The following is a 72089-nucleotide window of genomic DNA, read 5'->3' as shown; positions in this document are numbered from 1 at the left end:
TATCCTTAATCCTATCCTATCCTATCCTCTATCCTATCCTATCCTCAATCCTATCCTATCGTCTATCCTATCCTATCCTCTTATCGTATCCTATCCTCTATCCTATCCTCCATCCTATCCTATTCTCTATCCTATCCTTTCCTCTATAATATCGTCTCTTCTATCCTCTATCCTATCCTATCCTATCCTCTATCCTATCCTCTATCCTATCCTCTATCCTATCCTCTATCCTATCCTATCCTCTATCCTATCCTATCATCTATCATATCCTATCCTCTATCCTATCCTATCCTCTATCCTATCCTATCATCTATCATATCCTATCCTCTATCCTATCCTATCCTCTATCCTATCCTATCCACTATCCTATCCTCTCCTGAATCCTATCCTATCCTCAATCCTATCCTATCCTCTATCCTATCTTATCCTCTATCCTATCCTGTACTCTGTTCTATCCTATCCTCTATCCTATCCTATCCTCTATCCTATCCTCTATCTAATCCTATACTCTATCCTATCCTCTATCGTATCCTATCCTCTATCCTATCCAATCCTCTATCCTATCCTCTATCCTATCCTATCCTCTATCCTATCCTATCTTCTATCCTATCCTATTCTCTATCCTATCCTATCCTCTATCCTATCCTATCCACTATCGTATGCTCTATCCTATCCTATCCTCTATCCTATCCTATCCTCAATCCAATCCTATACTCTATCCTATCCTATCCTCTATCCTATCCTATCCTCTATCCTATCCTATCCTCTATCCTATCCTATCTTCTATACTATCCTATTCTATATCCTATCCTATCCTCTATCTTATCCTATCCACTATCGTATGCTCTATACTATCTTATCCTCTATCCTATCCTCAACCCTATAATACCATGTATCCTATCCTATTCTCTATCCTATCCTATCCTATCCTCTATCGTAATCTCTATCCTATCCTATCCACTATCCTAGCCTATCCTCAATCCTATCCTATCCTCTATCATATCCTACCCTCTATCCTATCCTATCCGCTATCCTATCCTATCCTCTATCCTATCCTCTCCTCAATCCTATCTTATCCTCAATCCTAACCTATCCTCTATCCTATCCTATACTCTATCCTATCCTATCCTCTATCCTATCCTATCCTCTATCCTATCCTATCCTCTATCCTATCCTCTCGTCTATCCTATCCTGTCCTCTATTCTATCCTATCCTCTATCGTATCCTATCCTCCATCCTATCCTATTCTCTATCCTATCCTTACCTCTATAATATCGTCTCTTCTATCGTATCCTATCCTCTATCCTATCCTATCCTCTATCCTATCCTATCCTCTATCCTATCCTATCCTCTATCCTATCCTATCCTCTATCCTATCCTATCCTCTATCCTATCCTATCCTCTATCCTATCCTATCCTCTATCCTATCCTATCCTCTATCCTATCCTATCCTCTATCCTATTCAATCTCATATCCTATCTTATCCTCTATCATATCCTATCCTCTATCGTATCCTATCTTCTATCGTAACCTATCCTCTATCCTCTATCCAATCCTCTATCCTATCCTCTATCCTATCCTATCCTCTATCCTATCCTATCCTCAATCCTATCCTATCCTCATTCCTATCCTATCCACAATCCTATCGTATCCTCTATCCTATAGTATCCTCTATCCTATCCTATCCTCTCTCCTATCCTATCCTCAATCCTATCCTATCACCTATCATATCCTATCCTCTATCCTATCCTATCCTCAATCCTATCCTATCCTCTATCCTATCCTATCCTCTTATCGTATCCTATCCTCTATCCTATCCTCCATCCTATCCTATTCTCTATCCTATCCTTCCCTCTATAATATCGTCTCTTCTATCGTATCCTATCCTCTATCCCATCCTATCCTCTATCCTATCCTATCCTCTATCCTATTCAATCTCATATCCTATCCTATCCTCTATCATATCCTATCCTCTATCGTATCCTATCTTCTATCGTATCCTATCATCTATCCTATCCAATCCTCTATCCTATCCTCTATCCTATCCTATCCTCTATCCTATCCTATCCTCTATCCTATCCTATCCTCAATCCTATCCTATCCTATCCTCTATCCTATCCTATCCTCAATCCTATCCTATCGTCTATCCTATCCTATCCTCTTATCGTATCCTATCCTCTATCCTATCCTCCATCCTATCCTATTCTCTATCCTATCCTTTCCTCTATAATATCGTCTCTTCTATCCTCTATCCTATCCTATCCTATCCTCTATCCTATCCCCTATCCTATCCTCTATCCTATCCTCTATCCTATCCTATCCTCTATCCTATCCTATCATCTATCATATCCTATCCTCTATCCTATCGTATCCTCAATCCTATCCTATCGTCTATCCTATCCTATCCTCTTATCGCATCCTATCCTCTATCCTATCCTCCATCCTATCCTATTCCCTATCCTATCCTTTCCTCTATAATATCGTCTCTTCTATCCTCTATCCTATCCTATCCTATCCTCTATCCTATCCTCTATCCTATCCTCTATCCTATCCTATCCTCTATCCTATCCTATCATCTATCATATCCTATCCTCTATCCTATCCTATCCTCTATCCTATCCTATCCTCTATCCTATCCTCTCCTGAATCCTCTCCTATCCTCAATCCTATCCTATCCTCTATCCTATCTTATCCTCTATCCTATCCTGTACTCTGTTCTATCCTATCCTCTATCCTATCCTATCCTCTATCCTATCCTCTATCTAATCCTATACTCTATCCTATCCTATCCTCTATCCTATCTTATCCTGTATCCTATCCTATCCTCAATCCTATCCTATCCTCAATCCTGTCCTGTCCTCTTATCGTATCCTATCCTCTGTCCTATCCTCCATCCTATCCTATTCTCTATCCTATCCTTTCCTCTATAATATCGTCTCTTCTATCCTCTATCCTATCCTATCCTATCCTCTATCCTATTCTCTATCCTATCCTCTATCCTATCCTATCCTCTATCCTATCCTATCCTCTATCCTATCCTATCCTCAATCCAATCCTATACTCTATTGTATCCTATCCTCTATCCTATCCTATCCTCTATCCTATCCTATCGTCTATCCTATTCAATCTCATATCCTATCCTATCCTCTATCATATCCTATCGTCTATCGTATCCTATCTTCTATCGTATCCTATCCTCCATCCTATCGCATCCCCTATCCTATCCTCAATCCTATCCTATCCTCATTCCTATCCTATCCTCAATCCTATCCTATCCTCATTCCTATCCTATCCTCAATCCTATCGTATCCTCTATCCTATAGTATCCTCTATCCTATCCTATCCTCTCTCCTATCCTATCCTCAATCCTATCCTATCCTCAATCCTATCCTCAATCCTATCCTATCCTCAATCCTATCCTATCCTATCCTCTATCCTATCCTATCATCTATCATATCCTATCCTCTATCCTATAATATCGTCTATCCTATCCTATCCTCTATCCTATCCTATCCTCAATCCTATCCTATCCTCATTCCTATCCTATCCTCATTCCTATCCTATCCTCATTCCTATCCTATCCTCAATCCTATCGTATCCTCTATCCTATAGTATCCTCTATCCTATCCTATCCTCTCTCCTATCCTATCCTCAATCCTATCCTATCCTCAATCCTATCCTATCCTATCCTCTATCCTATTCTATCATCTATCATATCCTATCCTCTATGCTATAATATCGTCTATCCTATCCTATCCTCTATCCTATCCTATCCTCAATCCTATCCTATCCTCTATCCTATCCTATCCTCTTATCGTATCCTATCCTCTATCCTATCCTCCATCCTATCCTATTCTCTATCCTATCCTTTCCTCTATAATATCGTCTCTTCTATCGTATCCTATCCTCTATCCTATCATATCCTCTATCCTATCCTATCCTCTATCCTATCCTATCCTCAATCCTATCCTATCCTATCCTCCATCCTGTCCGATCCTCCATCCTATCCAATCCCCTATCCTATCCTCAAACCTATCCTATCCTCATTCCTATCCTATCCTCAATCCTATCCTGTCGTCATTCCTATCCTATCCTCAATCCTATCGTATCGTCTATCCTATAGTATCCTCTATCCTATCCTATCCTCTCTCCTATCCTATCCTCAATCCTATCCTATCCTGAATCCTATCCTATCCTATCCTCTATCCTATCCTATCATCTATCATATCCTATCCTCTATCCTATCCTATCCTCTATCCTATCCTATCATCTATCATATCCTATCCTCTATCCTATCCTATCCTCAATCCTATCCTATCGTCTATCCTATCCTATCCTCTTATCGTATCCTATCCTCTATCCTATCCTCCATCCTATCCTATTCTCTATCCTATCCTTTCCTCTATAATATCGTCTCTTCTATCCTCTATCCTATCCTATCCTATCCTCTATCCTATCCTCTATCCTATCCTCTATCCTATCCTCTATCCTATCCTCTATCCTATCCTCTATCCTATCCTATCCTCTATCCTATCCTATCCTCTATCCTATCCTCTCCTCAATCCTATCCTATTCTCTATCCTATTCTATCCTCTATCCTATCCTATCCTCAATCCAATCCTATACTCTATTGTATCCTATCCTCTATCGTATCCTATCCTCTATACTATCAAATCCTCTATCCTATCCTCTATCCTATCCTATCCTCTATCCTATCCTATCCTCTATCCTTTCCTCTCCTGAATCCTATCCTATCCTCAATCCTATCTTATCCTCTATCCTATCCTGTACTCTGTTCTATCCTATCCTCTATCCTATCCTATCCTCTATCCTATCCTCTATCTAATCCTATACTCTATCCTATCCTATCCTCTATCCTACCTTATCCTCTATCCTATCCTATCCTCAATCCTATCCTATCCTCAATCCTATCCTATCCTCTTATCGTATCCTATCCTCTGTCCTATCCTCCATCCTATCCTATTCTCTATCCTATCCTTTCCTCTATAATATCGTCTCTTCTATCCTCTATCCTATCCTATCCTATCCTCTATCCTATTCTCTATCCTATCCTCTATCCTATCCTATCCTCTATCCTATCCTATCCTCTATCCTATCCTCTCCTCAATCCTATCCTATTCTCTATCCTATTCTATCCTCTATCCTATCCTATCCTCAATCCAATCCTATACTCTATTGTATCCTATCCTCTATCCTATCCTATCCTCTATCCTATCCTATCCTCAATCCTATCGTATCCTCTATCCTATAGTATCCTCTATCCTATCCTATCCTCTCTCCTATCCTATCCTCAATCCTATCCTATCCTGAATCCTATCCTATCCTATCCTCTATCCTATCCTATCCTCTATCCTATTCAATCTCATATCCTATCCTATCCTCTATCATAACCTATCCTGTATCGTATCCTATCTTCTATCGTATCCTATCCTCTATCCTATCCAATCCTCTATCCTATCCTCTAACCTATCCTATCCTCTATCCTATCCTATCCTCTCTCCTATCCTATCCTCAATCCTCTCCTACCCTCAATCCTATCCTATCCTATCCTCTATCCTATCCTATCATCTATCATATCCTATCCTCTATCCTATCCAATTCTCTATCCTATCCTATCCTCTATCATATCGTATCCTCTATCCTATCCTATCCTCTATCCTATCCTATTCTCTATCCTATCCTATCCTATCCACTATCGTATGCTCTATCCTATCCTATCCTCTATCCTATCCAATCCCCTATCCTATCCTCTACCCTAGAATATCATGTATCCTATCCTATTCTCTATCCTATCCTATCCTATCCTCCATCCTATCCTATCCTCTATCCTATCCTATCCTGTATCCTATAATATCCTCTATCCCATCCTAATCTCTATCCTATCAATCCCCTATCCTATCCTCTATCCTATCCTATCCTCTATACTATCTAATTGTCTATTCTATCCTATCCTCTATCCTATCCTTTCCTCTATAATATCGTATCTTCTATCGTGTCCTATCCACTATCCTATCCTGTCCTCTATTCTATCCTACCCTCTATCTTATCCTATCCACTATCCTATCCTATCCTCAATCCAATCCTATACTCTATCCGATCCTATCCTCTATCGTATCCTATCCTCTATCCTATCCAATCCTCAGTCCTATCCTCTATCCTATCCTATCCACTATCGTATGCTCTATCCTATCCTATCCTCTGTCCTATCCAATCCTGTATCCTATCCTCTATACTATCCTGTACTCTATTCTATCCTATCCTCTATCTTATCCTATCCACTATCCTATCCTATCCTCAATCCAATAATATACTCTATCCTATCCTATCCTCTATCCTATCCTATCCACTATCGTATGCTCTATCCTATCCTATCCTCTATCCTATCCAATCCCCTATCCTATCCTCTACCCTATCCTATCCTCTACCCTATAATACCATGTATCCTATCCTATTCTCTATCCTATCCTATCCTATCCTCTATCCTATCCAATCCCCTATCCTATCCTCTACCCTATAATACCATGTATCCTATCCTATTCTCTATCCTATCCTATCCTATCCTCTATCCTATCCAATCCCCTATCCTATCCTCTACCCTATCCTGTCCTCTACCCTATAATACCATGTATCCTATCCTATTCTCTATCCTATCCTATCCTATCCTCTATCCTATCCTCTATCGTATCCTCTATCCTATCCTACCCTCTATCCTATCCTACCCTCTATCCTATCGTATCCTCTATCCTATCCTAGCCTCAATCCTATCGTATCCCGTATTCTATCCTATCCTCTATGCTATCCTATCCCCAATTCTATCATATCCTCAATTCTATCCTATCCTCTATCCTATCCTATCATTTATGAAATCCTATCCTATACTCTATACCATCCTATCCTCTCTCCTATCCTATCCTCTATCCTATCGTATGCTCTATCCTATCCTATACTCTATCCTATCCAATCCCCTATCCTATCCTCTACCCTGTAATACCATGTATCCTATCCTATTCTCTATCCTATCCTATCCTATCCTCTATCGTATGCTCTATCCTATCCTATCCACTATCCAATCCTATACTCTATCCTATCCTATCCCATATCCTATCCTTAATCCTATCCTATCCACTATCCAATCCTATACTCTATCCTATCCTATCCCATATCCTATCCTTAATCCTATCCTATCCTCAATCCTAACCTATCCTCTATCCTATCCTATTCTCTATCCTATCCTATCCTCTATCCTAATTTATCCTCTATCCTATCCTGTCCTCTATTCTATCCTATCCTCTATCTTATCATATCCTCTATCCTATCCTATCCTCTATCCTATAATATCCTCTATCCCATCCTAATCTCTATCCTATCAATCCCCTATCCTATCCTCTATCCTATCCAATCCTCTATCCTATCAAATTCTCTATCCTATCCTATCCTCTATCCTATCCTATCCTCTATCCTATCCTATCCTCTATCCTATCCTATCCTCTATCCTATCCTATCCTCTATCCTATCCTATCCTCTATCCTATCCTATCCTCTATCCTGTCCTATCCTCTATCCTATCCTATCCTCTATCCTATCCTATCCACTATCGTATGCTCTATCCTATCCTATCCTCTGTCCTATTCAATCCTGTATCCTATCCTCTATCCTATCCTGTACTCTATTCTATCCTATCCTCTATCTTATCCTATCCACTATCCTATCCTATCCTCAATCCAATAATATACTCAATCCAATAATATACTCTATCCTATCCTATCCTCTATCTTATCCTATCCACTATCGTATGCTCTATCCTATCCTATCCTCTATCCTATCCAATCCCCTATCCTATCCTCTACCCTATCCTATCCTCTACCCTATAATACCATGTATCCTATCCTATTCTCTATCCTATCCTATCCTATCCTCTATCCTATCCTCTATCCTATCCTCTCCTCTATCCTATCCTATACTCTATCCTATCCTATCCTCTATCCTATCCTATCCTCTATCCTATTCTATCCTCTATCCTATCCTATCCTCAATCCAATCCTATACTCTATCCTATCCTATCCTCTATCGTTTCCTATCCTCTATCCTATCCAATCCTGTATTCTATCCTCTACCCTATCCTATCCTCTACCCCATAATACCATGTATCCTATCCTATTCTCTATCCTATCCTATCCTATCCTCTATCCTATCCTGTATCGTATCCTCTATCCTATCCTATTCTATCCTCTATCCTATCCTATCCTCTATCCTATCCTATCCTCTATCCTATCCGATCCTCTATCCTATACTATCCTCTATCCTATCCTATCCTCTATCCTATCCTATCCTCTATCCTATCCTACCCTCTATCCTATCCTATCCTCTATACTATCCTATCCTCTATCCTATCCTATCCTCTATCCTATCCTATCCTCTATCCTATCCTATCCTATCCTCTATCCTATCCTATCCTCTATCCTATCCTATCCTCTATCCTGTCCTATCCTCTATCCTATCCTATCCTCTATCCTATCCTATTCTCTATCCTATCCTATCCTATCCTCTATCCTATCCTATCCTCTATCCTAATTTATCCTCTATCCTATCCTGTCCTCTATTCTATCCTATCCTCTATCTTATCATATTCTCTATCCTATCCTATCCTCTATCCTATAATATCCTCTATCCCATCCTAATCTCTATCCTATCAATCCCCTAACCTATCCTCTATCCTATCCAATCCTCTATCCTATCAAATTCTCTATCCTATCCTATCCTCTATCCAATCCTATCCTCAATTCAATCCTACCCTCTATCCTGTAATATCCTCTATCCTATCCTATTCTATCCTCTATCCTATCCTATCCTATCCTCTATCCTATCCTATCCTCTATCCTATCCTATCCTCTATCCTATCCGATCCTCTATCCTATCCTATCCTCTATCCTCTCCTATCCTCTATCCTATCCTATCCTCTATCCTATCATATCCTCTATCCTATCCTATCCTCTATCCTATCCTATCCTCTATCCTATCCTCTCCTCTATCCTATCCTATCCTCTATCCTATCCTATCCTCTATCCTATCCTATCCTCTATCCTATCCTATCCTATCCTCTATCCTATCCTATCCTCTATCCTATCCTATCCTCTATCCTATCCTATCCTCTATCCTATCCTATCCTCTATCCTATCCTATCCTATCCTCTATCCTATCCTATCCTCTATCCTAATTTATCCTCTATCCTATCCTGTCCTCTATTCTATCCTATCCTCTATCTTATCATATCCTCTATCCTATCCTATCCTCTATCCTATAATATCCTCTATCCCATCCTAATCTCTATCCTATCAATCCCCTATCCTATCCTCTATCCTATCAAATCCTCTATCCTATCAAATTCTCTATCCTATCCTATCCTCTATCCAATCCTATCCTCAATTCAATCCTACCCTCTATCCTGTAATATCCTCTATCCTATCCTATTCTATCCTCTATCCTATCCTATCCTATCCTCTATCCTATCCTATCCTCTATCCTATCCTATCCTCTATCCTATCCTATCCTTTATCCTATCCTATCCTCTATCCGATCCTCTCCTCAATCCTATCCTATCCTCTATCCTATCCTATACTCTATCCTATCCTATCTTCTATCCTATCCTATCCTCTATCCTATACTTTCCTCTATAATATCGTATCTTCTATCGTGTCCTATCCACTATCCTATCCTGTCCTCTATTCTATCCTACCCTGTATCTTATCCTATCCACTATCCTATCCTATCCTCAATCCTATCCTATCCTCTATCCTATCCTATCCTCTATCCTATCCTCTCCTCAATCCTATCCTATCCTCTATCCTATCCTATACTCTATCCTATCCTATCTTCTATCCTATCTATTCTCTATCCTATCCTATCCTATCCACTATCGTATGCTCTATCCTATCCTATCCTCTATCCTATCCAATCCCCTATCCTATCATCTACCCTAGAATATCATGTATCCTATCCTATTCTCTATCCTATCCTATCCTATCCTCCATCCTATCCTATCCTCTATCCTATCCTATCCTATCCTCCATCCTATCCTATCCTCTATCCTATCCTATCCTCTATCCTATAATATAATCTATCCCATCCTAATCTCTATTCTATCAATCCCCTATCCTATCCTCTATCCTATCCTATCCTCTATCCTATCCTATCCTCTATCCTATCGTATCCTCTATCCTATCCTATCCTCTATCCTATCTAATTGTCTATTCTATCCTATCCTCTATCCTATCCTTTCCTCTATAATATCGTATCTTCTATCGTGTCCTATCCACTATCCTATCCTGTCCTCTATTCTATCCTACCCTCTATCTTATCCTATCCACTATCCTATCCTATCCTCTATCCTATCCTATCCACTACCGTATGCTCTATCCTATCCTATCCTCTGTCCTATCCAATCCTGTATCCTATCCTCTATCCTATCCTGTACTCTATTCTATCCTATCCTCTATCTTATCCTATCCACTATCCTATCCTATCCTCAATCCAATAATATACTCTATCCTATCCTATCCTCTATCCTATCCTATGCACTATCGTATGCTCTATCCTATCCTATCCTCTATCCTATCCAATCCCCTATCCTATCCTCTACCCTATAATACCATGTATCTTATCCTATTCTCTATCCTATCCTATCCTACCCTCTATCCTATCCTCTATCCTATCCTCTATCCTATCCTATCCTCTATCCTATCCTATACTCTATCCTATCCTATCCTCTATCCTATCCTATCCTCTATCCTATTCTATCCTCTATCCTATCCTATCCTCTACCCTATAATACCATGTACCCTATCCTATTCTCTATCCTATCCTATCCTATCCTCTATCCTATCCTCTATCGTATCCTCTATCCTATCCTACCCTCTATCCTATCCTACCCTCTATCCTATCGTATTATCTATCCTATCCTATCATTTATGAAATCCTATCCTATACGCTATACCATCCTATCCTCTCTCCTATCCTATCCTCTATCCTATCGTATGCTCTATCCTATCCTATCCTCTATCCTATCCAATCCCCTATCCTATCATCTACCCTAGAATATCATGTATCCTATCCTATTCTCTATCCTATCCTATCCTATCCTCCATCCTATCCTATCCTCTATCCTAGCCTATCCTCTATCCTATAATATAATCTATCCCATCCTAATCTCTATTCTATCAATCCCCTATCCTATCCTTTCCTCTATAATATCGTATCTTCTATCGTGTCCTATCCTCTATCCTATCCTCTATCGTATCCTCTATCCTATCCTACCCTCTATCCTATCCTACCCTCTATCCTATCGTATTATCTATCCTATCCTATCATTTATGAAATCCTATCCTATACGCTATACCATCCTATCCTCTCTCCTATCCTATCCTCTATCCTATCGTATGCTCTATCCTATCCTATACTCTATCCTATCCAATCCCCTATCCTATCCTCTACCCTATAATACCATGTATCCTATCCTATTCTCTATCCTATCCTACCCTCTATCCTATCGTATTATCTATCCTATCCTATCATTTATGAAATCCTATCCTATACGCTATACCATCCTATCCTCTCTCCTATCCTATCCTCTATCCTATCGTATGCTCTATCCTATCCTATACTCTATCCTATCCAATCCCCTATCCTATCCTCTACCCTATAATACCATGTATCCTATCCTATTCTCTATCCTATCCTATCCTATCCTCTATCGTATCCTCTATCCTAGCCTATTCTCTGTCCTATCCTATCCTATCCTCTATCCTATCCTATCCTCTATTCTAATTTATCCTCTATCCTATCCTGTCCTCTATTCTATCCTATCCTCTATCTTATCATATCCTCTATCCTATCCTATCCTCTATCCTATAATATCCTCTATCCCATCCTAATCTCTATCCTATCAACCCCCTATCCTATCCTCTATCGTATGCTCTATCCTATCCTATCCACTATCCAATCCTATACTCTATCCTATCCTATCCCATATCCTATCCTTAATCCTATCCTATCCTCAATCCTAACCTATCCTCTATCCTATCCTATCCTCTATCCTATTCAATCTCATATCCCATCCTATCCTCTATCATATCCTATCCTCTATCGTATCCTATCCTCTATCCTATCCTATCCTCTATCCTATCCTCTCCTCAATCCTATCCTATCCTCTATCCTATCCTATACTCTATCCTATCCTATCTTCTATCCTATCCTATCCTCTATCCTATACTTTCCTCTATAATATCGTATCTTCTATCGTGTCCTATCCACTATCCTATCCTGTCCTCTATTCTATCCTACCCTATATCTTATCCTATCCACTATCCTATCCTATCCTCAATCCTATCCTATCCTCTATCCTATCCTATCCTCTATCCTATCCTCTCCTCAATCCTATCCTATCCTCTATCCTATCCTATCCTATACTCTATCCTATCCTATCTTCTATCCTATCTATTCTCTATCCTATCCTATCCTATCCACTATCGTATGCTCTATCCTATCCTATCCTCTTTCCTATCCTATCCTGTATGCTATCCTATCCTCTATCCTATTCTATCCTCTATCCTATCGTATCCTCTATCCTATCCTGTATCCTATCCTATCCTCTTACTTATCCTATCCTCTATCCTATCCTATCCTCTATCCTATCCTATCCTCTATCCAATCCTATCCTCTATCCTATCCTATCCTCTAAGCTTTCCAATCCACTATCCTATCCTATCCTATATCCTATCCTTTCCTCAATCCAATCCTATATTCTATGCTATCCTATCCTCTATCCTATCCTATCCTCTATCCTATCCCATCCTCAATCCAATCCTATCCTCTATACTATCCTATCCTCTATCGTATCCTATCCTCTATCCTATCCTCTACCCTATCCTCTATCCTATCCTATCCTCTATCCTATCCCATCCTCAATCCAATCCTATCCTCTATCGTATCCTATCCTCTATCCTATCCTATTCTCTAACCTATCCTATCCTCTATCCTATCGTATCCTCTATCGTATCCTTTCCTCTATAATATCGTATCTTCTATCGTATCCTATCCTCTATCCTATTATATCCTCTATCCTAACCAATCCCATATCCTACCCTCTATCCTCTCCTATCCTCTATCCTATCCAATCCCCAATCCTATCCTCTATCCTATCCTATCCTCTTTCCTATCCCATCCTCAATTCTATCCTTTCCTCTATCCTATCCTCTAACCTATCCTATCCTCTTACTTATCCTATCCTCTATGCAATCCTATCCTTTTTTTTTTTTTTTTTTTTAAAGGTATTTGCCTCTATTTAACTTTTCAATTTCTACAAAATCGTTAAAAATCTATTATCGCTGGTCGCGCATGTACTTAATTTAATTTAATCTAATCGATTCGCTTAAACTTAATCTATTTTATATATGCTAACACTTAAAGTAACTAAACTCGAGATTAACCCTAAGATTACAAATCTAAAACCTAAACTCTAAAAATTTACTAGCTCAACCTTATTAACCAAAAACCAAAAAACCAACACAAACAGTTGTAATTCTAATTTTTTCTATTAACCTAACCTATCTTATCTAAAATTCGCACAGAATCGCCGAGGTCCGCAGAAATCTACTTAGCGGCTACGATATTCTCTCTACCTACTAGCTACGAAAATTTGACGAAATTCGCAAAATTGTAAGAATTTTTTAAGAAATCTCGTGCGATCGACGGGAAAAATTCTAAAATCGCTTCGAATTATCTAAAATCGTCTGAAAGTGACGAAACAACGCTAAGAAATGCTAAAATTCTGCTAATTTCTGGATTTCGCAAGAGGGAAGTGGGGGTTTTTGGATAGTTGACCCCCACTTATTCTTATATGTTTGTAAAGCCCTCGTTGAATGCGTAACTTCGTTCCCCAGATCACAGACACCCCTTAGATTCCCCTACCGAGTCGACCCACGTACTCAGATTTTTTAGGATCCGAAATTATTTGGTCACCCGGTATGCACGCTAATTTTCAACTTTCACCGATTCCGGCGTTCAGCGGCTCGTTGTAACGGTACGGGCGAGCACTTTACTTTCGTCTGGTCCGTTTCCCTAATTTCCGTAAAATAAGCCTGCTAATCGCTATATCTCCGAAATGGGTGGGTGCAGAGCAAAAAAGTTTTCTCCTTTCCGACCCCCTTCGACTCGCCACCCTTCGAAATGGGCGGCCCTAAAATTTTATTGAGATCGGCCTATTTTTGTATTTTACCCGAGTTCTATCTCTTTCTCCTAAGACTTTATATCCGGTGTATAATTACTACTGGTTATCCCTCTGCGGTTTTAACTCTTCTAGTTCCTACCTGACTTTAGATAACACCGTCCGACCGACCCCTCACGTTGTGTGAACTTCTCGGCTTGGCCTTTCGGGTGTTCTCTATCCTCTCTTGTTCTATGTATTTTCTCTCTATCTCTCTCGTCACTTGACACTTGGAAATTCTAAACTGCTTTATAGTCCACTTGGTATTAATCTATCGAGTGTAATTGTTCGTTTTCTAACACTGTTATTTCACCGGTTTTAATTATTTATTTATTTTTAAAATTTAATTGACATCTCTACTATTTTTAAAAACTTCTAGTCGTTTTCTATTTCTTTCTTTTCAGGTATATGCAGTTTTTCGGCACTCCCGTTTCCCGGATTTTGCTGGAAGTATCTTATTTTCACGTAAGTGTACCCGATTTAATTTTAAGAGTTTAATCTTTTCTTTTTCTTTTTCAGATGTTCGCGTTTGGTTTTTCGAGATTCTATAGTTGATGATCCGCTATTTTCTTTCAAGTTATTTTCCTCTCAGGAGTTTATCCGCCCCTGAGGGGTTTTTAACCCGAACTCCGCGTGAATCGCGTCTTTATTCGCGTTTTGGCTTTATAGTCCTTTTGGTTTTGAATTTTCCACTCACTTTTTACTTTTATATATACACATACTTATTATTTCGAGTAAGAATAAATTAAAGTAAAACTCGCGAGTGCGGTTGAAATTTTCGCGTTTCTATGCTCTCTTACGATGTTAGCTCGGTGAGATTTCGATTCGCTCTCTATGCAATCCTATCCTCTATCCTATCCTATCTTCTATCCAATCCTATCCTCTACCCTATCCTAACCTCCATCCTATCCTTTCCTCTATAATATCCCATCCTCAATCCTATCCTTTCCTCTATGCTATCCTATCCTCAATCCTATCCTATCCTATATCCTATCCTTTCCTCAATCCAATCCTATATTCTATCCTATCCTATCCTCTATCGTATCCTATCCTCTATCCTATCCAATCCTCTATCCTATCCTCTATCCAACCCTATCCTCTATCCTATCCTATCCTCCATCCTATCCTTTCCTCTATAATATCGTATCTTCTATCATATCCTATCCACTATCCTATCCTGTCCTCTATTCTATCCTATCCTCAATCCTATCCTATCCTCTATCCTATCCTATCCTCTATCCTATATTATCCTTTATCCTATAGTATCCTCTATCCTATCCTATCCTCTATCCTATCCTGTCCCCTATTCTATCGTATCCTCAATCCTATCCTATATTCTATCCTATCCTATCCTCTATTATATCCTATCCTCTATCCTATCCAATCCTCTATCCTATCCTCTATCCAACCCTATCCTCTATCCTATCCTATCCTCCATCCTATCCTTTCCTCTATAATATCGTATCTTCTATCGTATCCTATCCTCTATCCTATCCTGTCCTCTATTCTATCCTATCCTCAATCCTATCCTATCCTCTATCCTATCCTATCCTCTATTATATCCCATCCTCAATCCTATCCTTTCCTCTATCCTATCCTCTATCCTATCCTATCCTCTTACTTATCCTATCCTCTATGCTATCCTATCCTCAATCCTATCCTATCCTATATCCTATCCTTTCCTCAATCCAATTCTATATTCTATCCTATCCTATCCTCTATCGTATCCTATCCTCTATCCTATCCTCTATCGTATCCTATCCTCTATCCTATCCAATCCTCTATCCTATCCTCTATCCTATCCTATCCTCTATCCTATTCTATCCTCTATCCTATCCTATCCTCTATCCTATCCTCTATCCTATCCTCTATCCAATCCTATCCTCTATCCTATCCTATCCTCCATCCTATCCTTTCCTCTATAATATCGTATCTTCTATCGTATCCTATCCTCAATCCTATCCTATCCTCTATCCTATCCTATCCTCTATCCTATCCTATCCTCTATCCAATCCTATCCTCAATCCTATCCTATCCTCTATCCTATATTATCCTTTATCCTATACTATCCTCTATCCTATCCTATCCTCTATCCTATCCTGTTGTAGCGGCTAGCGGGGCGCCGGAAGAGAAATCGTCAGCGCACCAGCACCAAGAAAGATTTATGGTTTGCACAGCATAAGACGCTATTTGTGAGAAAACGTCTTTAACGTTTTTGGCCACTTAGCGGACAGATGTGTCCTTGTAGTTCCTAGCGACGAACTCAATAGCGCAAGTGGACGCCATAAATTTTGGGTAGTCTAAGGGTCTCCAGCCTAGAGTGTCCCAGCGACGCGTGCCTGGTTTCTATCACCCGGGAAAGCTGGGCCCGTTGACGTAAGCCAGCAGTCACGTACCGCACTTAGCACGGGGCCCGGAAGACACCCCGCTGCATCACCAAAATTAGATTTTTAACAGCACGACACGCTCACCCTTCTCACGCACGAGAGGCGTGGAACGTGGGCGTGTTATGCAAAATGCACGGATTGGTGGAAGTTCCTCGCAAGGACTTCCACCAATCAGCCGACAAGCATTTTCGAGAATATAAGGCAGAGACTACCGTCACGAAAGAGTCACAGCCGATTCTCCGCCGAGTTACTTAGAGTCGTGTCGCAGTCCGGTCGCTGTAAAAACCGCAGCCCAATTTCAATCGCGAGTCAAGTGAATCGTGAGTTTAATTGAACCACCTCGGACGCTCTCGCGACATCATTCAATTGGTAAATAAACGACTCAGTCACGTACGCCTGATTTTGAGCATTTATTGTAAGGCACCCGCCTTACATAATCCTGTTCCTTCACTGTCCTCTATTCTATCCTATCCTCAATCCTATCCTATATTCTATCCTATCCTATCCTCTATTATATCCTATCCTCTATCCTATCCAATCCTCTATCCTATCCTCTATCCAACCCTATCCTCTATCCTATCCTATCCTCCATCCTATCCTTTCCTCTATAATATCGTATCTTCTATCGTATCCTATCCTCTATCCTATCCTGTCCTCTATTCTATCCTATCCTCAATCCTATCCTATCCTGTATCCTATCCTATCCTCTATTATATCCCATCCTCAATCCTATCCTTTCCTCTATCCTATTATCTATCCTATCCTATCCTCTTACTTATCCTATCCTCTATGCTATCCTATCCTCAATCCTATCCTATCCTATATCCTGTCCTTTCCTCAATCCAATCCTATATTCTATCCTATCCTATCCTCTATCGTATCCTATCCTCTATCCTATCCAATCCTCTATCCTATCCTCTATCCTATCCTATCCTCTATCCTATCCTCTATCCAATCCTATCCTCTATCCTATCCTATCCTCCATCCTATCCTTTCCTCTATAATATCGTATCTTCTATCGTATCCTATCCTCTATCCTATCCTGTCCTCTATTCCATCCTATCCTCAATCCTATCCTATCCTCTATCCTATCCTATCCTCTATTATATCCCATCCTCAATCCTATTCTTTCCTCTATCCTATCCTCTATCCTATCCTATCCTCTTACTTATCCTATCCTCTATGCTATCCTATCCTCAATCCTATCCTATCCTATATCCTATCCTTTCGTCAATCCAATCCTATATTCTATCCTATCGTATCCTCGATCGTATCCTATCCTCCATCCTATCCTTTCCTCTATAATATCGTATCTTCTATCGTATCCGATCCTCTTACTTATCCTATCCTCTATGCTATCCTATCCTCAATCCTATCCTATCCTATATCCTATCCTTTCGTCAATCCAATCCTATATTCTATCCTATCGTATCCTCGATCGTATCCTATCCTCCATCCTATCCTTTCCTCTATAATATCGTATCTTCTATCGTATCCTATCCTCTATCCTATCCTGTCCTCTATTCTATCCTATCCTCAATCCTATCCTATATTCTATCCTATCCTATCCTCTATTATATCCTATCCTCTATCCTATCCAATCCTCTATCCTATCCTCTATCCTATCCTGTCCTCTATTCTATCCTATCCTCAATCCTATCCTATCCTCTATCCTATCCTATCCTCTATTATATCCCATCCTCAATCCTATCCTTTCCTCTATCCTATCCTCTACCCTATCCTATCCTCTTACTTATCCTATCCTCTATGCTATCCTATCCTCAATCCTATCCTATCCTATATCCTATCCTTTCCTCAATCCAATCCTATATTCTATCCTATCCTATCCTCTATCGTATCCTATCCTCTATCCTATCCAATCCTCTATCCTATCCTCTATCCTATCCTATCCTCTATCCTATCCTATCGTTTCCTCTATAATATCGTATCTTCTATCGTATCCTATCCTCTATCCTATCCTGTCCTCTATTCTATCCTATCCTCTATCCTATCCTATCCTCTATTATATCCCATACTCAATCCTATCCTTTCCTCTATTCTATCCTCTATCCTATCCTATCCTCTTACTTATCCTATCCTCTATGCTATCCTATCCTCAAACCTATCATATCCTATATCCTATCCTTTCCTCAATCCAATCCTATATTCTATCCTATCGTATCCTCTATCGTATCCTATCCTCCATCCTATCCTTTCCTCTATAATATCGTATCTTCTATCGTATCCTATCCTCTTCCCTATCCTGTCCTCTATCCTATCCTATCCTCTATCCTATCTTATCCACTATCCTATCCTGTCCTCTATTCTATCCTATCCTCTATCTTATCCTATCCACTATCCTCACTTATCCTCTATCCTTTCCTATCCTCTATCATATCCTATCCTCTATCGTATCCTATCTTCTATCCTATCCAATCCTCTATCCTATCCTCAATCCAATCCTATCCTCCATCCTATCCTATCCTCTATCATATCCTATCCTCTATCGTATTCGATCTTCTATCATATCCAATCCTCTATCCTATCCTCAATCTTGTCCTATCGTCTATCCTATCCTATCCTCATTCCTATCCTATCCTCAATCCTATCCTATAATCTATCCTATAGTATCCTCAATCCTATCCTATCCTCAATCCTATCCTATATTCTATCCTATCCTATCCTCTATTATATCCTATCCTCTATCCTATCCAATCCTCTATCCTATCCTCTATCCAACCCTATCCTCTATCCTATCCTATCCTCCATCCTATCCTTTCCTCTATAATATCGTATCTTCTATCGTATCCTATCCTCTATCCTATCCTGTCCTCTATTCTATCCTATCCTCAATCCTATCCTATCCTCTATCCTATCCTATCCTCTATTATATCCCATCCTCAATCCTATCCATTCCTCTATCCTATCCTCTATCCTATCCTATCCTCTTACTTATCCTATCCTCTATGCTATCCTATCCTCAATCCTATCCTATCCTATATCCTATCCTATATTCTATCCTATCCTATCCTCTATTATATCCTATCCTCTATCCTATCCAATCCTCTATCCTATCCTCTATCCTATCCTATCCTCTATCCTATCCTATCCTCCATCGTATCCTTTCCTCTATAATATCGTATCTACTATCGTATCCTATCCTCTATCCTATCCTGTCCTCTATTCTATCCTATCCTCTACCCTATCCTATCCTCTTACTTATCCTATCCTCTATGCTATCCTATCCTCAATCCTATCCTATCCTATATCCTATCCTTTCCTCAATCCAATCCTATATTCTATCCTATCCTATCCTCTATCGTATCCTATCCTCTATCCTATCCAATCCTCTATCCTATCCTCTATCCTATCCTATCCTCCATCCTATCCTTTCCTCTATAATATCGTATCTTCTATCGTATCCTATCCTCTATCCTATCCTGTCCTCTATCCTATCCTATCCTCTATCCTATCTTATCCTCTATCCTATCCTGTCCTCTATTCTATCCTATCCTCTATCTTATCCTATCCACTATCCTAACTTATCCTCTATCCTTTCCTACCCTCTATCATATCCTATCCTCTATCGTATCCTATCTTCTATCCTATCCAATCCTCTATCCTATCCTCAATCCAATCCTATCCTCCATCCTATCCTATCCTCTATCATATCCTATCCTCTATCGTATTCGATCTTCTATCATATCCAATCCTCTATCCAATCCTCAATCTTGTCCTATCCTCTATCCTATCCTATCCTCATTCCTATCCTATCCTCAATCCTATCCTATAATCTATCCTATAGTATCCTCAATCCTATCCTATCCTCTATCCTATCCTATCCTCTATCCAATCCTATCCTCAATCCTATCCTATACTCATTCCTATCCTATAATCTATCCTATAGTATCCTCTAACCTATCCTTTCCTCTATCCTATCCTATCCGCAATCCTATCCTATCCTCAATCCTATCCCATCCTCTATCCTATCCTCTCCTCTATCCTATCATATCCTCAATCCTATCCTATCCTCTATCCTATCCTCTCCTCTATCCTATCCTATCCTCTATCCTATCCTATATTCTATCCTATCCTATCCTCAATCCTATCCTATCCTATCCTCCATCCTATCCTATAGTCCATCCTATCCAATTCCCTATCATACCCTCAATCCTATCCTATCCTCATTCCTATCCTATCCTCTGTCCTATCCTATCCTCTATCCTATAGTATCCTCTATCCTATCCTGTCCTCTATTCTATACTATCCTCTATCCTATCCTATCCTCTTATCGTAACCTATCCTCTATCCTATTCTATTCTCTATCCTATCTTTTCCTCTCTCCTATCCTATCCTCAATCCTATCCTATCCTATCCTCCATCCTATCCTATCGTCCATCCTATCCAATCCCCTATCCTACCCTCAATCCTATCCTATCCTCATTCCTATCCTATCCTCACACCTATCCTATCCTCTATCCTATAGTATCCTCTATCCTATCCTATCCTCAATCCTATCTTATCCTCAATCCTATCCTATCCTCTATCCTATCCTATCCTCTATCCTATCCTATCCTCTATCCAATCCTATCCTCAATCCTATCCTATCCTCTATCCTATATTATCCTTTATCCTATACTATCCTCTATCCTATCCTATCCTCTATCCTATCCTGTCCTCTATTCTATCCTATCCTCAATCCTATCCTATATTCTATCCTATCCTATCCTCTATTATATCCTATCCTCTATCCTATCCAATCCTCTATCCTATCCTCTATCCAACCCTATCCTCTATCCTATCCTATCCTCCATCCTATCCTTTCCTCTATAATATCGTATCTTCTATCGTATCCTATCCTCTATCCTATCCTGTCCTCTATTCTATCCTATCCTCAATCCTATCCTATCCTCTATCCTATCCTATCCTCTATTATATCCCATCCTCAATCCTATCCATTCCTCTATCCTATCCTCTATCCTATCCTATCCTCTTACTTATCCTATCCTCTATGCTATCCTATCCTCAATCCTATCCTATCCTATATCCTATCCTATATTCTATCCTATCCTATCCTCTATTATATCCTATCCTCTATCCTATCCAATCCTCTATCCTATCCTCTATCCTATCCTATCCTCTATCCTATCCTATCCTCTATCCAATCCTATCCTCAATCCTATCCTATCCTCTATCCTATATTATCCTTTATCCTATACTATCCTCTATCCTATCCTATTCTCTATCCTATCCTGTCCTCTATTCTATCCAATCCTCAATCCTATCCTATATTCTATCCTATCCTATCCTCTATTATATCCTATCCTCTATCCTATCCAATCCTCTATCCTATCCTCTATCCTATCCTATCCTCTATCCTATCCTATCCTCCATCCTATCCTTTCCTCTATAATATCGTCTCTTCTATCGTATCCTATCCTCTATCCTATCCTGTCCTCTATTCTATCCTATCCTCAATCCTATCCTATCCTCTATCCTATCCTATCCTCTATTATATCCCATCCTCAATCCTATCATTTCCTCTATTCTATCCTCTATCCTATCCTATCCTCTTACTTATCTTATCCTCTATGCTATCCTATCCTCAATCCTATCCTATCCTATATCCTAACCTTTCCTCAATCCAATCCTATATTCTATCCAATCCTATCCTCATTCCTATCCTATCCTCAATCCTATCCTATAATCTATCCTATAGTATCCTCAATCCTATCCTATCCTCTATCCTATCCTATCCTCTATCCAATCCTATCCTCAATCCTATCCTATACTCATTCCTATCCTATAATCTATCCTATAGTATCCTCTAACCTATCCTTTCCTCTATCCTATCCTATCCGCAATCCTATCCTATCCTCAATCCTATCCTATCCTCATTCCTATCCTATCCACAATCCTATCCTATAATCTATCCTATAGTATCCACTATCATATCCTATCCTCTATCCAATCCTATCCTCAATCCTATCCTATCCTCATTCGTATCCTATCCTCAACCCTATCCTATAATCTATCCTATAGTATCCTCTATCCTATCCTTTCCTCTATCCTATCCTATCCGCAATCGTATCCTATCCTCAATCCTATCCTATCCTCTATCCTATCCTCTCCTCTATCCTATCCTATCCTCTTTCCTGTCCTATCGTCTATCCTATCCTATCCTCTATCCTATCTTGTCCTTTATCCTATCCAATCCTCTATCGTATCCTCTATCCTATCCTATCCTCAATCCTATCCTATCCTCATTCCTATCCTATCCTCAATCCTATCCTATAATCTATCCTATAGTATCCTCAATCCTATCCTATCCTCTATCCTATCCTATCCTCTATCCAATCCTATCCTCAATCCTATCCTATACTCATTCCTATCCTATAATCTATCCTATAGTATCCTCTATACTATCCTTTCCTCTATCCTATCCTATCCTCTATCCAATCCTATCCTCAATCCTATCCTATACTCATTCCTATCCTATAATCTATCCTATAGTATCCTCTATCCTATCCTTTCCTCTATCCTATCCTATCCGCAATCCTATCCTATCCTCAATCCTATCCTATCCTCTATCCTATCCTTTCCTCTATCCTATCCTATCCACAATCCTATCCTATCCTCAATCCTATCCTATCCTCTATCCTATCCTCTCCTCTATCCTATCCTATCCTCAATACTATCCTATCCTCTATCATAACCTATAATCTATCCTATCCTATCCTCTATCCTATCCTATCCTCTATCCTATCTTATTCTCTATCCTATCATATTCTCTATCCTATTCTATCCTCTATCCTATCTATCCTCAATCCAATCCTATCCTCTATCCTATCCTATCCTCTATCGTATCCTATCCTCTATTCTATCCAATCCTCTGTCGTATCCTCCATCCTATCCTATCATCAATCCTATCCTATCCTCATTCCTATCCTATCCTCAATCCTATCCTATGATCTATCCTATAGTATCCTCTATCCTATCCTATCCTCTATCCAATCCTATCCTCAATCCTATCCTATCCTCATTCGTATCCTATCCTCAACCCTATCCTATAATCTATCCTATAGTATCCTCTATCCTATCCTTTCCTCTATCCTATCCTATCCGCAATCCTATCCTATCCTCAATCCTATCCTATCCTCTATCCTATCCTCTCCTCTATCATATCCTATCCTCTATCCCATCCTATCGTCCATCCTATCCTATCCTCTATCCTATTTGTCCTTTATCCTATCCTCTATCCTATACTATTCTCTATCCTATCCTTTCCTCTATAATATCGAATCTTCTATCGTATCCTATCCACTATCCTATCCTATCCTCTATCCAATCCTATCCCCAATCCTATCCTATCCTCATTCCTGTCCTATCCTCAATCCTATCCAATAATCAATCCTATAGTATCCTCCATGCTATCCTATCCTCTATCCTATCCTATCCTATCCTCTATCCAATCCTATCCTCAATCCTATCCTATCCTCATTCCTATCCTATCCACAATCCTATCCTATAATCTATCCTATAGTATCCTCTATCCTATCCTATCCTCTATCCAATCCTATCCTCAATCCTATCCTATCCTCATTCGTATCCTATCCTCAACCCTATCCTATAATCTATCCTATAGTATCCTCTATCCTATCCTTTCCTCTATCCTATCCTATCCGCAATCGTATCCTATCCTCAATCCTATCCTATCCTCTATCCTATCCTCTCCTCTATCCTATCCTATCCTCTTTCCTGTCCTATCGTCTATCCTATCCTATCCTCTATCCTATCTTGTCCTTTATCCTATCCAATCCTCTATCGTATCCTCTATCCTATCCTATCCTCAATCCTATCCTATCCTCATTCCTATCCTATCCTCAATCCTATCCTATAATCTATCCTATAGTATCCTCAATCCTATCCTTTCCTCTATCCTATCCTATCCTCTATCCAATCCTATCCTCAATCCTATCCTATATTCATTCCTATCCTATAATCTATCCTATAGTATCCTCTATACTATCCTTTCCTCTATCCTATCCTATCCTCTATCCAATCCTATCCTCAATCCTATCCTATACTCATTCCTATCCTATAATCTATCCTATAGTATCCTCTATCCTATCCTTTCCTCTATCCTATCCTATCCGCAATCCTATCCTATCCTCAATCCTATCCTATCCTCTATCCTATCCTTTCCTCTATCCTATCCTATCCACAATCCTATCCTATCCTCAATCCTATCCTATCCTCTATCCTATCCTCTCCTCTATCCTATCCTATCCTCAATACTATCCTATCCTCTATCATATCCTATAATCTATCCTATCCTATCCTCTATCCTATCCTATCCTCTATCCTATCTTATCCTCTATCCTATCCTATCCTATCCTCTATCCAATCCTATCCTCAATCCTATCCTATCCTCATTCCTATCCTATCCACAATCCTATCCTATAATCTATCCTATAGTATCCTCTATCCTATCCTATCCTCTATCATATCCTATCCTCAATCCTATCCTATCCTCTATCCTATCCTCTCCACTATCCTATCCTATCCTCTATCCTATCCTATCCTCAATCCTATCCTATCCTCTATCCTATTCTATCCTTTTATCGTATCCTATCCTCTATCCTATTCTATCCTCTATCCTATCTATCCTCAATCCAATCCTATCCTCTATCCTATCCTATCCTCTATCGTATCCTATCCTCTATTCTATCCAATCCTCTATCGTATCCTCCATCCTATCCTATCCTCAATCCTATCCTATCCTCATTCCTATCCTATCCTCAATCCTATCCTATAATCTATCCTATAGTATCCTCTATCCTATCCTATCCTCTATCATATCCTATCCTCAATCCTATCCTATCCTCTATCCTATCCTCTCCACTATCCTATCCTATCCTCTATCCTATCCTATCCTCTATCGTATCCTCTATCCTATCCTATCCTCAATCCTATCCTATCCCCATTCCTATCCTATCCTCAATCCTATCCTATAATCTATCCTATAGTATCCTCAATCCTATCCTATCCTCTATCCTATCCTATCCTCTATCCAATCCTATCCTCAATCCTATCCTATACTCATTCCTATCCTATAATCTATCCTATAGTATCCTCTATCCTATCCTTTCCTCTATCCTATCCTATCCGCAATCCAATCCTATCCTCTATCCTATCCTATCCTCTATCGTATCCTATCCTCTATCCTATCCAATCATCTATCGTATCCACTATCCTATCCTATCCTCTATCCTATCCTATTCTCTATCCTATCCTATCCTATCCTCTATCCTATCCTCTATCCTATCCTATCCGCTATCCTATCCTATACTCTATCCTATCCTATCCTCTATCCTATCCTACCCTCTATCCTATTCTATAATCTATCCTATCCTATCCTCAATCCTATAGTATCCTCAATCCTATAGTATCCTCAATCCTATCCTATCCTCTATCCTATCCTATCCTCTATCCAATCCTATCCTCAATCCTATCCTTTACTCATTCCTATCCTATAATCTATCCTATCCTATCCTCTATCCGATCTTATTCTCTATCCTATCATATTCTCTATCCTATCCTATCCTCTATCGTATGCTCTATCCTATCCTATCCTCTATCCTATCCAATCCCATATCCTATCCTCTATCCTATCCTATCCTCTACCCTATAATACCTTGTATCCTATCCAATCCTCTATCGTATCCTAATCTCTATCCTATCCTATCCTCAATCCTATCCTATACTCATTCCTATCCTATAATCTATCCTATAGTATCCTCTATCCTATCCTTTCCTCTATCCTATCCTATCCGCAATCCTATCCTATCCTCAATCCTATCCTATCCTCTATCCTATCCTTTCCTCTATCCTATCCTATCCACAATCCTATCCTATCCTCAATCCTATCCTATCCTCTATCCTATCCTCTCCTCTATCCTATCCTATCCTCAATACTATCGTATCCTCAATCCTATCCTATCCTCTATCCTATCTTCTCCACTATCCTATCCTATCCTCTATTCTATCATATCCTCAATCCTATCCTATCCTCTATCCTATTCTATCCTTTTATCGTATCCTATTCTCTATCCTATCCTCCATCCTATTCTATCCTCTATCATATCCTATCCTCTTTCCTATCCTATCCTCTATCCTACCCTATCCTCTATCCTATCTTATCCTCTATCCTATCCTGTCCTCTATCCTATCCTATCCTCTATCCTATCTTATCCTCTATCCTATCCTGTCCTCTATCTTATCCTATCCACTATGCTATCTTATCCTCTATCCTATCCTATCCTCTATCATATCCTATCCTCAATCCTATCCTATCCTCTATCCTATCCTATCCTCTATGCTATCCTATCCTCTATCCTATCCTCAATCCTATCCTATCCTCTATCCTATCCTATCCTCTATGCTATCCTATCCTCTATCCTATTCTATCCTCTATCCTATCTATCCTCAATCCAATCCTATACTCCATCCTATCCTATCCTCTATCATATCCTATCCTCTATCCTATTCGATCTTCTATCATATCCAATCCTCTATCCTATGCTCAATCCTATCCTATCCACTATGCTATCCTATCCTCTATCCTATTCTATCCTCTATCCTATCCTATCCTCAATCCAATCCTATACTCTATCCTATCCTATCCTCTATTCTATCCTATCCTCAATCCAATCCTATACTCTATCCTATCCTATCCTCTATCCTATCGAATCCCCTATCCTATACTATCCTCTACCCTATAATACCATGTATCCTATCCTATTCTCTATCATATCCTATCCTATCCTCTATCGTATACTCTATCCTATCGTATCCACTATCCAATCCAATCCTTAATCCTATCCTATCCTCTATCATATCCTATCCTCTATCCTATCCTATCCTCTATCATATCCTATCCTCTATCGTATCCTATCTTCTATCCTGTTCAATCCTCTATCATATCCAATCCTCTATCCTATACTCAATCCTATCCTATCCTCTATCCTATCCTATCCTCTATGCTATCCTATCCTCTACCCTATCCTCAATCCTATCCTATCCTCTATCCTATTCTATCCTCTATGCTATCCTATCCTCTATCCTATTCTACCCTCTATCCTATCTATCCTCAATCCAATCCTATCCTCCATCCTATCCTATCCTCTATCATATCCTATCCTCTATCGTATTCGATCTTCTATCATATCCAATCCTCTATCCTATCCTCAATCTTGTCCTATCCTCTATCCTATCCTATCCTCTATGCTATCCTATCCTATTTCCTATTCTATCCTCTATCCTATCCTATCCTCTATCCTATCCTATCGTCTATCCTATCCTATCCTCTATCCTATCTTGTCCTTTATCCTATCCAATCCTCTATCGTATCCTCTATCCTATCCTATCCTCAATCCTATCCTATCCTCATTCCTATCCTATCCTCAATCCTATCCTATAATCTATCCTATAGTATCCTCAATCCTATCCTATCCTCTATCCTATCCTATCCTCTATCCAATCCTATCCTCAATCCTATCCTATACTAATTCCTATCCTATAATCTATCCTATAGTATCCTCTATACTATCCTTTCCTCTATCCTATCCTTTCCTCTATCCTATCCTATCCGCAATCCTATCCTATCCTCAATCCTATCCTATCGTCTATCCTATCCTTTCCTCTATCCTATCCTATCCACAATCCTATCCTATCCTCAATCCTATCCTATCCTCTATCCTATCCTCTCCTCTATCCTATCCTATCCTCAATACTATCCTATCCTCTATCATATCCTATAATCTATCCTATAGTATCCTCTATCCTATCCTATCCTCTATCATATCCTATCCTCAATCCTATCCTATCCTCTATCCTATTCTATCCTTTTATCGTATCCTATCCTCTATCCTATCCTCCATCCTATTCTATCATCTATCATATCCTATCCTCTTTCCTATCGTATCCTCTATCCTATCCTATCCTCTATCCTATTCTATCCTCTATCCTATCTATCCTCAATCCAATCCTATCCTCTATCCTATCCTATCCTCTATCGTATCCTATCCTCTATTCTATCCAATCCTCTATCGTATCCTCCATCCTATCCTATCCTCAATCCTATCCTATCCTCATTCCTATCCTATCCTCAATCCTATCCTATAATCTATCCTATAGTATCCTCTATCCTATCCTATCCTCTATCATATCCTATCCTCAATCCTATCCTATCCTCTATCCTATCCTCTCCACTATCCTATCCTATCCTCTATCCTATCCTATCCTCTATCGTATCCTCTATCCTATCCTATCCTCAATCCTATCCTATCCTCATTCCTATCCTATCCTCAATCCTATCCTATAATCTATCCAATAGTATCCTCAATCCTATCCTATCCTCTATCCTATCCTATCCTCTATCCAATCCTATCCTCAATCCTATCCTATACTCAATCCTATCCTATAATCTATCCTATAGTATCCTCTATCCTATCCTTTCCTCTATCCTATCCTATCCTCTATCCAATCCTATCCTCAATCCTATCCTATACTCATTCCTATCCTATAATCTATCCTATAGTATCCTCTATCCTATCCTTTCCTCTATCCTATCCTATCCGCAATCCTATCCTATCCTCAATCCTATCCTATCCTCTATCCTATCCTCTCATCTATCCTATCCTATCCTCAATACTATCCTATCCTATATCATATCCTATAATCTATCCTATCCTATCCTCTATCCTATCCTATCCTCTATGCTATCCTATCCTATTTCCTATTCTATCCTCTATCCAATCCAATCCCCTATCTTATCCTCTATCCTATCCTATCCTCTATCCTATCCTATCCTCAATCCTATCCTATCCTCAATCCTATCCTATCCTCTATCCTATCCTATCCTCTATCCTATCCTATCCTCTATCCTATCCTATCCTCAATCCTATCCTATCCTCTATCCTATAGTATCCTCTATCCTATACAATCCTCTAGCCTATCCTATCCTCTATCCCATCCAATCTTCTATCCTATCGAATCCTCTATCCTATCCTCAATCCTATCCTATCCTCATTCCTATCCTATCCTCAATTGTATCCTATATTCTATCCTATAGTATCCTCTATCCTATCTTATCCTCAATCCTATCCTATCCACTATGCTATCCTATCCTCTATCCTATTCTATCCTCTATCCTATCCTATCCTCAATCCAATCCTATACTCTATCCTATCCTATCCTCTATCTTATCCTATCCTCTATCCAATCCAATCCCCTATCGTATCCTCTATCCTATCCTATCCTCTATCCTATCCTATCCTCAATCCTATCCTATCCTCTATCCTATCCTATCCTCTATCCTATCCTATCCTCAATCCTATCCTATCCTCTATCCTATAGTATCCTCTATCCTATACCATCCTCTATCCTATCCTATCCTCTATCGTATCAAATCCTCTATCCTATCCAATCCTCTATCCTATCCTCTATCCTATCCTATCCTCTATCCTATCCTATCCTCTATCCTATTCTATTCTCTATCCTATCCTATCCTCTATCGTATCCTATCCTCTATCGTATGCTCTATCCTATCCTATCCTCTATCCTATCCAATCCCCTATCCTATCCTCTATCCTATCCTATCCTCCACCCTATAATACCATGTATCCAATCCAATCCTCTATCGTATCCTAATCTCTATCCTATCCTATCCTCAATCCAATCCTATACTCTATCCTGTCCTATCCTCAATCCTATTCTATCCTCTACCATATCCTATCCTCTATCCTATCGTATCCTCTATCCTTTCTTATCCTCTATCCTACCTTATCCTCTATCGTATGCTCTATCCTATCGTATCCTCTATCTTATCCTCAATCCTATCCTATCCACTATGCTATCCTATCCTCTATCCTATTCTATCCTCTATCCTATCCTATCCTCAATCCAATCCTATACTCTATCCTATCCTATCCTCTATCCTATCCTATACTCTATCCAATCCAAACCCCTATCTTATCCTCTATCCTATCCTATCCTCTATCCTATCCTATCCTCAATCCTATCCTATCCTCAATCCTATCCTATCCTCTATCCTATCCTTTCCTCTATCCTATCCTATCCTCTATCCTATGCTATCCTCAATCCTATCCTATCCTCTATCCTATAGTATCCTCTATCCTATACTATCGTCTATCCTATCCAATCCCCTATCGTATCCTCTATCCTATCCTATCCTCTATCCTATCCTATCCTCAATCCTATCCTATCCTCTATCCTATCCTATCCTCTATCCTATCCTATCCTCAATCCTATCCTATCCTCTATCCTATAGTATCCTCTATCCTATACCATCCTCTATCCTATCCTATCCTCTATCGTATCAAATCCTCTATCCTATCCAATCCTCTATCCTATCCTCTATCCTATCCTATCCTCTATCCTATCCTATCCTCTATCCTATTCTATTCTCTATCCTATCCTATCCTCTATCGTATCCTATCCTCTATCGTATGCTCTATCCTATCCTATCCTCTATCCTATCCAATCCCCTATCCTATCCTCTATCCTATCCTATCCTCTACCCTATAATAATATGTATCCAATCCAATCCTCTATCGTATCCTAATCTCTATCCTATCCTATCCTCAATCCAATCCTATACTCTATCCTGTCCTATCCTCAATCCTATTCTATCCTCTACCATATCCTATCCTCTATCCTATCGTATCCTCTATCCTTTCTTATCGTCTATCCTACCTTATCCTCTATCCTATCCTGTCCTCTATCCTATCCTATCCTCTATCCTATCTTATCCTCTATCTTATCCTGTCCTCTATTCTATCCTATCCTCTATCTTATCCTATACACTATCCTAACTTATCCTCTATCCTTTCCTATCCTCTATCCTATCCTATCCTCTATCGTATGCTCTATCCTATCGTATCCTCTATCTTATCCTCAATCCTATCCTATCCACTATGCTATCCTATCCTCTATCCTATTCTATCCTCTATCCTATCCTATCCTCAATCCAATCCTATACTCTATCCTATCCTATCCTCTATCCTATCCTATACTCTATCCAATCCAAACCCCTATCTTATCCTCTATCCTATCCTATCCTCTATCCTATCCTATCCTCAATCCTATCCTATGCTCAATCCTATCCTATCCTCTATCCTATCCTTTCCTCTATCCTATCCTATCCTCTATCCTATGCTATCCTCAATCCTATCCTATCCTCTATCCTATAGTATCCTCTATCCTATACTATCGTCTATCCTATCCTATCCTCTATCGTATCCTCTATCCTATCCTATCCTCTATCCTATCCTATCCTCTATCCTATCCTATCCTCTATCCTATTCTATTCTCTATCCTATCCTATCCTCTATCCTATCCTATCCTCTATCGTATGCTCTATCCTATCCTATCCTCTATCGTATCCAATCCCCTATCCTATCCTCTACCCTATAATACCATGTATCCTATCCAATCCTCTATCGTATCCTAATCTCTATCCTATCCTATCCTCAATCCAATCCTATACTCTATCCTGTCCTATCCTCAATCCTATTCTATCCTCTACCATATCCTATCCTCTATCCTATCGTATCCTCTATCCTTTCTTATCCTCTATCCTACCTTATCCTCTATCCTATCCTGCCCTCTATCCTATCCTATCCTCTATCCTATCTTATCCTCTATCTTATCCTGTCCTCTATTCTATCCTATCCTCTATCTTATCCTATCCACTATCCTAACTTATCCTCTATCCTTTCCTATCCTCTATCATATCCTATTCTCTATCCTATATGATCCTCTATCCTATCCTATCCTCTATCCTATCCTATCCGCTATAACATCGTATCTTCAATTATATCGTATCCTCTATCCTAGCCCATCCCCTATCCTATCCTATACTCTTTATTATCCTATCCTCTATCCGATCATATCCTCTATCCTATCCTATCCTCCTTCCTATCCTATCCTCTATCCTATCCTATCCTCAATCCTATCCTATCCTCTATCCTATAGTATCCTCTATCCTATACTATCGTCTATCCTATCCTATCCTCTATCGTTTCCTCTATCCTATCCTATCCTCTATCCTATCCTATCCTCAATCCTATCCTATCCTCAATCCTATCCTATCCTCTATCCTATCCTATCCTCTATCCTATCCTATCCTCTATCCTATCCTATCCTCAATCCTATCCTATCCTCTATCCTATAGTATCCTCTATCCTATACCATCCTCTATCCTATCCTATCCTCTTATCGTATCATATCCTCTATCCTATCCTCCATCCTATTCTATCCTCTATCATATCCTATCCTCTTTCCTATCCTATCCTCTATCCTATCCTATCCTCTATCCTATCTTATCCTCTATCCTATCCTGTCCTCTATCCTATCCTATCCTCTATCCTATCTTATCCTCTATCCTATCCTGTCCTCTATTCTATCCTATCCTCTATCTTATCCTATCCACTATGCTAACTTATCCTCTATCCTTTCCTATCCTCTATCATAACCTATTCTCTATCCTATATGATCCTCTATCCTATCCTATCCTCTATCCTATCCTATCCGCTATAACATCGTATCTTCAATTATATCGTATCCTCTATCCTAGCCCATCCCCTATCCTATCCTATACTCTTTATTATCCTATCCTCTATCCGATCATATCCTCTATCCTATCCTATCCTCCTTCCTATCCTATCCTCTATCCTATCCTATCCTCAATCCTATCCTATCCTCTATCCTATAGTATCCTCTATCCTATCCTATCCTCTATCATATCCTATCCTCTATCGTATCCTATCTTCTATCCTGTCCAATCCTCTATCCTATCCAATCCTCTATCCTATACTCAATCCTATCCTATCCTCTATCCTATCCTATCCTCTATGCTATCCTATCCTCTATCCTATCCTCAATCCTATCCTATCCTCTATCCTATCCTATCCTCTATGCTATCCTATCCTCTATCCTATTCTATCCTCTATCCTATCTATCCTCAATCCAATCCTATACTCCATCCTATCCTATCCTCTATCATATCCAATCCTCTATCGTATTCGATCTCCTATCATATCCAATCCTCTATCCTATCCTCAATCCTATCCTATCCACTATGCTACCCTATCCTCTATCCTATTCTATCCTCTATCCTATCCTATCCTCAATCCAATCCTATACTCTATCCTATCCTATCCTCTATCCTATCCTATCCTCAATCCAATCCTATACTCTATCCTATCCTATCCTCTATCCTATCGAATCCCCTATCCTATACTATCCTCTACCCTATAATACCATGTATCCTATCCTATTCTGTATCATATCCTATGCTATCCTCTATCGTATACTCTATCCTATCCTATCCACTATCCAATCCAATCCTCAATCCTTTCCTATCCTCTATCATATCCTATCCTCTATCCTATATGATCCTCTATCCTATCCTATCCTGTATCCTATCCTATCCGCTATAACATCGTATCTTCAATTATATCGTATCCTCTATCCTAGCCCATCCCCTATCCTATCCTATACTCTTTCCTATCCTGTCCTCTATCCTATCCTATCCTCTATCCTATCCTATCCTCTGTCCTATCCTATCCTCTATCCTATCCTATCCTCTATCCTATCCTATCCTCTATCGTATCCTATCCTCTGTCCTATCCTATCCTCTATCCCATCCTATCCTCTATCATATCCTATCCTCTATCGTATCCTACTCTCTATCCTATCCAATCCTCTATCCTATCCTCTATCCCATGCAATCTTCTATCCTATCCAATCCTCTACCCTATCCTCAATCCTATCCTATCCTCATTCCTATCATATCCTCAATTGTATCCTATATTCTATCCTATAGTATCCTCAATCCTATCCAATCCTCTATCGTATGCTCTATCCTATCGTATCCTCTATCTTATCCTCAATCCTATCCTATCCACTATGCTATCCTATCCTCTATCCTATTCTATCCTCTATCCTATCCTATCCTCAATCCAATCCTATACTCTATCCTATCCTATCCTCTATCCTATCCTATACTCTATCCAATCCAATCCCCTATCTTATCCTCTATCCTATCCTATCCTCTATCCTATCCTATCCTCAATCCTATCCTATCCTCAATCCTATCCTATCCTCTATCCTATCCTTTCCTCTATCCTATCCTATCCTCTATCCTATCCTATCCTCAATCCTATCCTATCCTCTATCCTATAGTATCCTCTATCCTATCCTATCCTCTATCCTATCCTATCCTCAATCCTATCCTATCCTCAATCCTATCCTATCCTCAATCCTATCCTATCCTCTATCCAATCCTATCCTCAATCCTATCCTATCCGCATTCCTATCCTATCCTCAACCCTATCCTATCCTCTATCCTATCCTATCCTCAATCCTATCCTATCCTCTCTCCTATTCTATCCTCTTATCGTATCCTATCCTCTATCCTATCCTCCATCCTATTCTATCCTCTATCCTATCCTATCCTCTTTCCTATCCTATCCTCTATCATATCCTATCCTCAATCCTATCCTATCCTCTATCCTATCTTCTCGACTATCCTATCCTATCCTCTATCCTATCCTATCCTCAATCCTATCCTATCCTCTATCCTATTCTATCCTCTTATCGTATCCTATCCTCTATCCTATCCTCCATCCTGTTCTATCCTCTATCATATCCTACCCTCTTTCCTATCCTATCCTCTATCCTATCCTATCCTCTATCCTATCTTATCCTCTATCCTATCCTGTCCTCTATCCTATCCTATCCTCTATCCTATCTTATCCTCTATCTTATCCTGTCCTCTATTCTATCCTATCCTCTATCTTATCCTATCCACTATGCTATCTTATCCTCTATCCTATCCTATCCTCTATCATATCCTAGCCTCTATCGTATCCTATCTTCTATCCTGTCCAATCCTCTATCCTATCCAATCCTCTATCCTATACTCAATCCTATCCTATCCTCTATCCTATTCTATCCTCTATGCTATCCTATCCTCTATCCTATCCTCAATCCTATCCTATCCTCTATCCTATCCTATCCTCTATGCTATCCTATCCTCTATCCTATTCTATCCTCTATCCTATCTATCCTCAATCCAATCCTATACTCCATCCTATCCTATCCTCTATCATATCCTACCCTCTATCGTATTCGATCTTCTATCATATCCAATCCTCTATCCTATCCTCAATCCTATCCTATCCACTATGCTATCCTATCCTCTATCCTATTCTATCCTCTATCCTATCCTATCCTCAATCCAATCCTATACTCTATCCTATCCTATCCTCTATCCTATCCTATACTCTATCCAATCCAATCCCCTATCTTATCCTCTATCCTATCCTATCCTCTATCCTATCCTATCCTCAATCCTATCCTATCCTCAATCCTATCCTATCCTCTATCCTATCCTTTCCTCTATCCTATCCTATCCTCTATCCTATCCTATCCTCAATCCTATCCTATCCTCTATCCTATAGTATCCTCTATCCTATCCTATCCTCTATCCTATCCTATCCTCAATCCTATAATACCATGTATCCTATCCTATTCTGTATCATATCCTATCCTATCCTCTATCGTATACTCTATCCTATCCTATCCACTATCCAATCCAATCCTCAATCCTTTCCTATCCTCTATCATATCCTATCCTCTATCCTATATGATCCTCTATCCTATCCTATCCTCTATCCTATCCTATCCGCTATAACATCGTATCTTCAATTATATCGTATCCTCTATCCTAGCCCATCCCCTATCCTATCCTATACTCTTTCCTATCCTGTCCTCTATCCTATCCTATCCTCTATCCTATCCTATCCTCTGTCCTATCCTATCCTCTATCCTATCCTATCCTCTATCCTATCCTATCCTCTATCGTATCCTATCCTCTGTCCTATCCTATCCTCTATCCCATCCTATCCTCTATCATATCCTATCCTCTATCGTATCCTACTCTCTATCCTATCCAATCCTCTATCCTATCCTCTATCCCATGCAATCTTCTATCCTATCCAATCCTCTATCCTATCCTCAATCCTATCCTATCCTCATTCCTATCATATCCTCAATTGTATCCTATATTCTATCCTATAGTATCCTCAATCCTATCCAATCCTCTATCCTATCCTCAATCTTTTCCTATCCTCTATTATATCCTATCCTCTATGCTATCCTATCCTATTTCCTATTCTATCTGCTATCCTATCCTATTCTCAATCCTGTCCTATACTCTATCCTATCCTATCCTCTATCGTATGCTCTATCCTATCGTATCCTCTATCTTATCCTCAATCCTATCCTATCCACTATGCTATCCTATCCTCTATCCTATTCTATCCTCTATCCTATCCTATCCTCAATCCAATCCTATACTCTATCCTATCCTATCCTCTATCCTATCCTATACTCTATCCAATCCAATCCCCTATCTTATCCTCTATCCTATCCTATCCTCTATCCTATCCTATCCTCAATCCTATCCTATCCTCAATCCTATCCTATCCTCTATCCTATCCTTTCCTCTATCCTATCCTATCCTCTATCCTATCCTATCCTCAATCCTATCCTATCCTCTATCCTATAGTATCCTCTATCCTATCCTATCCTCTATCCTATCCTATCCTCAATCCTATCCTATCCTCAATCCTATCCTATCCTCTATCCAATCCTATCCTCAATCCTATCCTATCCGCATTCCTATCCTATCCTCAACCCTATCCTATCCTCTATCCTATCCTATCCTCAATCCTATCCTATCCTCTCTCCTATTCTATCCTCTTATCGTATCCTATCCTCTATCCTATCCTCCATCCTATTCTATCCTCTATCATATCCTATCCTCTTTCCTATCCTATCCTCTATCATATCCTATCCTCAATCCTATCCTATCCTCTATCCTATCTTCTCGACTATCCTATCCTATCCTCTATCCTATCCTATCCTCAATCCTATCCTATCCTCTATCCTATTCTATCCTCTTATCGTATCCTATCCTCTATCCTATCCTCCATCCTGTTCTATCCTCTATCATATCCTACCCTCTTTCCTATCCTATCCTCTATCCTATCCTATCCTCTATCCTATCTTATCCTCTATCCTATCCTGTCCTCTATCCTATCCTATCCTCTATCCTATCTTATCCTCTATCTTATCCTGTCCTCTATTCTATCCTATCCTCTATCTTATCCTATCCACTATGCTATCTTATCCTCTATCCTATCCTATCCTCTATCATATCCTAGCCTCTATCGTATCCTATCTTCTATCCTGTCCAATCCTCTATCCTATCCAATCCTCTATCCTATACTCAATCCTATCCTATCCTCTATCCTATTCTATCCTCTATGCTATCCTATCCTCTATCCTATCCTCAATCCTATCCTATCCTCTATCCTATCCTATCCTCTATGCTATCCTATCCTCTATCCTATTCTATCCTCTATCCTATCTATCCTCAATCCAATCCTATACTCCATCCTATCCTATCCTCTATCATATCCTACCCTCTATCGTATTCGATCTTCTATCATATCCAATCCTCTATCCTATCCTCAATCCTATCCTATCCACTATGCTATCCTATCCTCTATCCTATTCTATCCTCTATCCTATCCTATCCTCTATCCTATCCTATACTCTATCCAATCCAATCCCCTATCTTATCCTCTATCCTATCCTATCCTCTATCCTATCCTATCCTCAATCCTATCCTATCCTCAATCCTATCCTATCCTCTATCCTATCCTTTCCTCTATCCTATCCTATCCTCTATCCTATCCTATCCTCAATCCTATCCTATCCTCTATCCTATAGTATCCTCTATCCTATCCTATCCTCTATCCTATCCTATCCTCAATCCTATCCTATCCTCAATCCTATCCTATCCTCTATCCAATCCTATCCTCAATCCTATCCTATCCGCATTCCTATCCTATCCTCAACCCTATCCTATCCTCTATCCTATCCTATCCTCAATCCTATCCTATCCTCTCTCCTATTCTATCCTCTTAACGTATCCTATCCTCTATCCTATCCTCCATCCTATTCTATCCTCTATCATATCCTATCCTCTTTCCTATCCTATCCTCTATCATATCCTATCCTCAATCCTATCCTATCCTCTATCCTATCTTCTCGACTATCCTATCCTATCCTCTATCCTATCCTATCCTCAATCCTATCCTATCCTCTACCCTATTCTATCCTCTTATCGTATCCTATCCTCAATCCTATCCTCCATCCTATTCTATCCTCTATCATATCCTACCCTCTTTCCTATCCTATCCTCTATCCTATCCTATCCTCTATCCTATCTTATCCTCTATCCTATCCTTTCCTCTATTCTATCCTATCCTCTATCTTATCCTATCCACTATGCTATCTTATCCTCTATCCTATCCTATCCTCTATCATATCCTAGCCTCTATCGTATCCTATCTTCTATCCTGTCCAATCCTCTATCCTATCCAATCCTCTATCCTATCCTCAATCTTGTCCTATCCTCTATTATATCCTATCCTCTATGCTATCCTATCCTATTTCCTATTCTATCTGCTATCCTATCCTATTCTCAATCCTGTCCTATACTCTATCCTATCCTATCCTCTATCGTATGCTCTATCCTATCGTATCCTCTATCTTATCCTCAATCCTATCCTATCCACTATGCTATCCTATCCTCTATCCTATTCTATCCTCTATCCTATCCTATCCTCAATCCAATCCTATACTCTATCCTATCCTATCCTCTATCCTATCCTATACTCTATCCAATCCAATCCCCTATCTTATCCTCTATCCTATCCTATCCTCTATCCTATCCTACCCTCAATCCTATCCTATCCTCAATCCTATCCTATCCTCTATCCTATCCTTTCCTCTATCCCATCCTATCCTCTATCCTATCCTATCCTCAATCCTATCCTATCCTCTATCCTATAGTATCCTCTATCCTATCCTATCCTCTATCCTATCCTATCCTCAATCCTATCCTATCCTCAATCCTATCCTATCCTCAATCCTATCCTATCCTCTATCCAATCCTATCCTCAATCCTATCCTATCCGCATTCCTATCCTATTCTCAACCCTATCCTATCCTCTATCCTATCCTATCCTCAATCCTATCCTATCCTCTCTCCTATTCTATCCTCTTATCGTATCCTATCCTCTATCCTATGCTCCATCCTATTCTATCCTCTATCATATCCTATCCTCTTTCCTATCCTATCCTCTATCATATCCTATCCTCAATCCTATCCTATCCTCTATCCTATCTTCTCGACTATCCTATCCTATCCTCTATCCTATCCTATCCTCAATCCTATCCTATCCTCTATCCTATTCTATCCTCTTATCGTATCCTATCCTCTATCCTATCCTCCATCCTATTCTATCCTCTATCATGTCCTACCCTCTTTCCTATCCTATCCTCTATCCTATCCTATCCTCTATCCTATCTTATCCTCTATCCTATCCTGTCCTCTATCCTATCCTATCCTCTATCCTATCTTATCCTCTATCCTATCCTGTCCTCTATTCTATCCTATTCCTCTATCTTATCCTATCCACTATGCTATCTTATCCTCTATCCTATCCTATCCTCTATCATATCCTATCCTATCCTCTATCGTATACTCTATCCTATCCTATCCACTATCCAATCCAATCCTCAATCCTATCCTATCCTCTATCATATCCTAGCCTCTATCGTATCCTATCTTCTATCCTGTCCAATCCTCTATCCTATCCAATCCTCTATCCTATACTCAATCCTATCCTATCCTCTATCCTATAGTATCCTCTATCCTATCCTATCCTCTATCCTATCCTACCCTCAATCCTATCCTATCCTCAATCCTATCCTATCCTCTATCCAATCCTATCCTCAATCCTATCCTATCCGCATTCCTATCCTATCCTCAACCCTATCCTATCCTCTATCCTATCCTATCCTCAATCCTATCCTATCCTCTCTCCTATTCTATCCTCTTATCGTATCCTATCCTCTATCCTATCCTCCATCCTATTCTATCCTCTATCATATCCTATCCTCTTTCCTATCCTATCCTCTAACATATCCTATCCTCAATCCTATCCTATCCTCTATCCTATCTTCTCGACTATCCTATCCTATCCTCTATCCTATCCTATCCTCAATCCTATCCTATCCTCTATCCTATTCTATCCTCTTATCGTATCCTATCCTCTATCCTATCCTCCATCCTATTCTATCCTCTATCATATCCTACCCTCTTTCCTATCCTATCCTCAATCCTATCCTATCCTCAATCCTATCCTATCCTCTATCCTATCCTTTCCTCTATCCTATCCTATCCTCTATCCTATCCTATCCTCAATCCTATCCTATCCTCTTCCTATAGTATCCTCTATCCTATACTATCGTCTATCCTATCCTATCCTCAATCCTATCCTATCCTCTATCCTATCCTATCCTCTATCCTATCCTATCCTCTATCCTATCCTATCCTCAATCCTATCCTATCCTCTATCCTATAGTATCCTCTATCCTATACCATCCTCTATCCTATCCTATCCTCTTATCGTATCCTATCCTCTATCCTATCCTCCATCCTATTCTATCCTCTATCATATCCTATCCTCTTTCCTATCCTATCCTCTATTCTATCCTATCCTCTATCCTATCTTATCCTCTATCCTATCCTGTCCTCTATCCTATCCTATCCTCTATCCTATCTTATCCTCTATCCTATCCTGTCCTCTATTCTATCCTATCCTCTATCTTATCCTATCCACTATGCTATCTTATCCTCTATCCTATCCTATCCTCTATCATATCCTATCCTCTATCGTATCCTATCTTCTATCCTGTCCAATCCTCTATCCTATCCAATCCTCTATCCTATACTCAATCCTATCCTATCCTCTATCCTATCCTATCCTCTATCGTATCCTCAATCCTATCCTATCCTCTATCCTATCCTATCCTCTATGCTATCCTATCCTCTATCCTATTCTATCCTCTATCCTATCTATCCTCAATCCAATCCTATACTCCATCCTATCCTATCCTCTATCATATCCTATCCTCTATCGTATTCGATCTCCTATCATATCCAATCCTCTATCATATCCTCAATCCTATCCTATCCACTATGCTATCCTATCCTCTATCCTATTCTATCCTCTATCCTATCCTATCCTCAATCCAATCCTATACTCTATCCTATCCTATCCTCTATCCTATCCTATCCTCAATCCAATCCTATACTCTATCCTATCCTATCCTCTATCCTATCGAATCCCCTATCCTATACTATCCTCTACCCTATAATACCATGTATCCTATCCTATTCTGTATCATATCCTATCCTATCCTCTATCGTATACTCTATCCTATCCTATCCACTATCCAATCCAATCCTCAATCCTATCCTATCCTCTATCATATCCTATCCTCTATCCTATCCTATCCTCTATCCTATCTTATCCTCTATCTTATCCTGTCCTCTATTCTATCCTATCCTCTATCTTATCCTATCCACTATCCTAACTTATCCTCTATCCTTTCCTATCCTCTATCATATCCTATCCTCTATCCTATATGATCCTCTATCCTATCCTATCCTCTATCCTATCCTATCCGCTATAACATCGTATCTTCAATTATATCGTATCCTCTATCCTAGCCCATCCCCTATCCTATCCTATACTCTTTCCTATCCTGTCCTCTATCCTATCCTATCCTCTATCCTATCCTATCCTCTGTCCTATCCTATCCTCTATCCTATCCTATCCTCTATCCTATCCTATCCTCTATCGTATCCTATCCTCTGTCCTATCCTATCCTCTATCCTATCCTATCCTCTATCATATCCTATCCTCTATCGTATCCTACTCTCTATCCTATCCAATCCTCTATCCTATCCTCTATCCCATCCAATCTTCTATCCTATCCATTCCTCTATCCTATCCTCAATCCTATCCTATCCTCATTCCTATCATATCCTCAATTGTATCCTATATTCTATCCTATAGTATCCTCAATCCTATCCAATCCTCTATCCTATCCTCAATCTTTTCCTATCCTCTATTATATCCTATCCTCTATGCTATCCTATCCTATTTCCTATTCTATCTGCTATCCTATCCTATTCTCAATCCTGTCCTATACTCTATCCTATCCTATCCTCTATCGTATGCTCTATCCTATCGTATCCTCTATCTTATCCTCAATCCTATCCTATCCACTATGCTATCCTATCCTCTATCCTATTCTATCCTCTATCCTATCCTATCCTCAATCCAATCCTATACTCTATCCTATCCTATCCTCTATCCTATCCTATCCTCTATCGTATCCTATCCTCAATCCTATCCTATCCTCAATCCTATCCTATCCTCTATCCTATCCTTTCCTCTATCCTATCCTATCCTCTATCCTATCCTACCCTCAATCCTATCCTATCCTCTATCCTATAGTATCCTCTATCCTATCCTATCCTCTATCCTATCCTATCCTCAATCCTATCCTATCCTCAATCCTATCCTATCCTCAATCCTATCCTATCCTCTATCCAATCCTATCCTCAATCCTATCCTATCCGCATTCCTATCCTATCCTCAACCCTATCCTATCCTCTATCCTATCCTATCCTCAATCCTATCCTATCCTCTCTCCTATTCTATCCTCTTATCGTATCCTATCCTCTATCCTATCCTCCATCCTATTCTATCCTCTATCATATCCTATCCTCTTTCCTATCCTATCCTCTATCATATCCTATCCTCAATCCTATCCTATCCTCTATCCTATCTTCTCGACTATCCTATCCTATCCTCTATCCTATCCTATCCTCAATCCTATCCTATCCTCTATCCTATCCTATCCTCTATCCTATTCTATCCTCTTATCGTATCCAATCCTCTATCCTATACTCAATCCAATCCTATACTCTATCCTATCCTAGCCTCTATCGTATCCTATCCTCTATGCTATCCTATCCTCTATCCTATCCTATCCTCTATCATATCCTATCCTCTATCGTATCCTACTCTCTATCCTATCCAATCCTCTATCCTATCCTCTATCCCATCCAATCTTCTATCCTATCCAATCCTCTATCCTATCCTCAATCCTATCCTATCCTCATTCCTATCATATCCTCAATTGTATCCTATATTCTATCCTATAGTATCCTCAATCCTATCCAATCCTCTATCCTATCCTCAATCTTGTCCTATCCTCTATTATATCCTATCCTCTATGCTATCCTATCCTATTTCCTATTCTATATGCTATCCTATCCTATTCTCAATCCTGTCCTATACTCTATCCTATCCTATCCTCTATCGTATGCTCTATCCTATCGTATCCTCTATCTTATCCTCAATCCTATCCTATCCACTATGCTATCCTATCCTCTATCCTATTCTATCCTCTATCCTATCCTATCCTCAATCCAATCCTATACTCTATCCTATCCTATCCTCTATCCTATCCTATACTCTATCCAATCCAATCCCCTATCTTATCCTCTATCCTATCCTATCCTCTATCCTATCCTATCCTCAATCCTATCCTATCCTCAATCCTATCCTATCCTCTATCCTATCCTTTCCTCTATCCTATCCTATCCTCTATCCTATCCTATTCTCAATCCTGTCCTATACTCTATCCTATCCTATCCTCTATCGTATGCTCTATCCTATCGTATCCTCTATCTTATCCTCAATCCTATCCTATCCACTATGCTATCCTATCCTCTATCCTATTCTATCCTCTATCCTATCCTATCCTCAATCCAATCCTATACTCTATCCTCTCCTATCCTCTATCCTATCCTATACTCTATCCAATCCAATCCCCTATCTTATCCTCTATCCTATCCTATCCTCTATCCTATCCTATCCTCAATCCTATCCTATCCTCAATCCTATCCTATCCTCTATCTTATCCTATCCACTATGCTATCTTATCCTCTATCCTATCCTATCCTCTATCATATCCTAGCCTCTATCGTATCCTATCTTCTATCCTGTCCAATCCTCTATCCTATCCAATCCTCTATCCTATCCTCAATCTTGTCCTATCCTCTATTATATCCTATCCTCTATGCTATCCTATCCTATTTCCTATTCTATCTGCTATCCTATCCTATTCTCAATCCTGTCCTATACTCTATCCTATCCTATCCTCTATCGTATGCTCTATCCTATCGTATCCTCTATCTTATCCTCAATCCTATCCTATCCACTATGCTATCCTATCCTCTATCCTATTCTATCCTCTATCCTATCCTATCCTCAATCCAATTGTATACTCTATCCTATCCTATCCTCTATCCTATCCTATACTCTATCCAATCCAATCCCCTATCTTATCCTCTATCCTATCCTATCCTCTATCCTATCCTATCCTCAATCCTATCCTATCCTCAATCCTATCCTATCCTCTATCCTATCCTTTCCTCTATCCTATCCTATCCTCTATCCTATCCTATCCTCAATCCTATCCTATCCTCTATCCTATAGTATCCTCTATCCTATCCTATCCTCTATCCTATCCTATCCTCAATCCTATCCTATCCTCAATCCTATCCTATCCTCAATCCTATCCTATCCTCTATCCAATCCTATCCTCAATCCTATCCTATCCGCATTCCTATCCTATCCTCAACCCTATCCTATCCTCTATCCTATCCTATCCTCAATCCTATCCTATCCTCTCTCCTATTCTATCCTCTTATCCTATCCTATCCTCTATCCTATCCTATCCTCAATCCAATCCTATACTCTATCCTATCCTATCCTCTATCCTATCGAATCCCCTATCCTATACTATCCTCTACCCTATAATACCATGTATCCTATCCTATTCTGTATCATATCCTATCCTATCCTCTATCGTATACTCTATCCTATCCTATCCACTATCCAATCCAATCCTCAATCCTATCCTATCCTCTATCATATCCTATCCTCTATCCTATCCTATCCTCTATCCTATCTTATCCTCTATCTTATCCTGTCCTCTATTCTATCCTATCCTCTATCTTATCCTATCCACTATCCTAACTTATCCTCTATCCTTTCCTATCCTCTATCATATCCTATCCTCTATCCTATATGATCCTCTATCCTATCCTATCCTCTATCCTATCCTATCCGCTATAACATCGTATCTTCAATTATATCGTATCCTCTATCCTAGCCCATCCCCTATCCTATCCTATACTCTTTCCTATCCTGTCCTCTATCCTATCCTATCCTCTATCCTATCCTATCCTCTGTCCTATCCTATCCTCTATCCTATCCTATCCTCTATCCTATCCTATCCTCTATCGTATCCTATCCTCTGTCCTATCCTATCCTCTATCCTATCCTATCCTCTATCATATCCTATCCTCTATCGTATCCTACTCTCTATCCTATCCAATCCTCTATCCTATCCTCTATCCCATCCAATCTTCTATCCTATCCATTCCTCTATCCTATCCTCAATCCTATCCTATCCTCATTCCTATCATATCCTCAATTGTATCCTATATTCTATCCTATAGTATCCTCAATCCTATCCAATCCTCTATCCTATCCTCAATCTTTTCCTATCCTCTATTATATCCTATCCTCTATGCTATCCTATCCTATTTCCTATTCTATCTGCTATCCTATCCTATTCTCAATCCTGTCCTATACTCTATCCTATCCTATCCTCTATCGTATGCTCTATCCTATCGTATCCTCTATCTTATCCTCAATCCTATCCTATCCACTATGCTATCCTATCCTCTATCCTATTCTATCCTCTATCCTATCCTATCCTCAATCCAATCCTATACTCTATCCTATCCTATCCTCTATCCTATCCTATCCTCTATCGTATCCTATCCTCAATCCTATCCTATCCTCAATCCTATCCTATCCTCTATCCTATCCTTTCCTCTATCCTATCCTATCCTCTATCCTATCCTACCCTCAATCCTATCCTATCCTCTATCCTATAGTATCCTCTATCCTATCCTATCCTCTATCCTATCCTATCCTCAATCCTATCCTATCCTCAATCCTATCCTATCCTCAATCCTATCCTATCCTCTATCCAATCCTATCCTCAATCCTATCCTATCCGCATTCCTATCCTATCCTCAACCCTATCCTATCCTCTATCCTATCCTATCCTCAATCCTATCCTATCCTCTCTCCTATTCTATCCTCTTATCGTATCCTATCCTCTATCCTATCCTCCATCCTATTCTATCCTCTATCATATCCTATCCTCTTTCCTATCCTATCCTCTATCATATCCTATCCTCAATCCTATCCTATCCTCTATCCTATCTTCTCGACTATCCTATCCTATCCTCTATCCTATCCTATCCTCAATCCTATCCTATCCTCTATCCTATCCTATCCTCTATCCTATTCTATCCTCTTATCGTATCCAATCCTCTATCCTATACTCAATCCAATCCTATACTCTATCCTATCCTAGCCTCTATCGTATCCTATCCTCTATGCTATCCTATCCTCTATCCTATCCTATCCTCTATCATATCCTATCCTCTATCGTATCCTACTCTCTATCCTATCCAATCCTCTATCCTATCCTCTATCCCATCCAATCTTCTATCCTATCCAATCCTCTATCCTATCCTCAATCCTATCCTATCCTCATTCCTATCATATCCTCAATTGTATCCTATATTCTATCCTATAGTATCCTCAATCCTATCCAATCCTCTATCCTATCCTCAATCTTGTCCTATCCTCTATTATATCCTATCCTCTATGCTATCCTATCCTATTTCCTATTCTATATGCTATCCTATCCTATTCTCAATCCTGTCCTATACTCTATCCTATCCTATCCTCTATCGTATGCTCTATCCTATCGTATCCTCTATCTTATCCTCAATCCTATCCTATCCACTATGCTATCCTATCCTCTATCCTATTCTATCCTCTATCCTATCCTATCCTCAATCCAATCCTATACTCTATCCTATCCTATCCTCTATCCTATCCTATACTCTATCCAATCCAATCCCCTATCTTATCCTCTATCCTATCCTATCCTCTATCCTATCCTATCCTCAATCCTATCCTATCCTCAATCCTATCCTATCCTCTATCCTATCCTTTCCTCTATCCAATCCAATCCCCTATCTTATCCTCTATCCTATCCTATCCTCTATCCTATCCTATCCTCAATCCTATCCTATCCTCAATCCTATCCTATCCTCTATCCTATCCTTTCCTCTATCCTATCCTATCCTCTATCCTATCCTATTCTCAATCCTGTCCTATACTCTATCCTATCCTATCCTCTATCGTATGCTCTATCCTATCGTATCCTCTATCTTATCCTCAATCCTATCCTATCCACTATGCTATCCTATCCTCTATCCTATTCTATCCTCTATCCTATCCTATCCTCAATCCAATCCTATACTCTATCCTCTCCTATCCTCTATCCTATCCTATACTCTATCCAATCCAATCCCCTATCCTATCCTCTATCCTATCCTATCCTCTATCCTATTCTATCCTCTTATCGTATCCAATCCTCTATCCTATACTCAATCCAATCCTATACTCTATCCTATCCTAGCCTCTATCGTATCCTATCCTCTATGCTATCCTATCCTCTATCCTATCCTATCCTCTATCATATCCTATCCTCTATCGTATCCTACTCTCTATCCTATCCAATCCTCTATCCTATCCTCTATCCCATCCAATCTTCTATCCTATCCAATCCTCTATCCTATCCTCAATCCTATCCTATCCTCATTCCTATCATATCCTCAATTGTATCCTATATTCTATCCTATAGTATCCTCAATCCTATCCAATCCTCTATCCTATCCTCAATCTTGTCCTATCCTCTATTATATCCTATCCTCTATGCTATCCTATCCTATTTCCTATTCTATATGCTATCCTATCCTATTCTCAATCCTGTCCTATACTCTATCCTATCCTATCCTCTATCGTATGCTCTATCCTATCGTATCCTCTATCTTATCCTCAATCCTATCCTATCCACTATGCTATCCTATCCTCTATCCTATTCTATCCTCTATCCTATCCTATCCTCAATCCAATCCTATACTCTATCCTATCCTATCCTCTATCCTATCCTATACTCTATCCAATCCAATCCCCTATCTTATCCTCTATCCTATCCTATCCTCTATCCTATCCTATCCTCAATCCTATCCTATCCTCAATCCTATCCTATCCTCTATCCTATCCTTTCCTCTATCCTATCCTATCCTCTATCCTATCCTATTCTCAATCCTGTCCTATACTCTATCCTATCCTATCCTCTATCGTATGCTCTATCCTATCGTATCCTCTATCTTATCCTCAATCCTATCCTATCCACTATGCTATCCTATCCTCTATCCTATTCTATCCTCTATCCTATCCTATCCTCAATCCAATCCTATACTCTATCCTCTCCTATCCTCTATCCTATCCTATACTCTATCCAATCCAATCCCCTATCTTATCCTCTATCCTATCCTATCCTCTATCCTATCCTATCCTCAATCCTATCCTATCCTCAATCCTATCCTATCCTCTATCTTATCCTATCCACTATGCTATCTTATCCTCTATCCTATCCTATCCTCTATCATATCCTAGCCTCTATCGTATCCTATCTTCTATCCTGTCCAATCCTCTATCCTATCCAATCCTCTATCCTATCCTCAATCTTGTCCTATCCTCTATTATATCCTATCCTCTATGCTATCCTATCCTATTTCCTATTCTATCTGCTATCCTATCCTATTCTCAATCCTGTCCTATACTCTATCCTATCCTATCCTCTATCGTATGCTCTATCCTATCGTATCCTCTATCTTATCCTCAATCCTATCCTATCCACTATGCTATCCTATCCTCTATCCTATTCTATCCTCTATCCTATCCTATCCTCAATCCAATTGTATACTCTATCCTATCCTATCCTCTATCCTATCCTATACTCTATCCAATCCAATCCCCTATCTTATCCTCTATCCTATCCTATCCTCTATCCTATCCTATCCTCAATCCTATCCTATCCTCAATCCTATCCTATCCTCTATCCTATCCTTTCCTCTATCCTATCCTATCCTCTATCCTATCCTATCCTCAATCCTATCCTATCCTCTATCCTATAGTATCCTCTATCCTATCCTATCCTCTATCCTATCCTATCCTCAATCCTATCCTATCCTCAATCCTATCCTATCCTCAATCCTATCCTATCCTCTATCCAATCCTATCCTCAATCCTATCCTATCCGCATTCCTATCCTATCCTCAACCCTATCCTATCCTCTATCCTATCCTATCCTCAATCCTATCCTATCCTCTCTCCTATTCTATCCTCTTATCCTATCCTATCCTCTATCCTATCCTATCCTCAATCCAATCCTATACTCTATCCTATCCTATCCTCTATCCTATCGAATCCCCTATCCTATACTATCCTCTACCCTATAATACCATGTATCCTATCCTATTCTGTATCATATCCTATCCTATCCTCTATCGTATACTCTATCCTATCCTATCCACTATCCAATCCAATCCTCAATCCTATCCTATCCTCTATCATATCCTATCCTCTATCCTATCCTATCCTCTATCCTATCTTATCCTCTATCTTATCCTGTCCTCTATTCTATCCTATCCTCTATCTTATCCTATCCACTATCCTAACTTATCCTCTATCCTTTCCTATCCTCTATCATATCCTATCCTCTATCCTATATGATCCTCTATCCTATCCTATCCTCTATCCTATCCTATCCGCTATAACATCGTATCTTCAATTATATCGTATCCTCTATCCTAGCCCATCCCCTATCCTATCCTATACTCTTTCCTATCCTGTCCTCTATCCTATCCTATCCTCTATCCTATCCTATCCTCTGTCCTATCCTATCCTCTATCCTATCCTATCCTCTATCCTATCCTATCCTCTATCGTATCCTATCCTCTGTCCTATCCTATCCTCTATCCTATCCTATCCTCTATCATATCCTATCCTCTATCGTATCCTACTCTCTATCCTATCCAATCCTCTATCCTATCCTCTATCCCATCCAATCTTCTATCCTATCCATTCCTCTATCCTATCCTCAATCCTATCCTATCCTCATTCCTATCATATCCTCAATTGTATCCTATATTCTATCCTATAGTATCCTCAATCCTATCCAATCCTCTATCCTATCCTCAATCTTTTCCTATCCTCTATTATATCCTATCCTCTATGCTATCCTATCCTATTTCCTATTCTATCTGCTATCCTATCCTATTCTCAATCCTGTCCTATACTCTATCCTATCCTATCCTCTATCGTATGCTCTATCCTATCGTATCCTCTATCTTATCCTCAATCCTATCCTATCCACTATGCTATCCTATCCTCTATCCTATTCTATCCTCTATCCTATCCTATCCTCAATCCAATCCTATACTCTATCCTATCCTATCCTCTATCCTATCCTATCCTCTATCGTATCCTATCCTCAATCCTATCCTATCCTCAATCCTATCCTATCCTCTATCCTATCCTTTCCTCTATCCTATCCTATCCTCTATCCTATCCTACCCTCAATCCTATCCTATCCTCTATCCTATAGTATCCTCTATCCTATCCTATCCTCTATCCTATCCTATCCTCAATCCTATCCTATCCTCAATCCTATCCTATCCTCAATCCTATCCTATCCTCTATCCAATCCTATCCTCAATCCTATCCTATCCGCATTCCTATCCTATCCTCAACCCTATCCTATCCTCTATCCTATCCTATCCTCAATCCTATCCTATCCTCTCTCCTATTCTATCCTCTTATCGTATCCTATCCTCTATCCTATCCTCCATCCTATTCTATCCTCTATCATATCCTATCCTCTTTCCTATCCTATCCTCTATCATATCCTATCCTCAATCCTATCCTATCCTCTATCCTATCTTCTCGACTATCCTATCCTATCCTCTATCCTATCCTATCCTCAATCCTATCCTATCCTCTATCCTATCCTATCCTCTATCCTATTCTATCCTCTTATCGTATCCAATCCTCTATCCTATACTCAATCCAATCCTATACTCTATCCTATCCTAGCCTCTATCGTATCCTATCCTCTATGCTATCCTATCCTCTATCCTATCCTATCCTCTATCATATCCTATCCTCTATCGTATCCTACTCTCTATCCTATCCAATCCTCTATCCTATCCTCTATCCCATCCAATCTTCTATCCTATCCAATCCTCTATCCTATCCTCAATCCTATCCTATCCTCATTCCTATCATATCCTCAATTGTATCCTATATTCTATCCTATAGTATCCTCAATCCTATCCAATCCTCTATCCTATCCTCAATCTTGTCCTATCCTCTATTATATCCTATCCTCTATGCTATCCTATCCTATTTCCTATTCTATATGCTATCCTATCCTATTCTCAATCCTGTCCTATACTCTATCCTATCCTATCCTCTATCGTATGCTCTATCCTATCGTATCCTCTATCTTATCCTCAATCCTATCCTATCCACTATGCTATCCTATCCTCTATCCTATTCTATCCTCTATCCTATCCTATCCTCAATCCAATCCTATACTCTATCCTATCCTATCCTCTATCCTATCCTATACTCTATCCAATCCAATCCCCTATCTTATCCTCTATCCTATCCTATCCTCTATCCTATCCTATCCTCAATCCTATCCTATCCTCAATCCTATCCTATCCTCTATCCTATCCTTTCCTCTATCCTATCCTATCCTCTATCCTATCCTATTCTCAATCCTGTCCTATACTCTATCCTATCCTATCCTCTATCGTATGCTCTATCCTATCGTATCCTCTATCTTATCCTCAATCCTATCCTATCCACTATGCTATCCTATCCTCTATCCTATTCTATCCTCTATCCTATCCTATCCTCAATCCAATCCTATACTCTATCCTCTCCTATCCTCTATCCTATCCTATACTCTATCCAATCCAATCCCCTATCTTATCCTCTATCCTATCCTATCCTCTATCCTATCCTATCCTCAATCCTATCCTATCCTCAATCCTATCCTATCCTCTATCTTATCCTATCCACTATGCTATCTTATCCTCTATCCTATCCTATCCTCTATCATATCCTAGCCTCTATCGTATCCTATCTTCTATCCTGTCCAATCCTCTATCCTATCCAATCCTCTATCCTATCCTCAATCTTGTCCTATCCTCTATTATATCCTATCCTCTATGCTATCCTATCCTATTTCCTATTCTATCTGCTATCCTATCCTATTCTCAATCCTGTCCTATACTCTATCCTATCCTATCCTCTATCGTATGCTCTATCCTATCGTATCCTCTATCTTATCCTCAATCCTATCCTATCCACTATGCTATCCTATCCTCTATCCTATTCTATCCTCTATCCTATCCTATCCTCAATCCAATTGTATACTCTATCCTATCCTATCCTCTATCCTATCCTATACTCTATCCAATCCAATCCCCTATCTTATCCTCTATCCTATCCTATCCTCTATCCTATCCTATCCTCAATCCTATCCTATCCTCAATCCTATCCTATCCTCTATCCTATCCTTTCCTCTATCCTATCCTATCCTCTATCCTATCCTATCCTCAATCCTATCCTATCCTCTATCCTATAGTATCCTCTATCCTATCCTATCCTCTATCCTATCCTATCCTCAATCCTATCCTATCCTCAATCCTATCCTATCCTCAATCCTATCCTATCCTCTATCCAATCCTATCCTCAATCCTATCCTATCCGCATTCCTATCCTATCCTCAACCCTATCCTATCCTCTATCCTATCCTATCCTCAATCCTATCCTATCCTCTCTCCTATTCTATCCTCTTATCGTATCCTATCCTCTATCCTATCCTCCATCCTATTCTATCCTCTATCATATCCTATCCTCTTTCCTATCCTATCCTCTATCATATCCTATCCTCAATCCTATCCTATCCTCTATCCTATCTTCTCGACTATCCTATCCTATCCTCTATCCTATCCTATCCTCAATCCAATCCTATACTCTATCCTCTCCTATCCTCTATCCTATCCTATACTCTATCCAATCCAATCCCCTATCTTATCCTCTATCCTATCCTATCCTCTATCCTATCCTATCCTCAATCCTATCCTATCCTCAATCCTATCCTATCCTCTATCCTATCCTTTCCTCTATCCTATCCTATCCTCTATCCTATCCTATCCTCAATCCTATCCTATCCTCTATCCTATAGTATCCTCTATCCTATCCTATCCTCTATCCTATCCTATCCTCAATCCTATCCTATCCTCAATCCTATCCTATCCTCAATCCTATCCTATCCTCTATCCAATCCTATCCTCAATCCTATCCTATCCGCATTCCTAACCTATCCTCAACCCTATCCTATCCTCTATCCTATCCTATCCTCAATCCTATCCTATCCTCTCTCCTATTCTATCCTCTTATCGTATCCTATCCTCTATCCTATCCTCCATCCTATTCTATCCTCTATCATATCCTATCCTCTATCATATCCTATCCTCAATCCTATCCTATCCTCTATCCTATCTTCTCGACTATCCTATCCTATCCTCTATCCTATCCTATCCTCAATCCTATCCTATCCTCTATCCTATTCTATCCTCTTATCGTATCCTATCCTCTATCCTATCCTCCATCCTATTCTATCCTCTATCATATCCTACCCTCTTTCCTATCCTATCCTCTATCCTATCCTATCCTCTATCCTATCTTATCCTCTATCCTATTCTATCCTCTTATCGTATCCTATCCTCTATCCTATCCTCCATCCTATTCTATCCTCTATCCTATCCTATCCTCTATCCTATCTTATCCTCTATCCTATCCTGTCCTCTATTCTATCCTATCCTCTATCTTATCCTATCCACTATGCTATCTTATCCTCTATCCTATCCTATCCTCTATCATATCCTAGCCTCTATCGTATCCTATCTCCTCAATCTTGTCCTATCCTCTATTATATCCTATCCTCTATGCTATCCTATCCTATTTCCTATTCTATGTGCTATCCTATCCTATTCTCAATCCTGTCCTATACTCTATCCTATCCTATCCTCTATCGTATGCTCTATCCTATCGTATCCTCTATCTTATCCTCAATCATATCCTATCCACTATGCTATCCTATCCTCTATCCTATTCTATCCTCTATCCTATCCTATCCTCAATCCAATTGTATACTCTATCCTATCCTATCCTCTATCCTATCCTATACTCTATCCAATCCAATCCCCTATCTTATCCTCTATCCTATCCTATCCTCTATCCTATCCTATCCTCAATCCTATCCTATCCTCAATCCTATCCTATCCTCTATCCTATCCTTTCCTCTATCCTATCCTATCCTCTATCCTATCCTATCCTCAATCCTATCCTATCCTCTATCCTATAGTATCCTCTATCCTATCCTATCCTCTATCCTATCCTATCCTCAATCCTATCCTATCCTCAATCCTATCCTATCCTCAATCCTATCCTATCCTCTATCCAATCCTATCCTCAATCCTATCCTATCCGCATTCCTATCCTATCCTCAACCCTATCCTATCCTCTCTCCTATTCTATCCTCTTATCGTATCCTATCCTCTATCCTATCCTCCATCCTATTCTATCCTCTATCATATCCTATCCTCTTTCCTATCCTATCCTCTATCATATCCTATCCTCAATCCTATCCTATCCTCTATCCTATCTTCTCGACTATCCTATCCTATCCTCTATCCTATCCTATCCTCAATCCTATCCTATCCTCTATCCTATTCTATCCTCTTATCGTATCCTATCCTCTATCCTATCCTCCATCCTATTCTATCCTCTATCATATCCTACCCTCTTTCCTATCCTATCCTCTATCCTATCCTATCCTCTATCCTATCTTATCCTCTATCCTATCCTGTCCTCTATCCTATCCTATCCTCTATCCTATCTTATCCTCTATCCTATCCTGTCCTCTATTCTATCCTATCCTCTATCTTATCCTATCCACTATGCTATCTTATCCTCTATCCTATCCTATCCTCTATCATATCCTAGCCTCTATCGTATCCTATCTTCTATCCTGTCCAATCCTCTATCCTATCCAATCCTCTATCCTATACTCAATCCTATCCTATCCTCTATCCTATCCTATCCTCTATGCTATCCTATCCTCTATCCTATCCTCAATCCTATCCTATCCTCTATCCTATCCTATCCACTATCCCATCCAATCCTCAATCCTATCCTATCCTCTATCATATCCTAGCCTCTATCGTATCCTATCTTCTATCCTGTCCAATCCTCTATCCTATCCAATCCTCTATCCTATACTCAATCCTATCCTATCCTCTATCCTATCCTATCCTCTATGCTATCCTATCCTCTATCCTATCCTCAATCCTATCCTATCCTCTATCCTATTCTATCCTCTATGCTATCCTATCCTCTATCCTATTCCATCCTCTATCCTATCTATCCTCATTCCAATCCTATCCTCCATCCTATCCTATCCTCTATCGTATACCCTATCTTATCCTATTCTCTATCCTATCCAATCCCCTATCCTATCCAATCCCCTATCCAATCCTCTATCCTATCCAATGCTCTATCCTATCCTCAATCCTGTCCTATCCTCTATCCTATCCTATCCTCTATGCTATCCTATCCTCTTTCCTATTCTATCCTTTATCCTATCCTATCCTCTATCCTATTCTATCCTCTATCCTATCCTATCCTCAATCCAATCCTATACTCTATCCTATCCTATCCTCTATCCTATCCTATCCTCATTCCTATCCTATCCTCAATCCTATCCAATAATCTATCCTATAGTATCCTCAATCCTATCCTATCCTCTATCCTATCCTATCCTCTATCCAATCCTATCCTCTATCCTATCCTATCCGCAATCCTATCCTATCCTCATTCCTATCCTATCCTCAATCCTATCCTATAATCTATCCTATAGTATCCTCAATCCTATCCTATCCTCTATCCTATCCTATCCGATCCTCTATCCAATCCTATCCTCAATCCTATCATATCCTCATTCCTATCCTATCCTCAATCCTATCCTATAATCTATCCTATAGTATCCTCAATCCTATTCTATCCTCTATCCTATCCTATCCTCTATCCAATCTTATCCTCAATCCTATCCTATCCTCCTTCCTATCCTATCCTCAACCCTATCCTATAATCTATCCTATAGTATCCTCTATCCTATCCTTTCCTCTATCCTATCCTATCCGCAATCCTATCCTATCCTCAATCCTATCCTATCCTCTATCCTATACTCTCCTCTATCCTATCCTATCCTCAATCCTATCCTATCCGCTATCGTATCCTATCCTCTATCCTATCCTATCCTCTATCCTATCCTATCCTCTATGCTATCCTATCCTATTTCCTATTCTATCCTCTATCCTATCCTATTCTCAAACCAGTCCTATACTCTATCCTATCCTATCCCCTATCGTATGCTCTATCCTATCGTATCATATATCCTATCCTCAATCCTATCCTATCCACTCTGCTATCCTATCCTCTATCCTATTCTATCCTCTATCCTATCCTATCTTCAATCCAATCCTATACTCTATCCTATCCTATCCTCTATCCTATCCTATCCTCTATCCTATCCTATCCTCTATCCTATCCTATCCTCTATCCTATCCTATCCTCTATCCAATCCAATCCCCTATCTTATCCTCTATCCTATCCTATCCTCAATCCTATCCTATCCTCAATCCTATCCTATCCTCTATCGTATCCTATCCTCTATCCTATCCTATCCTCTATCCTACCCTATCCTCAATCCTATCCTATCCTCTATCCTATAGTATCCTCTATCCTATACTATCCTCTATCCTATCCTATCCTCTATCCAATCCAATCCCCTATCTTATCCTCTATCCTATCCTCTCCTCTATCCTATCCTATCCTCAATACTATCGTATCCTCTATCATATCCTATAATCTATCCTATCCTATCCTCTATCCTATCCTATCCTCTATCCTATCTTATTCTCTATCCTATCATATTCTCTATCCTATCCTATCCTCTATCCTATCCTATCCTCTATGCTATCCTATCCTCTTTCCTATTCTATCCTTTATCCTATCCTATCCTCTATCCTATTCTATCCTCTATCCTATCCTATCCTCAATCCAATCCTATACTCTATCCTATCCTATCCTCTATCCTATCCTATCCTCATTCCTATCCTATCCTCAATCCTATCCAATAATCTATCCTATAGTATCCTCAATCCTATCCTATCCTCTATCCTATCCTATCCTCTATCCAATCCTATCCTCTATCCTATCCTATCCGCAATCCTATCCTATCCTCATTCCTATCCTATCCTCAATCCTATCCTATAATCTATCCTATAGTATCCTCAATCCTATCCTATCCTCTATCCTATCCTATCCGATCCTCTATCCAATCCTATCCTCAATCCTATCATATCCTCATTCCTATCCTATCCTCAATCCTATCCTATAATCTATCCTATAGTATCCTCAATCCTATTCTATCCTCTATCCTATCCTATCCTCTATCCAATCTTATCCTCAATCCTATCCTATCCTCCTTCCTATCCTATCCTCAACCCTATCCTATAATCTATCCTATAGTATCCTCTATCCTATCCTTTCCTCTATCCTATCCTATCCGCAATCCTATCCTATCCTCAATCCTATCCTATCCTCTATCCTATACTCTCCTCTATCCTATCCTATCCTCAATCCTATCCTATCCGCTATCGTATCCTATCCTCTATCCTATCCTATCCTCTATCCTATCCTATCCTCTATGCTATCCTATCCTATTTCCTATTCTATCCTCTATCCTATCCTATTCTCAAACCAGTCCTATACTCTATCCTATCCTATCCCCTATCGTATGCTCTATCCTATCGTATCATATATCCTATCCTCAATCCTATCCTATCCACTCTGCTATCCTATCCTCTATCCTATTCTATCCTCTATCCTATCCTATCTTCAATCCAATCCTATACTCTATCCTATCCTATCCTCTATCCTATCCTATCCTCTATCCTATCCTATCCTCTATCCTATCCTATCCTCTATCCTATCCTATCCTCTATCCAATCCAATCCCCTATCTTATCCTCTATCCTATCCTATCCTCAATCCTATCCTATCCTCAATCCTATCCTATCCTCTATCGTATCCTATCCTCTATCCTATCCTATCCTCTATCCTACCCTATCCTCAATCCTATCCTATCCTCTATCCTATAGTATCCTCTATCCTATACTATCCTCTATCCTATCCTATCCTCTATCCAATCCAATCCCCTATCTTATCCTCTATCCTATCCTCTCCTCTATCCTATCCTATCCTCAATACTATCGTATCCTCTATCATATCCTATAATCTATCCTATCCTATCCTCTATCCTATCCTATCCTCTATCCTATCTTATTCTCTATCCTATCATATTCTCTATCCTATCCTATCCTCTATCGTATGCTCTATCCTATCCTATCCTCTATCCTATCCAATCCCATATCCTATCCTCTATCCTCTACCCTATAATACCTTGTATCCTATCCAATCCTCTATCGTATCCTAATCTCTATCCTATCCTATCCTCAATCCAATCCTATACTCTATCCTGTCCTATCCTCAATCCTATTCTATCCTCTACCATATCCTATCCTCTATCCTATCGTATCCTCTATCCTTTCTTATCCTCTATCCTACCTTATCCTCTATCCTATCCTGTCCTCTATCCTATCCTATCCTCTATCCTATCTTATCCTCTATCCTATCCTGGCCGCTATTCTATCCTATCCTCTATCTTATCCTATCCACTATCCTAACTTATCCTCTATCCTTTCCTATCCTCTATCATATCCTATCCTCTATCCTATATGATCCTCTATCCTATCCTATCCTCTATCCTATCCTATCCGCTATAACATCGTGTCTTCAATTATATCGTATCCTCTATCCTAGCCCATCCGCTATCCTATCCTATACTCTTTCCTATCCTGTCCTCTATCCTATCCTATCCTCTATCCGATCCTATCCTCTATCCTATCCTATCCTCCTTCCTATCCTATCCTCTATCCTATCCTATCCTCTATCCTATCCTATCCTCTATCGTATCCTACTCTCTATCCTATCCAATCCTCTATCCTATCCTCTATCCCATCCAATCTTCTATCCTATCCAATCCTCCATCCTATCCTCAATCCTATCCTATCCTCATTCCTATCATATCCTCAATTGTATCCTATATTCTATCCTATAGTATCCTCAATCCTATCCAATCCTCTATCCTATCCTCAATCTTGTCCTATCCTCTATCCTATCCTATCCTCTATGCTATCCTGTCCTATTTCCTATTCTATCTGCTATCCTATCCTATTCTCAATCCTGTCCTATACTCTATCCTATCCTATCCTCTATCGTATTCTCTATCCTATCGTATCCTCTATCCTATCCTCAATCCTATCCTATCCACTATGCTATCCTATCCTCTATCCTATTCTATCCTCTATCCTATCCTATCCTCAATCCAATCCTATACTCTATCCTATCCTATCCTCTATCCTATCCTATACTCTATCCAATCCAATCCCCTATCTTATCCTCTATCCTATCCTATCCTCTATCCTATCCTATCCTCAATCCTGTCCTATCCTCAATCCTATCCTATCCTCTATCCTATCCTTTCCTCTATCCTATTCTATCCTCTATCCTATCCTATCCTCAATCCTATCCTATCCTCTATCCTATAGTATCCTCTATCCTATACTATCGTCTATCCTATCCTATCCTCTATCCCATCCAATCTTCTATCCTATCCAATCCTCTATCCTATCCTCAATCCTATCCTATCCTCATTCCTATCCTATCCACAATTGTATCCTATATTCTATCCTATAGTATCCTCTATCCTATCTTCTCCTCAATCCTATCCTATCCACTATGCTATCCTATCCTCTATCCTATTCTATCCTCTATCCTATCCTATCCTCAATCCAATCCTATACTCTATCCTATCCTATCCTCTATCTTATCCTATCCTCTATCCAATCCAATCGCCTATCGTATCCTCTATCCTATCCTATCCTCTATCCTATCCTATCCTCAATGCTATCCTATCCTCAATCATATCCTATCCTCTATCCTATCCTATCCTCAATCCTATCCTATCGTCTATCCTATAGTATCCTCTATCCTATACCATCCTCTATCCTATCCTATCCTCTACCCCATCCAATCTTCTATCCTATCCTCAATCCTATCCTATCCTCATTCCTATCCTATCCTCAATTGTATCCTATATTCTATCCTACAGTATCCTCTATCCTATCTTATCCTCAATCCAATCCTATACTCTATCCTATCCTATCCTCTATCGTATCCTATCCTCTATCCCATCCAATCCTCTATCCTATGCTATCATCTATCCTATCCTATCCCCAATCCTATCCTATCCTCAATCCTATCCTATCCTCTATCCAATCCTATCCTCAATCCTATCCTAACCGCATTCCTATCCTATTCTCAACCCTATCCTATCCTCTATCCTATCCTATCCTCAATCCTATCCTATCCTCTCTCCCATTCTATCCTCTTATCGTATCCTATCCTCTATCCTATCCTCCATCCTATTCTATCCTCTATCATATCCTATCCTCTTTCCTATCCTATCCTCTATCATATCCTATCCTCAATCCTATCCTATCCTCTATCCTATCTTCTCCACTATCCTATCCTATCCTCTATCCTATCATATCCTCAATCCTATCCTATCCTCTATCCTATTCTATCCTTTTATCGTATCCTATCCTCTATCCTATCCTCCATCCTATTCTATCCTCTATCATATCCTATCCTCTTTCCTATCCTATCCTCTATCCTACCCTATCCTCTATCCTATCTTATCCTCTATCCTATCCTGTCCTCTATCCTATCCTATCCTCTATCCTATCTTATCCTCTATTATATCCTGTCCTCTATCTTATCCTATCCACTATGCTATCTTATCCTCTATCCTATCCTATCCTCTATCATATCCTATCCTCAATCCTATCCTATCCTCTATCCTATCCTATCCTCTATGCTATCCTATCCTCTATCCTATCCTCAATCCTATCCTATCCTCTATCCTATCCTATCCTCTATCATATCCTATCCTCTATCGTATCCTATCTTCTATCCTGTTCAATCCTCTATCCTATCCTATCCTCTATCATATCCTATCCTCTATCGTATCCTATCTTCTATCCTGTTCAATCCTCTATCATATCCAATCCTCTATCCTATACTCTATCCTATCCTATCCTCTATCCTATCCTATCCTCTATGCTATCCTATCCTCTACCCTATCCTCAATCCTATCCTATCCTCTATCCTATTCTATCCTCTATGCTATCCTATCCTCTATCCTATTCTACCCTCTATCCTATCTATCCTCAATCCAATCCTATCCTCCATCCTATCCTATCCTCTATCATATCCTATCCTCTATCGTATTCGATCTTCTATCATATCAAATCCTCTATCCTATCCTCAATCTTGTCCTATCCTCTATCCTATCCTATCCTCTATGCTATCCTATCCTATTTCCTATTCTATCCTCTATCCTATCCTATCCTCTATCCTATCCTATCGTCTATCCAATCCTATCCTCTATCCTATCTTGTCCTTTATCCTATCCAATCCTCTATCGTATCCTCTATCCTATCCTATCCTCAATCCTATCCTATCCTCATTCCTATCCTATCCTCAATCCTATCCTATAATCTATCCTATAGTATCCTCAATCCTATCCTATCCTCTATCCTATCCTATCCTCTATCCAATCCTATCCTCTATCCTATCCTATCCTCTATCGTATCCTATCCTCTATTCTATCCAATCCTCTATCGTATCCTCCATCCTATCCTATCCTCATTCCTATCCTATCCTCATTCCTATCCTATCCTCAATCCTATCCTATAATCTATCCTATAGTATCCTCTATCCTATCCTATCCTCTATCCAATCCTATCCTCAATCCTATCCTATACTCATTCCTATCCTATAATCTATCCTATAGTATCCTCTATCCTATCCTTTCCTCTATCCTATCCTATCCGCAATCCTATCCTATCCTCAATCCTATCCTATCCTCTATCCTATCCTTTCCTCTATCCTATCCTATCCACAATCCTATCCTATCCTCAATCCTATCCTATCCTCTATCCTATCCTCTCATCTATCCTATCCTATCCTCAATACTATCCTATCCTATATCATATCCTATAATCTATCCTATCCTATCCTCTATCCTATCCTATCCTCTATGCTATCCTATCCTATTTCCTATTCTATCCTCTATCCAATCCAATCCCCTATCTTATCCTCTATCCTATCCTATCCTCTATCCTATCCTATCCTCAATCCTATCCTATCTTCAATCCTATCCTATCCTCTATCCTATCCTATCCTCTATCCTATCCTATCCTCTATCCTATCCTATCCTCAATCCTATCCTATCCTCTATCCTATAGTATCCTCTATCCTATACTATCCTCTATCCTATCCTATCCTCTATCCCATCCAATCTTCTATCCTATCGAATCCTCTATCCTATCCTCAATCCTATCCTATCCTCATTCCTATCCTATCCTCAATTGTATCCTATATTCTATCCTATAGTATCCTCTATCCTATCTTATCCTCAATCCTATCCTATCCACTATGCTATCCTATCCTCTATCCTATTCTATCCTCTATCCTATCCTATCCTCAATCCAATCCTATACTCTATCCTATCCTATCCTCTATCTTATCCTATCCTCTATCCAATCCAATCCCCTATCGTATCCTCTATCCTATCCTATCCTCTATCCTATCCTATCCTCTATCCTATCCTATCCTCAATCCTATCCTATCCTCTATCCTATCCTATCCTCTATCCTATCCTATCCTCAATCCTATCCTATCCTCTATCCTATAGTATCCTCTATCCTATACCATCCTCTATCCTATACCATCCTCTATCCTATCCTATCCTCTATCGTATCAAATCCTCTATCCTATCCAATCCTCTATCCTATCCTCTATCCTATCCTATCCTCTATCCTATCCTATCCTCTATCCTATTCTATTCTCTATCCTATCCTATCCTCTATCCTATCCTATCCTCTATCGTATGCTCTATCCTATCCTATCCTCTATCCTATCCAATCCCCTATCCTATCCTCTATCCTATCCTATCCTCTACCCTATAATACCATGTATCCAATCCAATCCTCTATCGTATCCTAATCTCTATCCTATCCTATCCTCAATCCAATCCTATACTCTATCCTGTCCTATCCTCAATCCTATTCTATCCTCTACCATATCCTATCCTCTATCCTATCGTATCCTCTATCCTTTCTTATCCTCTATCCTACCTTATCCTCTATCCTATCCTGTCCTCTATCCTATCCTATCCTCTATCCTATCTTATCCTCTATCTTATCCTGTCCTCTATTCTATCCTATCCTCTATCTTATCCTATACACTATCCTAACTTATCCTCTATCCTTTCCTATCCTCTATCGTATGCTCTATCCTATCGTATCCTCTATCTTATCCTCAATCCTATCCTATCCACTATGCTATCCTATCCTCTATCCTATTCTATCCTCTATCCTATCCTATCCTCAATCCAATCCTATACTCTATCCTATCCTATCCTCTATCCTATCCTATACTCTATCCAATCCAAACCCCTATCTTATCCTCTATCCTATCCTATCCTCTATCCTATCCTATCCTCAATCCTATCCTATCCTCAATCCTATCCTATCCTCTATCCTATCCTTTCCTCTATCCTATCCTATCCTCTATCCTATGCTATCCTCAATCCTATCCTATCCTCTATCCTATAGTATCCTCTATCCTATACTATCGTCTATCCTATCCTATCCTCTATCGTATCCTCTATCCTATCCTATCCTCTATCCTATCCTATCCTCTATCCTATCCTATCCTCTATCCTATTCTATTCTCTATCCTATCCTATCCTCTATCCTATCCTATCCTCTATCGTATGCTCTATCCTATCCTATCCTCTATCGTATCCAATCCCCTATCCTATCCTCTATCCTATCCTATCCTCTACCCTATAATACCATGTATCCTATCCAATCCTCTATCGTATCCTAATCTCTATCCTATCCTATCCTCAATCCAATCCTATACTCTATCCTGTCCTATCCTCAATCCTATTCTATCCTCTACCATATCCTATCCTCTATCCTATCGTATCCTCTATCCTTTCTTATCCTCTATCCTACCTTATCCTCTATCCTATCCTGCCCTCTATCCTATCCTATCCTCTATCCTATCTTATCCTCTATCTTATCCTGTCCTCTATTCTATCCTATCCTCTATCTTATCCTATCCACTATCCTAACTTATCCTCTATCCTTTCCTATCCTCTATCATATCCTATTCTCTATCCTATATGATCCTCTATCCTATCCTATCCTCTATCCTATCCTATCCGCTATAACATCGTATCTTCAATTATATCGTATCCTCTATCCTAGCCCATCCCCTATCCTATCCTATACTCTTTATTATCCTATCCTCTATCCGATCATATCCTCTATCCTATCCTATCCTCCTTCCTATCCTATCCTCTATCCTATCCTATCCTCAATCCTATCCTATCCTCTATCCTATAGTATCCTCTATCCTATACTATCGTCTATCCTATCCTATCCTCTATCGTATCCTCTATCCTATCCTATCCTCTATCCTATCCTATCCTCAATCCTATCCTATCCTCAATCCTATCCTATCCTCTATCCTATCCTATCCTCTATCCTATCCTATCCTCTATCCTATCCTATCCTAAATCCTATCCTATCCTCTATCCTATAGTATCCTCTATCCTATACCATCCTCTATCCTATCCTATCCTCTTATCGTATCCTATCCTCTATCCTATCCTCCATCCTATTCTATCCTCTATCATATCCTATCCTCTTTCCTATCCTATCCTCTATCCTATCCTATCCTCTATCCTATCTTATCCTCTATCCTATGCTGTCCTCTATCCTATCCTATCCTCTATCCTATCCTATCCTCTATGCTATCCTATCCTCTATCCTATCCTCAATCCTATCCTATCCTCTATCCTATCCTATCCTCTATGCTATCCTATCCTCTATCCTATTCTATCCTCTATCCTATCTATCCTCAATCCAATCCTATACTCCATCCTATCCTATCCTCTATCATATCCAATCCTCTATCGTATTCGATCTCCTATCATATCCAATCCTCTATCCTATCCTCAATCCTATCCTATCCACTATGCTATCCTATCCTCTATCCTATTCTATCCTCTATCCTATCCTATCCTCAATCCAATCCTATACTCTATCCTATCCTATCCTCTATCCTATCCTATCCTCAATCCAATCCTATACTCTATCCTATCCTATCCTCTATCCTATCGAATCCCCTATCCTATACTATCCTCTACCCTATAATACCATGTATCCTATCCTATTCTGTATCATATCCTATCCTATCCTCTATCGTATACTCTATCCTATCCTATCCACTATCCAATCCAATCCTCAATCCTTTCCTATCCTCTATCATATCCTATCCTCTATCCTATATGATCCTCTATCCTATCCTATCCTCTATCCTATCCTATCCGCTATAACATCGTATCTTCAATTATATCGTATCCTCTATCCTAGCCCATCCCCTATCCTATCCTATACTCTTTCCTATCCTGTCCTCTATCCTATCCTATCCTCTATCCTATCCTATCCTCTGTCCTATCCTATCCTCTATCCTATCCTATCCTCTATCCTATCCTATCCTCTATCGTATCCTATCCTCTGTCCTATCCTATCCTCTATCCTATCCTATCCTCTATCATATCCTATCCTCTATCGTATCCTACTCTCTATCCTATCCAATCCTCTATCCTATCCTCTATCCCATGCAATCTTCTATCCTATCCAATCCTCTATCCTATCCTCAATCCTATCCTATCCTCATTCCTATCATATCCTCAATTGTATCCTATATTCTATCCTATAGTATCCTCAATCCTATCCACTCCTCTATCCTATCCTCAATCTTTTCCTATCCTCTATTATATCCTATCCTCTATGCTATCCTATCCTATTTCCTATTCTATCTGCTATCCTATCCTATTCTCAATCCTGTCCTATACTCTATCCTATCCTATCCTCTATCGTATGCTCTATCCTATCGTATCCTCTATCTTATCCTCAATCCTATCCTATCCACTATGCTATCCTATCCTCTATCCTATTCTATCCTCTATCCTATCCTATCCTCAATCCAATCCTATACTCTATCCTATCCTATCCTCTATCCTATCCTATCCTCTATCGTATCCTATCCTCAATCCTATCCTATCCTCAATCCTATCCTATCCTCTATCCTATCCTTTCCTCTATCCTATCCTATCCTCTATCCTATCCTACCCTCAATCCTATCCTATCCTCTATCCTATAGTATCCTCTATCCTATCCTATCCTCTATCCTATCCTATCCTCAATCCTATCCTATCCTCAATCCTATCCTATCCTCAATCCTATCCTATCCTCTATCCAATCCTATCCTCAATCCTATCCTATCCGCATTCCTATCCTATCCTCAACCCTATCCTATCCTCTATCCTATCCTATCCTCAATCCTATCCTATCCTCTCTCCTATTCTATCCTCTTATCGTATCCTATCCTCTATCCTATCCTCCATCCTATTCTATCCTCTATCATATCCTATCCTCTTTCCTATCCTATCCTCTATCATATCCTATCCTCAATCCTATCCTATCCTCTATCCTATCTTCTCGACTACCCTATCCTATCCTCTATCCTATCCTATCCTCAATCCTATCCTATCCTCTATCCTATTCTATCCTCTTATCGTATCCAATCCTCTATCCTATACTCAATCCAATCCTATACTCTATCCTATCCTAGCCTCTATCGTATCCTATCCTCTATGCTATCCTATCCTCTATCCTATCCTATCCTCTATCATATCCTATCCTCTATCGTATCCTACTCTCTATCCTATCCAATCCTCTATCCTATCCTCTATCCCATCCAATCTTCTATCCTATCCAATCCTCTATCCTATCCTCAATCCTATCCTATCCTCATTCCTATCATATCCTCAATTGTATCCTATATTCTATCCTATAGTATCCTCAATCCTATCCAATCCTCTATCCTATCCTCAATCTTGTCCTATCCTCTATTATATCCTATCCTCTATGCTATCCTATCCTATTTCCTATTCTATATGCTATCCTATCCTATTCTCAATCCTGTCCTATACTCTATCCTATCCTATCCTCTATCGTATGCTCTATCCTATCGTATCCTCTATCTTATCCTCAATCCTATCCTATCCACTATGCTATCCTATCCTCTATCCTATTCTATCCTCTATCCTATCCTATCCTCAATCCAATCCTATACTCTATCCTATCCTATCCTCTATCCTATCCTATACTCTATCCAATCCAATCCCCTATCTTATCCTCTATCCTATCCTATCCTCTATCCTATCCTATCCTCAATCCTATCCTATCCTCAATCCTATCCTATCCTCTATCCTATCCTTTCCTCTATCCTATCCTATCCTCTATCCTATCCTATTCTCAATCCTGTCCTATACTCTATCCTATCCTATCCTCTATCGTGTGCTCTATCCTATCGTATCCTCTATCTTATCCTCAATCCTATCCTATCCACTATGCTATCCTATCCTCTATCCTATTCAATCCTCTATCCTATCCTATCCTCAATCCAATCCTATACTCTATCCTCTCCTATCCTCTATCCTATCCTATACTCTATCCAATCCAATCCCCTATCTTATCCTCTATCCTATCCTATCCTCTATCCTATCCTATCCTCAATCCTATCCTATCCTCAATCCTATCCTATCCTCTATCCTATCCTTTCCTCTATCCTATCCTATCCTCTATCCTATCCTATCCTCAATCCTATCCTATCCTCTATCCTATAGTATCCTCTATCCTATCCTATCCTCTATCCTATCCTATCCTCAATCCTATCCTATCCTCAATCCTATCCTATCCTCAATCCTATCCTATCCTCTATCCAATCCTATCCTCAATCCTATCCTATCCGCATTCCTATCCTATCCTCAACCCTATCCTATCCTCTATCCTATCCTATCCTCAATCCTATCCTATCCTCTCTCCTATTCTATCCTCTTATCGTATCCTATCCTCTATCCTATCCTCCATCCTATTCTATCCTCTATCATATCCTATCCTCTTTCCTATCCTATCCTCTATCATATCCTATCCTCAATCCTATCCTATCCTCTATCCTATCTTCTCGACTATCCTATCCTATCCTCTATCCTATTCTATCCTCAATCCTATCCTATCCTCTATCCTATTCTATTCTCTTATCGTATCCTATCCTCTATCCTATCCTCCATCCTATTCTATCCTCTATCATATCCTACCCTCTTTCCTATCCTATCCTCTATCCTATCCTATCCTCTATCCTATCTTATCCTCTATCCTATTCTATCCTCTTATCGTATCCTATCCTCTATCCTATCCTCCATCCTATTCTAATCCTCTATCCTATCCTATCCTCTATCCTATCTTATCCTCTATCCTATCCTGTCCTCTATTCTATCCTATCCTCTATCTTATCCTATCCACTATGCTATCTTATCCTCTATCCTATCCTATCCTCTATCATATCCTAGCCTCTATCGTATCCTATCTTCTATCCTGTCCAATCCTCTATCCTATCCAATCCTCTATCCTATCCTCAATCTTGTCCTATCCTCTATTATATCCTATCCTCTATGCTATCCTATCCTATTTCCTATTCCATCTGCTATCCTATCCTATTCTCAATCCTGTCCTATACTCTATCCTATCCTATCCTCTATCGTATGCTCTATCCTATCGTATCCTCTATCTTATCCTCAATCCTATCCTATCCACTATGCTATCCTATCCTCTATCCTATTCTATCCTCTATCCTATCCTATCCTCAATCCAATTGTATACTCTATCCTATCCTATCCTCTATCCTATCCTATACTCTATCCAATCCAATCCCCTATCTTATCCTCTATCCTATCCTATCCTCTATCCTATCCTATCCTCAATCCTATCCTATCCTCAATCCTATCCTATCCTCTATCCTATCCTTTCCTCTATCCTATCCTATCCTCTATCCTATCCTATCCTCAATCCTATCCTATCCTCTATCCTATAGTATCCTCTATCCTATCCTATCCTCTATCCTATCCTATCCTCAATCCTATCCTATCGTCAATCCTATCCTATCCTCAATCCTATCCTATCCTCTATCCAATCCTATCCTCAATCCTATCCTATCCGCATTCCTATCCTATCCTCAACCCTATCCTATCCTCTATCCTATCCTATCCTCAATCCTATCCTATCCTCTCTCCTATTCTATCCTCTTATCGTATCCTATCCTCTATCCTATCCTCCATCCTATTCTATCCTCTATCATATCCTATCCTCTTTCCTATCCTATCCTCTATCATATCCTATCCTCAATCCTATCCTATCCTCTATCCTATCTTCTCGACTATCCTATCCTATCCTCTATCCTATCCTATCCTCAATCCTATCCTATCCTCTATCCTATTCTATCCTCTTATCGTATCCTATCCTCTATCCTATCCTCCATCCTATTCTATCCTCTATCATATCCTACCCTCTTTCCTATCCTATCCTCTATCCTATCCTATCCTCTATCCTATCTTATCCTCTATCCTATCCTGTCCTCTATCCTATCCTATCCTCTATCCTATCTTATCCTCTATCCTATCCTGTCCTCTATTCTATCCTATCCTCTATCTTATCCTATCCACTATGCTATCTTATCCTCTATCCTATCCTATCCTCTATCATATCCTAGCCTCTATCGTATCCTATCTTCTATCCTGTCCAATCCTCTATCCTATCCAATCCTCTATCCTATACTCAATCCTATCCTATCCTCTATCCTATCCTATCCTCTATGCTATCCTATCCTCTATCCTATCCTCAATCCTATCCTATCCTCTATCCTATCCTATCCTCTATCCTATCCTATCCTCAATCCTATCCTATCCTCTATCCTATTCTATCCTCTTATCGTATCCTATCCTCTATCCTATCCTCCATCCTATTCTATCCTCTATCCTATCCTATCCTCTATCCTATCTTATCCTCTATCCTATCCTGTCCTCTATTCTATCCTATTCCTCTATCTTATCCTATCCACTATGCTATCTTATCCTCTATCCTATCCTATCCTCTATCATATCCTATCCTATCCTCTATCGTATACTCTATCCTATCCTATCCACTATCCCATCCAATCCTCAATCCTATCCTATCCTCTATCATATCCTAGCCTCTATCGTATCCTATCTTCTATCCTGTCCAATCCTCTATCCTATCCAATCCTCTATCCTATACTCAATCCTATCCTATCCTCTATCCTATCCTATCCTCTATGCTATCCTATCCTCTATCCTATCCTCAATCCTATCCTATCCTCTATCCTATTCTATCCTCTATGCTATCCTATCCTCTATCCTATTCTATCCTCTATCCTATCTATCCTCATTCCAATCATATCCTCCATCCTATCCTATCCTCTATCGTATACCCTATCTTATCCTATTCTCTATCCTATCCAATCCCCTATCCTATCCAATCCCCTATCCAATCCTCTATCCTATCCAATGCTCTATCCTATCCTCAATCCTGTCCTATCCTCTATCCTATCCTATCCTCTATGCTATCCTATCCTCTTTCCTATTCTATCCTTTATCCTATCCTATCCTCTATCCTATTCTATCCTCTATCCTATCCTATCCTCAATCCAATCCTATACTCTATCCTATCCTATCCTCTATCCTATCCTATCCTCATTCCTATCCTATCCTCAATCCTATCCAATAATCTATCCTATAGTATCCTCAATCCTATCCTATCCTCTATCCTATCCTATCCTCTATCCAATCCTATCCTCTATCCTATCCTATCCGCAATCCTATCCTATCCTCATTCCTATCCTATCCTCAATCCTATCCTATAATCTATCCTATAGTATCCTCAATCCTATCCTATCCTCTATCCTATCCTATCCGATCCTCTATCCAATCCTATCCTCAATCCTGTCATATCCTCATTCCTATCCTATCCTCAATGTTCGATTTCACGTATTTTTCCGAGGCC

Source organism: Halictus rubicundus, unplaced genomic scaffold (genome assembly GCF_050948215.1).
Source record: "Halictus rubicundus isolate RS-2024b unplaced genomic scaffold, iyHalRubi1_principal scaffold0189, whole genome shotgun sequence".
NCBI classification, from domain to species: Eukaryota; Metazoa; Arthropoda; class Insecta; order Hymenoptera; family Halictidae; genus Halictus; species Halictus rubicundus.
The sequence above is the reverse complement of the archived record's forward strand: the minus strand, read 5'-3'. Positions refer to the sequence as shown.